This window comes from Eucalyptus grandis, chromosome 3 (assembly GCF_016545825.1).
Source record: "Eucalyptus grandis isolate ANBG69807.140 chromosome 3, ASM1654582v1, whole genome shotgun sequence".
Taxonomy (NCBI): Eukaryota; Viridiplantae; Streptophyta; class Magnoliopsida; order Myrtales; family Myrtaceae; genus Eucalyptus; species Eucalyptus grandis.
This window is the reverse complement of record NC_052614.1, coordinates 15,289,030-15,360,155: the sequence shown is the minus strand read 5'-3', so window position 1 is coordinate 15,360,155 and position 71,126 is coordinate 15,289,030. Positions and strand designations below refer to the sequence as shown.

At 40.2% G+C, this 71,126-nt stretch overlaps 5 protein-coding genes across 6 annotated transcripts; 4 read left to right on the top strand and 1 right to left on the bottom strand.

The window, feature by feature from the left end:
- The first annotated feature begins 18,099 nt into the window (after positions 1-18,099).
- Positions 18,100-19,305, top strand: LOC104430609 (hypothetical protein). Its single transcript, XM_010043361.3, has one exon. It carries the CDS (start codon positions 18,100-18,102, stop codon positions 19,303-19,305), a length of 1,206 nt encoding a protein of 401 aa, XP_010041663.2.
- Positions 19,306-22,143: 2,838 nt separating this feature from the next.
- On the top strand, positions 22,144-26,086 carry LOC104430608 (probable splicing factor, arginine/serine-rich 6). Its single transcript, XM_039308221.1, has 9 exons — positions 22,144-22,329; positions 22,583-22,681; positions 22,783-23,213; positions 23,793-23,859; positions 23,939-23,992; positions 24,233-24,301; positions 24,443-24,506; positions 24,591-24,659; positions 25,799-26,086. Exons 1-8 carry the CDS (start codon positions 22,219-22,221, stop codon positions 24,635-24,637), a joined length of 942 nt encoding a protein of 313 aa, XP_039164155.1. The 5' UTR covers positions 22,144-22,218; the 3' UTR covers positions 24,638-24,659; positions 25,799-26,086.
- A 2,149-nt stretch (positions 26,087-28,235) lies between these two features.
- Positions 28,236-35,118, top strand: LOC120292201 (ABC transporter G family member 38-like). The gene is given in 26 exon segments (XM_039310352.1): positions 28,236-28,408; positions 28,584-28,704; positions 28,814-28,902; positions 29,004-29,088; positions 29,196-29,286; positions 29,289-29,354; positions 29,439-29,515; positions 29,598-29,651; positions 29,730-29,820; positions 29,921-30,222; positions 30,554-30,835; positions 30,908-31,224; positions 31,322-31,482; positions 31,563-31,604; positions 31,607-31,665; positions 31,758-31,914; positions 31,983-32,177; positions 32,603-32,919; positions 33,007-33,297; positions 33,382-33,465; positions 33,583-33,716; positions 33,825-34,052; positions 34,136-34,307; positions 34,503-34,757; positions 34,862-34,970; positions 34,973-35,118. Coding segments are annotated over 26 exon segments (4,083 nt in total). The 5' UTR covers positions 28,236-28,250.
- A 6,253-nt stretch (positions 35,119-41,371) lies between these two features.
- Positions 41,372-45,294, bottom strand: LOC104436634 (probable inactive receptor kinase At2g26730). Its single transcript, XM_010049472.3, is given in 6 exon segments — positions 41,372-42,476; positions 43,716-44,041; positions 44,043-44,412; positions 44,415-44,548; positions 44,550-44,823; positions 44,826-45,294. Coding segments are annotated over 6 exon segments (1,977 nt in total). The 5' UTR covers positions 45,034-45,294; the 3' UTR covers positions 41,372-41,811.
- A 17,079-nt stretch (positions 45,295-62,373) lies between these two features.
- LOC104436633 (sodium/pyruvate cotransporter BASS2, chloroplastic) lies at positions 62,374-68,563 on the top strand. Of its 2 annotated transcripts, XM_010049470.3 has the most exons (13): positions 62,374-62,733; positions 62,950-63,060; positions 63,740-63,863; positions 64,026-64,067; positions 64,148-64,261; positions 64,365-64,427; positions 65,111-65,238; positions 65,884-65,965; positions 66,568-66,619; positions 66,719-66,816; positions 66,908-67,066; positions 68,072-68,161; positions 68,272-68,563. In XM_010049470.3, the coding sequence occupies exons 3-13, from the start codon at positions 63,810-63,812 to the stop codon at positions 68,347-68,349; spliced, it is 960 nt and encodes a 319-aa protein (XP_010047772.2). In that variant the 5' UTR covers positions 62,374-62,733; positions 62,950-63,060; positions 63,740-63,809; the 3' UTR covers positions 68,350-68,563. The 2 variants fall into 2 exon arrangements, with proteins under 2 accessions (XP_010047772.2, XP_039166067.1); XM_039310133.1 differs by lacking the exons at positions 62,374-62,733; positions 62,950-63,060; positions 63,740-63,863; positions 64,026-64,067 and adding exons at positions 64,805-64,890; positions 64,962-65,037 and having other exon boundaries at positions 64,193-64,261.
- Positions 68,564-71,126: the final 2,563 nt, after the last annotated feature.

Genomic DNA, 71,126 nt, shown 5'->3' with positions numbered 1-71,126 from the left:
GCCGCCGGAGCATAATCATAGCCACCATCGTCATCGTCATCGTCGTCTCCATCGCCTTCTGCCAATGCGGCCGGTGCATCGCCATCACCGTCTCCTTCGGTGAGCCTCTTAGGCCAGCGCTTGTACTCGAATTCGACAATGAATTCTTGCACCAACTCCATCGAACCGACCGGCTTCCACGCGCTAAACATCATGGCAATGGAGCAAAGATGGGAAGGTGAATAAGGGATGAGTTTTTGAGATCTTACGAGTCACCTTAGGGTTCGATACTGAGTAGTGAAGTGAGCTTGCGCGGGCGCATATATATATATATATATATAATCACATCACGTGTCGGGAGAAGCGAAGGCACAGCTGGAAGGACTCGCGTTAGCGTTTTTGGTCCTCGTGCGGGGATGTGGCGAAGTGCGAGAGGAGTGTGTGGGGCTCGTGTGACCACATGCCGAGGTGGATTCCCACGTGGCGGCCGGAAGGAGGGGCCACGTGGCACGACGTATCTTTGGGGGGGACCAATTGGCATTTGTTGTAGCGACAGGCTTTTAAAGAGACTTTCTGTGTGGCCGTGCTTGTTGATTTTGGTAATAGAAATCCACCCGTGATATTCTCCGTGGAATAGCAGCGACGTGCAAGTCCAAAAGGGTCTTGAGATGCGAAAACAATCGCCTCGGATGCGAATATCTAGCAACAAATCTTAGGTTTTTTATTTTTAATTTTTAGTCTCACTCATCTCTTTTATATATAAGTGTGTACGATGCTCACGAGGAACTTAATATTCTCGAATCCTACCCTTCAATCATTTTACCGATAGGACAGCATGCCTACTGGCGCTTCGATTTCTTAGAAATGACATAGATTAACGTAGAATGATTGATGAGACATAAAGGAAATAATTATCACTTTAAGTCTTTGAATACTTCAGACATTTGTCGCCAAAAAAACTTTATTTTCTTTTCTCCCATAGTGAATGGCATTTCCAATAGAATCGTCAATCTCTTTTTTTTTTTTTTTTTTTTGGTTGGGGGTATTGAAATTTTAGTTTGTCGAGGATTAAAAGACTATTGTTTCAAAATTTCCAAAAAAGAATAATTCTTGATTTTTATTATAAGTAAAGGGTTATATAGTTCATTAGCTCTCCACCATTTTTTTCTTAATAAGTAATGGTTATATAGTTAATTTTTAAGTTGAAGGTTTTAATTTCTTCAATCGTCCCCCTGGAGAACTGAAATTTTCCTTTTTTCTTTCCATTAATGGCCTCTCCACAAAAAATTATTCAAAAGCCATAAACATATTGTATCGCAGATAATTTACTCTTAAATTTTTCAATTTAATAAATTTAGTCATAAATTTTTGAAGATAATAAAATATTGCTGGTGTGGACATCGATCATCTTAGATGGCACAGTTGGTGTTAACTTGAATGATTTTTACAATTTAAAAAAAAAAAAAAAAATCTGATTTTATTTTTATTTTTATTTATTATTATTTTTTGTGCTTGTGGTTGGTCTTGGTCAACCATAGGCAAGGGCAACCTCGCCCTAACTAGATTTGCACGAGGGTTGGCCAACAAGTCTTGCGATGTTGTTGCCCAGGTGAGGGCAGTGCTAAGCTATGGCCAATTGTTGGCTATCATTGAGACTAGCCATAGGCGAAAGTGGCAACAGGCCACAAGCAAAAAGTAGAAAAAAATGAAAAAAAAAAAGAAACAAAAAATAATTTAGATTTTTTAAAAAAAAATTATAAAATTGTCCATATCCATGTCAACCATGCCATATACATGACTAGCCCAGCTAAATAATTATGTTAGTAATTTCTAACCAAAATTATCCAAAAAGACTACATTAGAGGATCCTTAGAAGGTTATGAGTGAATTGAACAAATCAAAAAGTTTAGGATTGAATTAATCCCATAGGTTTGAGATTTTTTGGACGTCTCTACCTATTTTTTATTGATCGAGGACAAAAAGAAACAAGGGATAAGTAATGGAATAGCATAATGGGTGGGTTTAGGGAACCGAGAATGGGCTTGGCCTATGTGGCACCAAACTTTGATGACTATTCTCCAAGCCTTTCCTCGTGCATTGTGGATTGCCAGTTAGGCCCAACACAGTCCTTCAGGCATTCAGACAATCATTTGTTTCTATCAATCTCCTTCGCAGGATGGTCAATTGGAACAAGTGGACTCAATTAATTACACTTTCCTTAAAATACTAATTATTTTAATATAAAAAAAGGCAGACCATCAAACTGTTTTGAAATTTTATAAACAAAAATCATTTGGATCTCCAAATATACATTAAATCTAGCGCCTTTCCCGAATGGAAACAGTGGAAGTTTGATTCGATTTTCTGTCATGTTGAGCCAAAGCAACATGAATATGTCCGAATGGATGAAGGGAAGGAATATGAATTTTTCTGCCACCCAGGTTGGACTCTCATAAGGAGTTCCTTCGCTATCCTCCGTTTGTAGTGGAAATGGCGAGAAGCTTTTGTCGTGGGAAAAGAATGAAAAAAAGGAAGATGAATACAAGATAAAATAGTAAGGAATTAAAAAAGAGAATTATAGGATCATTGATTGTTTAATTTAAGAAAGAAGGTGAAAAGTGGAGAGCTGAGACAAAGAGTTCATTAAATAGGACGCGTATGAAGTCACAGTAGGGATAAGTATATAGAAACGTTCGAATGGAGAATCGTCTAGACTGGATCAAATCGAACGGTTTTGGATAGTTCTATGAGGTACCAATCTAGTTTTGGCTTCCATAAAATTGAAATCGGTGATTTTCGATCATGTTTCTAGTTCCAAGATGGGAACCAGACCGGACCGATTTGTATTTATTTTTGTTATTTTTTATTTTTTAAAGAAGTAAAGTGTAAGCCTAAACCCTAATCTCTACTTCCCCTTTCTTATTCCAAATGATCAAGCGAATCTGTGTTTCTTTCATAGTGCTGCACCCATTCATCCAACTTTCTCCTTTTGTCTCTTACTTCTTTCTTTAATTTACTTTCTTTCCTTTCCTACAAAGATTCACTGCTTATGCTTCCCTTTCTTACTTGCACCTTCATTAAATATGAGTCCGTCATTTATAGAAAAGAATCCACCCAATCCTCCTCTTTTTGTCAAGTGTGTCCCTACAATCATGGTCCCCTCATCTCTAAATCTTCTTTGCAAATCTTGGATGAATGCTTGTTTTGAATTGCGATATGAATCGTCAATTAATTAATCCAAAACTTTTAGCAAAAATATGTGAATCCATAGGTTCTATTGGACCACTCAAGTATCGGATCATACCAATCCCGGGACCAGGTGGTCTAGTTGCCGACTCCAAAACTGGGAATTGGTTCTCCTAGTCCGATTCTCTATAGAGATCGGATCGGATTGGGAACCGATCACCCTTAAGCCACAAAGTGCAGAAATTATCTTCCTCATATAATTACTATCATTAAATCCCATTATATTTCTTTAGACTCATGAAATTTTATATTCTAAATAACAAAAGAGTGCTTGAGAATTTAGGCTTCAAAATTACATTGTGGTTAAAATCAATTTGACGTGCGAGAAGACTTCAAAATGATATTTCTTTTTCTATTTTGAAATTGGAAGATGTTAATTTTTTTTTTTTGTGATAAAATATTCCAAATCACTAGGATATACGTATGTCCAGCGGTCCTACACCAAAATCACAAATTAAGATATTGCAATCTTAAATCGGGTAGATCATTTTTAGGAAAAAGAATTAGTTTAAAAGCACGTTACTCTTGTCCCACCATGATGCGAGTGAATGACCAATGATGCGCTTAAGCTTGAGCCTCCTTTTCACAAATTACCCAAGATTTCTGAGACTGAGAATAGACTGAAGAATCGGACTTGTAACCTTCAATTGGAGCTACGCATGAGGGCTTAATAATATTGTCGAAACTTAGTGATAAAACAAAAGAAGCATCTCCAATATAAAAAGCAAGATCTTCTAGTTTTGATGCTATATTAAATGGCGTGTCCATTTTAACAATCAAGTGAACTGTTAGGAGAAGAAAATTTGAAACTTTGACATCCTATTTTGCATTTTAGGGTGTGCATGGCAACGTTATATTCTGAAAAACTATTTCCTTTTAGAAAGAGTTTTTATTTTTTTATTTCTACTCCGGAACAATTTCTGAGTAAAATAAAATGTTTGGTAATTATACAAAATTTATATTTAAGGAATAGAAAAAGAATAGAAATGCGTTCGGTAAATATTTATAAATTTTTGTATTGATTTGTTTTTTCTTCTTACTCACGAACCCCGATCGCCGATCGCCACCGCACAACGGCCGCACGATCGCCGCATGACGGCTACATGACTGCCGCACGATTGGCGCATGACTAGCACACGATTGCCACACGACCACCAATCGTCCTCGCCAACCGCCACCACAGATTGCTACCCACAGCCCACCGGCCGTGAGCGGGGCGGTGGCCGGTGAGCTGTGGGCGGTATCCCTGTGGCGACAGCCGACGATCGTGCGGCAATCGTGGCCGGTCGGCGGCAAACTGTGGCGGTCGTGCGCCGTGTGCGGCGGTCGTGCGACGGTCGTGCGGCGATGGTGCGGCCATCATGCGGCGGCAGGCGGCGACCGGCGGTCCATGAGTAAGAAGAAAAAACAAATCAATACAAAAATCTATAAATTTTTACCAGCGGTCGGCGGTCATGTGGCGGTAGGCGGCGGTCCTGCGACGATTGGCGACGGCAAGTTGCCGGCGGATAGTGACAGTCGTTGACCGATGGGCTATAGGCGGCAGCAACCATCGCCAGCGATTGACCACCGATGGTGGCCGCGAGCGGCAAGAGGTGGTCGATGGTTGGCAAGCAGCCGGCGGTGGCCGCAACAAGAAAGAAGAACAAAAAAAAATGTCGGTGATTTGTTTTGGGACATCACATTTTCAGTTGACCATCAAGGGATGTGCGCGTGCCCGGGATTTGGGACGTGACGCTTTGCATTAAAATGTTCATCTAAAAGTATATTTTGGCGTTTGATGTCCAAGTGGATTATTTTTTTGATGGCATTCCTCATGGAGATAGGCTAGTCATTTGGCAATGTCGAGGATAATCTTTCTCCTCACTTGCCAACAGACTTCAAACTCTTGATCATTTTGGAAGATCCACTTATCAAGAGAACCATTGCACATGTACTCATAGACTAAAAGCCTATGTGATTTATCTACACAAAATCCAAGTAATCTTACCAGATTCACATGATGGATTGTGCCTAAAGTTTTGGCCTCAACCAAGAATGACTTCTTTATTTGACCAAAACCATCAAGACGCTTGACTGCAATCCTAATGTCGTTGCATAAAGTTCCTAGAAACACCGATCCAAATCCTCCTTCCCCGAGCTTGATGTTGAAATCTCCTGTCATGGCTTTCAAGTCCTTATAAGGGAATCTAGATATCTAAAGCCTTTGTAAGTCCGAATCATCATTCTCGATAGTATTTCTTCTCTCCTTACTTGAAATATGAATCCCAAATATACTTATTAAGAACATCAAAATTGCTCCAACAGTAGTCCCTAGGATTAATACCGTTCGTCCCCTATTATTTCTTTGAAAGATTGATGATGGCATCGGTGTGTTTGAACTATGGTTGACTTTGAAAAATGCCGAGATGGAATACAGCCTATACGTGTCGTCTATGAGGGAAAATGAATATGATAATAAATAGCAGTCTCCACCGAAGAAATTGGTTCGATTACGAAATAGTGCCATTGAGCATGAGCACCCTTTCCTCATACACTCTTCCTTACAACTCTCCACAGTTGTGTTCGAGAGGTCAGCACTAATATTGTCGTCCCACAAAGTAAAGACGGTGACATTCACAATTTCTACGAAAGAGTTATTGTGTGAATCACATGAGAAAGGTAAGTTGCGATTGCAATTGTAGGATGAACACGTCTGTGCAATTTACGTTCTCTTTTGGACACCGACACTGACTGAGAAATGAGCAAATGCCATAACTACCACACGCCAATAGATAATAGCAATCATCAATTTCAAGAAGATTGTCCTCATTCTAGGGATTGGAGAACGCACCATAAATATAACGCTTTAGATGCCCATCAAAATCCAGCCAGATATACTGAGTCGATAAAGTTGGGAGAAATGAAACTCACCGAAGTTTCATTCTTGTAAGGTGCTGCAAAGTCCACTGTCGCTCTTCATTTTGCTTACATTGCTCGTTCCGTAGTAAATTTAGGGAGAAGAGACTCCCACTAGAGATGCGACAAAGCCTATGTGATCATCAATGGCGAATGTGTAGAACTACGCCATCTCATTTGGCATATATGTTGGCATGGTTAGTGTCATGCTAGGACGTAGCTCCTGTCCAAGAAGAATTCTGTTTGTACGGTGATCGAAAGACTGCCAAACGGTGGAATCATTTCTGTCGTAGCGCACGAGATTTCCAACTTCAGTTAGGTTTAAGCTTACAACCGAATTGCCGCCGGTATTTGCCAACCAAATCTTGTTTCCATTATCACCCAATAAAATTAGGTGCACATAACAACATTTCTATTCTAATGAACTATTTCTTTTCAGAAATAGTTTTATTTTATTTTATTTCTACTCCGGGAACAATTTTTGAGTAAAATAAGATGTTCGGTAATTATACAAAATTTATATTCTTGGAATAGAAAAAGAATAGAATGCATTGGCAAAAATTTATAAATTTTTGTATTGATTTATTTTTCTTCTTCTTCACGGACCGCTAGTCGCTACTCACCACTGCATGACAGCCGCATGATTGCCACACGATGGCCGCATGACCGTCGCACGATTGGCGCACGACTAGTGCACGATTACCGCACGAATGCTGACCGTTGTCGCCAATTGCCGCCGCAGATTGCCGCCCACAGCCCACCGGCTGTGAGCGGGGCATCGTCGGTGGGTGTAGGCGGTGGTCCCTGCAGTGGGGATCGGCGGCGATAGAAGGTCGTGCGGCCCGATCGTGCGACGGTGGTGCGCCGATCGTGCGACGGTGGTGCGCCGATTGTGTGACCGTTGTGTAGCGGCGGGCGGCGACCAGCAGTCCATGAGTAAGGAAAAAAAACAAATCAATACAAAAATTTATAAATTTTTACCAGCGGTCGGTGGTCATGCGGCGGCAGGCGACGATCCTACGGCGATTGGCGACGGCAGGCTACCGGTAGACAATGGTGGTCATCGGCCGGTGGGCTACGGGCGGCGACAACCGTCACTAGCGATCGGTTGCCGACAGTGGCCACGAGCGGTAGGAGGTGGTCGATGGTTGGCAAGCAGCCGGCGGTGGCCGCAACAAGGAAGAAGAACAAAAGAAAAGGTCGGTGATTTGTCTTGGGACGTCACATTTTCAGTTGACCATCGAGGGATGTGCGCATGCCTGGGATTTAAGACATGACGCTTTGCATTAAAATGTTCATCCAAAAGTATATTTTGGCGTTTGATGTCCAAGTGGATTATTTTTTTGATGGCATTCCTCATGGAGATAGGCTAGTCCTTTGGCAATGTCGAGGATAATCTTTCTCCTCACTTGCCAATAGAATTCAAACTCTTGATCATTTTGGAAGATCCACTTATCAAGAGAACCATGCACATGTACTCATAAACTAAAAGCCTATGTGATTTATCTACACAAAATCCAAGTAAAATTACCAGATTCACATGATGGATTGTGCCCAAAGTTCTGGCCTCAACTAAGAATGACTTCTTTATTTGACCAAAACCATCAAGACGCTTGACTACAATCCTAATGCTGCTGCATAAAGTTCCTAGAAACACCGAGCCAAATCCTCATTCCCCGAGCTTGATGTTGAAATCTCCTGTCACGGCCTTCAAGTCCTCATAAGGGAATCTAGATATCTGAAGTCTTTGTAAGTCCGAATCATCATCCTCGACAATATTTCTTCTCTCCTCACTTGAAATATGAATCCCAAATATACTTATTAAGAACATCGAAACTGCTCCAACAGTAGTCCTTAGGATTAACACCGTTCGTCCCCTATTCTTTCTTTGAAAGATTGATGATGGCATCGGTGTGATTGAACTATGGTTGACTTTGATAAATGTCGAGATGGAATACAGCCCGTACATGTCGTTTATGAGGGAAAATGAATATGATAATAAATAGCAGTCTCCACCGAAGAAATTGGTTCGATTACGAAATAGTGCCATTGAGCATGAGCGCCCTTTCCTCATACACTCTTCCTTGCAACTCTCCACAGTTGTGTTTGAGGGGTCAGCACTAATATTGTCGTCCCACAAAGTAAAGACGGTGACATTGGCAATTTCTACGAAAGAGTTATCGTGTGAATCACATGAGAAAAGTAAGCTGCGATTGCAACTATAGGATGAACACGTCTGTGCAATTTGCGTTCTCTTTTGGACATCGACATTGACTGGGAAATGAGCAAATTCCATAACTACCACACGCCAGTATATAATAGCAATCATCAATTTCAAGAAGATTGTCCTCATTCTAGGGATTGGAGAACGCATCATAAATATAACGCTTTAGATGCCCATCAAAATCCAGCCGTATATACTGAGTCGATAAAGTTGGGAGAAATGAAACTCACCGAAGCTTTCATTCTTGTAAGGTGCTGCAACCTGTCCACTGTCGCTCTTCATTTTGCTTACATTGCTCGTTCTGTAGTAAATTTAGGGAGAAGAGACTTCCACTAGAGATGCGACAAGGCCTATGTGATCATCAATGGCGAATGTGTAGAACTGCGCCATCTCATTTGGCAAATATGTTGGCTTGGTTAGTGTCATGCCAGGACGTAGCTCCTATCCAAGAAGAATTTTGTTTGTAGGGTGATCGAAAGGCGCCAAACGGTGGAATCATTTCGTCGTAGCGCACGAGATTTCCAACTTCAGTTAGGTTTAAGCTACAACCGAATTGCCAGCGGTATTTACAGTCCAAATCTTGTTTCCATTATCACCCAAGTAAAATTAGGGTGCGCATGACAACATTTCGATTCCGAGTAACTATTTCTTTTTAGAAAGAGTTTTTGTTTTCTATTTCTACTCGAGAACAATTTCCAAGTAAAATAAGATATTTGGTAATTATACAAAATTTATATTCTTGGAATAGAAGAAGAATAGAAATGCGTTTGGTAAAAATTTATAAATTTTTGTATTAATTTGTTTTTTCTTCTTATTCACGGACCGCCGGTCGCTACCCACCACCACATGACGGCCGCATGATTGCCGCACGATAGCCGCATGACCGTCGCACGATTAGCGCACGACGGGTGCACGATTACCGCACGAATGCTGACCGTTGTTGCCAACCGCCGCCGCAGATTGTTGCCCACCGCCCATTGGCCGTGGCGGGGGCAATGGCCGATCAGCTGTAGGCGGTGGTCCTATGGCGGCGATCGGCGGTGCTAGTCGGCGGTCATTCGGCAATCGTGCGGCGGTCGTGCGGCGGTCGTGCGCCCGATCGTGCGGTGGTCGTGCAACCGTTGTGTAGGGGCGGGCGGCAACCGGCAGTTCGTGAGTAAGAAAAAAAGAAATCAATACAAAACTTTATAAAGTTTTACCAGCGATCGGTGGTCATGCGGCGGTAGGCGACGGTCTGTGGCGATTGGCGACGGCAGCTACCACAGACAATGGTGGTCGTCAGCCGGTGGGCTACGGGCGGCGGCAACCGTCACTAGCAATTGGCTACCGACAGTGGCCGCTAGCAGTAGGAGGTGGTCGATGGTTGGCAAGCAGCCGGCGGTTGCCGCAACAAGTAAGAAGAACAAAAGAAAAGGTCGGTGATTTGTCTTGGGACATCACATTTTCAGTTGACCATTGAGGGATGTGCGTGTGCCCGGGATTTGTGACGTGACACTTTGCATTAAAATGTTCATCCAAAAGTATATTTTGGCGTTTGATGTCCAAGTGGATTATTTGTTTAATAGCATTCCTCATGGAGATAAACTAGTCCTTTGGCAATGTCGAGGATAATCTTTCTCCTCACTTGCCAACAGACTTCAAACTCTTGATCATTTTGGAAGATCCACTTATCAAGAGAACCTTTGCACATGTACTCATAGACTAAAAGCCTATGTGATTTATCTACACAAAATCCAAGTAATCTTACCAAATTGACATGATGGATTGTGCCCAAAGTTCTGGCCTCGGCCAAGAATGACTTCTTTATTTGACTAAAACCATCAAGACGCTTGACTACAATCCTAATGCTGCTACATAAAGTTCCTAGAAACACCGAGCCAAATCCTCATTCCCTGAGCTTGATGTTGAAATCTCCTGTCACGGCCTTCAAGTCCTCATAAGGGAATCTAGATATCTGAAGTCTTTGTAAGTCCGAATCATCATCCTCGACAATATTTCTTCTCTCCTCACTTGAAATATGAATCCCAAATATACTTATTAAGAACATCAAAATTGCTCCAACAGTAGTCCTTAGGATTAACACCGTTCGTCCCCTATTCTTTCTTTGAAAGATTGATGATGGCATCGGTGTGATTGAACTATGGTTGACTTTGATAAATGTCGAGATGGAATACAGCCCGTACATGTCGTTTATGAGGGAAACTGAATATGATAATAAATAGTCTCCACCGAAGAAATTGGTTCGATTACGAAATAGTGCCATTGAGCATGAGCGCCCTTTCCTCATACACTCTTCCTTGCAACTCTCCACGTTGTGTTTGAGGGGTCAGCACTAATATTGTCGTCCCACAAAGTAAAGACGGTGACATTGGCAATTTCTACGAAAGAGTTATCGTGTGAATCACATGAGAAAGGTAAGCTGCGATTGCAACCGTAGGATGAACACGTCCGTGCAATTTGCGTTCTCTTTTGGACACCGACACGACGGGAAATGAGCAAATGCCATAACTACCACACGCCAAAGATATAATAGCAATCATCAATTTCAAGAAGATTGTCCTCATTCTAGGGATTGGAGAACGCATCATAAATATAGCGCTTTAGATGCCCATCAAAATCCAGCCGTATATATGAGCCGATAAAGTTGGGAGAAATGAAACTCACCGAAGCTTTCATTATTGTAAGGTGCTGCAACGGTCCACCGTCGCTCTTCATTTTGCTTACATTGCTCGTTTTGTAGTAAATTTAGGGAGAAGAGACTCCCACTAGAGATGCGACAAAGCCTATGTGATCATCAATGGCGAATGTAGAACTCGCGCCATCTCATTTGGAAAATATGTTGGCGTGGTTAGTGTCATGCCGGGACGTAGCTCTTGTCCAAGAAGAATTATGTTTGTGGGGTGATCAAAAGACTGCCAAATGATGGCATCATTTCTGTCGTAGAGCATGAGATTTCCAACTTCAGTTAGGTTTAAGCTTACAATTGAATTGCCAGCGATATTTACTGACCAAATCTTGTTTCCATTATCACCCAGTAAAATTAGGTGCGCATGACAACATTTCGATTCCGAGTAACTATTTCTTTTTTAGAAAGAGTTTTTTGTTTTCTATTTCTACTCGAGAACAATTTCCAAGTAAAATAAGATATTTGGTAATTATACAAAATTTATATTCTTGGAATAGAAGAAGAATAGAAATGCGTTTGAGTAAAAATTTATAAATTTTTGTATTAATTTGTTTTTTCTTTTTACTCATGGACCACCGATCGTTGCCCGCCATCGCACGATGGCCTGGACGATCGCCGCATGACCGTCGAACGATCGACGCACGACCAACACACGATTGTTGCACGACCACCGATTGTCGCCGCCAACTGCTGCAGCAAGATTACCGCCCGCCGGTCCACCGGCCGTGAGGGGCGATGGCCGGTGAGTGTGGACGGCGGTCTTGGCCGGCGATCGACGCGACATTCAGCGGTTGTTCGGTGATCATGCGACAGTTGTGCGTCGATCATGCGGCGGTCGTGCAACGGTCATGTGGCGATCGTGCGTCCATCATGCGGCGGTGGGCGGCAACTAGCAGTCCGTGAGTAAGAAGAAAAAACAAATCAATACACAAATTTATAAATTTTTACCAGTGGTCGGCGATCATGTGACGACATGCAGTAGTCTTGCGGCGATTGGCAACGGCAGGCTGCCGGTGGACAGTGGCGGTTGTCGGCCGGTGGGCTACGGGCGGCGCAAGCTGCCTGCGATCGGCGCAACGGTGGTCGCGAGCGGTAGGAGGTGGCCTATGGTTGGCGGGCGGTCGGCGGTGGCTACAACAAGGAAGAAGAACAAAAGAAAATAGAAAAGAAAAGAAAACTTATTTTTAGATGTTCCCAAGAACAATCAACTACTTTTTTTTGTTTCTTATTTCTATTATAAATCTATTCCCTAGTCACTTTTCTATTCCGAGGAATAGAAAAATAAGTTAAGATTACCAAACGGATTTCTATTTTATTTTTTTTTTTTGTTATGGGAAACAAAAGAACAAAAATCATGAGAAATAGAAAAACGTTACCATGCATGCCCTTAATCATCGTGAGTGTGGGACCTTGATGCTTCTTTGATGAGTCACATACTTCACACTTTTGAAATGCTAATTCTCTAAAGAACCCTTAACTTTGAGTCCAATTTTAATTTTGCCCAAAACTTTTCTACAAAAAAAGTTCTCAAATTTTCACTTTTGTCCCTTAGGCGCTTACATGTTCATAAATTATAATTGGTTTTTTTAAGATTATCAACATTAAGGTGTAGGGTGTTGATGAAAATGCAAGTTTCGATGGACCTTCATCTGACTTTGATATTGATAATTTAGAAAAAACTGGTGGAGATTTTTGGATCGTCAGGCAGATTTGGGATCAAAATGAAAGTTGAGGAGGATTTTGTAGACATAATAAAAGTTTGAGATGGAATTAAGATTTGACCTAAAGTTGCGAGGTTTTCTTTTTAAGGGAACTAGATCAGATGATAAAAAATGTTTATTCTCACCCACCCTTTTGCCCCAACATTATCTGCATAAAGAAAATTATATCACGGGCCTTTCGAGTTCGTCCGCATCCCTTAATATCTAGCAACAAAAATTAGGTTTTTCTTTTTGTTTTTTTGTTTTGTTTTTAGTCTCACTCATCTCTTTTATTTATAAGTGTGTACGATACTCACGAGAAACTTAATATTCTCGAATCCTACCCTTCAATCATTTTACCAATAGGATCGCATGGTTACTGGCATTTCGATTTCTTAGAAATGACATAGATTAAATGTAGAATGATTGATGAGACATAAAGGAAATAATTGTCGTCTTTGAATTCTTCAAGCATTTGTTGCCAAAAAAAACTTTACTTTCTTTTCTCCCTTGGTGAATGGCATTTCCAATAGAATCGTCAATCTCCTTTTTTTGGGGGATATTGAAATTTTAGTTTGTCGACTATTAAAAGACTATTGTTTCAAAAATTTCCAAAAAAGAATAATTCTTGATTTTTTTTATTATAAGTAAAGGGTTATATAGTTCATCAGCTCTCCACTATTTTTTTCTTAATAAGTAATGGTTATATAGTTAATTTTTAAGTTGAAGGTTTTAATTTCTTCAATCCTCCCCCTTGGAGAACTGAAATTTTCCTTCTTCTTTTTTTCCTTTAATGGCCTCTCCACAGAAAATTATCCAAAAAGCCATAAACCTATTGTATTGAGATAATTTAGTCCTAAATTTTTCAATTTAATAAATTTGGTTACAAAATTTTTGAAGATAGTAAAATATTGCTGGTGTGGACATTGATCATCTTAGATGACACAGTTGGTGTTAACTTGAATGATTTTACAAATTTTTTTTTTTAAATCTGATTTTTTAATTTATTATTTATTTATTTATTCATTTATTTTTGTGCTTGTGGTTGGTCTTGGCCAACCATAGGCAAGGGCAACCCTCACCCTAACTAGATTTGCACGAGGGTTGGCCAACAAGTCTTGTGATGTTATTGCCCAGGTGAGGGCGGTGCTAAGCTATGGCCAATTGTTGGCTGTCATTGAGACTAGCCATAGGCGAAAGTGGCAACAGGCCACAAGCAAAAAGGAGAAAAAAAAAAAAAAAAATGAAAAAAGAAACAAAAAAATAATTTATAATTTAAAAAAAATTATAAAATTGTCCATATCCATGTCAACCATGCCATATACATGGCTAGCCCAGCTAAACAATTATGTTAGTAATTTCTAACAAAAATTATCCAAAAGGACTACATTAGAGAATCCTTGGAAGGTTATGAGTGAATTGAACAAATCAAAAAGTTTAGGATTGAAGTCATGGTACAATAGGTTTGAGATTTTTTGAAGTCTCTACTATTTCTTATCGATCAAGGACAAAAAGAAACAAGGGATAAGTAATGGAAAAGTAATATTGATGGGTTTAGGGAACCGAGAATGGGCTTGGCCTATGTGGCATCAAACTTTGATGACTATTCTCCAAGCCTTTCCTCGTGCATGGCGGATTGCCAGTTAGGCCCAACACAGTCCTTCAGGCATTCAGACAATCATTTGTTTCTATCAATCTCCTTCGCAGGATGGCCAATTGGAACAAGTGGACTCAATTAATTACACTTTCTAATCTCTTTTTGTTAATCACAATTATCTACAGCACATTAATATAAATTTTCCTTAAAATACTAATTATTTTAATAAAAAAAGGCAGACCATCAAACTGTTTTGAAATTTCATACAAAAAAATCATTTGGATCTCCGAATATACATTAAATCTAGCGCCTTTTCCGAATGGAAACAGTGGAAGTTTGATTCGATTTTCTGTCATGTTGAGCCAAAGCAACATGAATATGTCCGAATGGATGAAGGAAGAAAGATGAATTTTTCTGCCACCCAGGTTGGACTCTCATAAGGAGTTCCTTCGTTATCCTCTGTTTTGTAGTGGAAATGGCGAGAAGCTTTTGTCGAGGGAAAAGAACAAAAAAAGGAAGAGGAATACAAGATAAAATAGTAAGGAATTAAAAAAGAGAATCATAGTATCATTGATTGTTTAATTTAAGAAAGAAGGTGAAAAGTGGAGAGATGAGACATAAATTTTGGTGAGTTCATTAAATAGGACGTGTATGAAGTCACAGTAAGGATAAGTATATAGAAACGCTCGAATGGAGAATCGTCTAGATTGGATCACATCGAACGGTTTTGGGTAGTTCTATGGGGCACCAATCTAGTTCTAGCTTTCATAAAATTGAAATCGGTGATTTTCGATCATGTTTCTAGTTTCGAGATGGGAACCAGACCGGACCGATTTATATTTACTTTTGTTATATTTTATTTTTAAAGAAGTAAAGTGTAAGCCTAAACCCTAATCTTTACTTCCCCCTTTCTTATTCCAAATGATCAAGCGAATCTCTGTTTCTTTCATAGTGCTGCACCCATTCATCCAACTTTCTCCTTTTGTCTCTTACTTCTTTCTTTAATTTACTTTCTTTCCTTTCCTACAAAGATTCACTGATTTTGCTTCCCTTGCTTACTTGTACCTTCCTTAAATATGCAAGTCTGTCATTTATAGAAAAGGATCCACCCAATCCTCCTCTTTTTGTCAAGTGTGTCCCTACAATCACAGCCCTCATCTCTAAATCTTCTTTGCAAATCTTGGAAGAATGCCAGTTTTGAATTGTGATATGAATTGTCAATTCAATTAAACCAAAACTTTTAGCAAAGATATATGAATCCATAGGTTCTATTGGACCACTCAAGGATTGGATCAGACCGATCCCTTGCCGACTCCAAAAACTGGGAATCGGTCCTCCTAGTTCGATTCTCTATAGAGATCGGATCGGATTGGGAACTGATTACCCTTAAGCCACAAAGTATAGAAATTATCTTCCTCATATAATTACTGTCATTAAATCCCTTTATATTTCTTTAGACTCATGAAATTTTATATTCTAAATAACAAAAGAGTGCTTGAGAATTTAGGCTTTAAAATTATATTGTGGGTTAAAATCAATTTAACGTGCGAGAAGACTTCAAAATGATATTTCTTTTTTATTTTGAAATTAGAAGATGTTAGTTTTTTTTTTTTTTTTTTTTGTGATAAAATATTCCAAATCACTAGGATATACGTATGTCAAACGGTTCTACACCAAAATCACAGATTAAGATATTGCAATATTAAATCGGGTAGATCATTTTTAGTAAAAAAATTAGTTTAAGACTGTCGATTTTGTCAGCACGTCATCGCCTACTGATCAAGCATGTTACTCTTGTCCACCATGATGCGAGTGAATGACTAGTGATGCGCTTAAGCTTGAGCCTCCCTTTTCACAATTTACCCAAGATTTCTGAGACTGAGAATAGACTGAAGAATCGGACTGGTGACCTTCAATTGGAGCTACGCATGAGGGCTTAATAATATTGTCGAAACTCAGTGATAAAACTAAAGAAGCATCTCCAATATAAAAGCAAGATCTTCTAGTTCTTATGCTATATTAAATGGCGTGTCCATTTTAACAATCAAGTGAATTGTCAGGAGAAGAAATTTTGAAACTTTGACATCCTATTTTGCATCTTAATCATCGTGAGTGTGGACCTTGATGCGTCTTCGATGAGTCATACTTCACCCTTTTAAAAGGCTAATTCTCTCAAGAACCCTTAATTTTGAGTCCAATTTCAATTTTGCCCAAAACTTTTATACAAAAAATTCTCAAATTTTCACTTCAGTCCTAGAACTGCTTACATGTTCAAAAATTATCATTCGTTTTTTTTTTTTTTAAGATTATCAACATTAAGGTGTAGGGTGTTGATGAAAATGCGGGTTTCAATGGACCTTCATTTGACTTTGATATTGATAATTTAGAAAAAAAACAGTGGATAATTTAGAAAAAAACCAGTGAAAGTTGAGGAGGTTTTTGTAGACATAACAAAAGTTTGAGATAGAATTAGGATTTGACCTAAAGTTGCGAGTTTTTTTTTTTTTTTTTTTTAAGGGAACTAGGTCAGACGACAGAAATCATTCTCACCCACCCTTTTTGCCCCAACATTATCTGCATAAAGAAAATTATATCACGGGCCAGACGAGTTCGTCCGCATCCCTCCTGTGCAAAATAATTAAACCTTAAAATTGTGGCCATCAGCGTTGGGGGCTTCCGACCCATTTGACATCAGTGGATAAGACTGAGCGTGGGATTTTCATAATACGTGCTGCCCCTTCTGGATTGGCCGCGAAATATCAATACAAAAAAGTGGGATTGCGTCACCATTTTCCTCTCCACCAATCGTTCCATCTAATTTATGATTAGAATGCCCAAAAAGAAATGTGCTGTAGAGCTCGCGTGCGATGTGCTTACTGCATCATTAGGTGACACTAAATTACAGGCACCAGTGCCGATCGCACACAAAAGTTAAGATGCCATTTGGCAAGAACATAAGAATTTTCTTTCGGTAGACATTGATGATTAAAGAAGTAATCGATCGTTGTTAATGTTAGGTTTTGTTACATCGTGAGATTTTGATGTGTACCTGGGTTTTCAGTTGTACGTGTCGCTAATGTAACGATAATTATCCAAGTGTTCTTTATGCTATCTATATACATAAAAGAAATTTTTTAAAGTAAAGGAAAAGCAGTGGGGACGTTTGTATCAGCCGCCCAGCTCTTTTCATCCACGCAAGGTGAGTCTCCATGTGCGCAATGCTGCGTTGGATCATTTGTCTTGTCCCCGTGGCCACAAACTTTTATATGCTTAATTTAACCTCTTCATGTCCTTTGCTTGTGAAAGTGACCTTGCTAACCTAACGAAGATTGTGGAAGAAAAAATGCATAAATTATTTTTAAATTATGACTTAAATATGTAATGTGATATGTAAATTTTTAATTTATTCTATAGTCCTTAAACCTTAGCTCAGTGTATAATGTCGTATTTGAACTTTTAATGCATATTTGAATTAGTCTCCGAATTATATGAAAATATTCAATGTTGTTTCTAAATTTAAACTAATAGAAGAATAGCGTTGGTATTTTTCATATAGTTTAGAGACTAGTTAAATATTTACTAAAACTTTAGGGCATTTATTGAACAAATTAAAAGTTTATGGATTATGTTACACATGGGTCAAAGTTCAGAAACTAATTTTATCATCGTCCAATTAATAAAATATGTTCCCAAAATCTGGACCGACTTCCACTATATAACCATCCTTCGCGAGCTCGTGTATTGGGAACAATTTTCCCTCGCCGAATCCATGGAAGAACATCTGAGTTATAACAGCTCCAATCCATTAGGGTTTTGCCTCCTCCCATCTGAGCTCATACAAAGCATCCTCCTGAACTTAGCTTTGCCAGAGATCGTCGGTCTGAAGCTGGTGAACAAGACCCTCGCCACCGTAATCTCTGACCAGACTTTCGTCCGCGAATGCAATACGAGATCGAGCTCGGCTGCATGGCTCTTCGTCTTCAAGAAGAGGTGGTCCAAGGATGCGATGCTCATGGGCTTCACGGACCGGTCGGCGTCGAACCGCTGGTTCAAGATTTCGATCGCCAAGATCTTGGAGCCCGTGGTTCCGCCGGGTGAGGTCTTTTATTTCTTGACGGCTTCCGGGAACATTTTCTTGTTTGCCTGCAATAGAGACAAGGAAGTGATGGCGGTCGATTTGATGGCCAAGACGGTCAAGAAAGTCCCGCCAAGCCCGTTGGGTCCACGGGGCACTTCTTCCTGGAGGAGGTCCGGGATGAAGCTGGTTCCAGGCGGGCCTCCCGGGTCGGGTCGCTTCCGCTTCCTGTTCGCAGAGCTGGTGGAGGATCGGCCTACCCTGTTTGTGTACGACTCGGAGACTGACGATTGGAAGAGGATGGAAGCGGAAGAGACCGAGGGCCGGTCGCGAAGTCGCGGTGAAGGACTCGACGGACGCATCTTTCTTCATCTGGTCAATGGACCCGGGTCGAACGTGATCATATCATGTGGATCCGAAAGCCTAAGCCCTTTAGTTCTGCGGCCAGGATTCAGCGGAGGAGGCAATCAAGGGCGGGAGCCGAACGGTATACTTGGTTGGGATTACTCGGCCAATCTCATACATGTGTACGGCGATGGCCACATGATGATAGTGAAATCGAGTGATGGCGACGACGCACGTAAAAGGACGAGATTTTTGGAGAGAATTGAGATATGGGGCTCCAGCGAAGATGGTAGAAACTGGGAATTTGTATCGGAAATCCCAAGAAATTTGGTCGGACAAATTGAGAAGCCCTACGGGGTTTTGATGGGCTGTTTGGAAGAAAGAGGAGGGATCATTAGGGCATGCTTGGTGAGTAATTGTGAAGGTGCGTGGGACATGATATGGCTATCTTATGACACTGCAAGGGGTCACTGGGCTTATGTCCCAATTCCTGATTCCAAAATGACGGGCTCGAACTTGGCAGGAATTTCCTTTTCAACGGGCCTAAATCTATAAAAAATGAAATGCATAGTTGCACATCAATTTAAACACCTGTATAGTTTGAATAGTCTCGTAGCTGCACGCATTCAATTTACACAAGTCGTCAGGTTAATTGGATGCACGGAAAGATACCTATGATATGACGACTCACGTGTATTGAACTTATAAGAATCGGATGTATGAATAGAATTTTTCCGTCTTGACAACGAAAATTTATGAATGTTTTAGGCTTTTTAGTTTGTCCCTAGCACGGGGATGGTGCTCCGCATGTACATCAACCATCAGTATGATCTTCCTGTAGAACAATTCCAAGTGACATTTGTCGCCGTACCTCATTTTCCGGACACCCGATTATGATGAAAATATTGGGAGGGTGAACTACATATCAACCAGAATTAGATTTAATGTACAAATGACAACATATGAACATTAACAAGACAATTAACTTCTGAGTTTTAGGAACACATAAGATATGCGAAATAGCAGTTAATTAGGAATCTTACTAGTTAATCACACAAAAGATAAGTTGCGCGTAGCAAATCACTCATAAAAATATGGAGAAATGACATAACTGATTCTTAAATTTTGATCCAATGTACAATATAATCCTGAATTTTTAATTTATTTGATATGGTCCATAAACTTGTGATACATATTCAATGTAATCTCTAAGCTGTATGGAGATGTTCAATGTTGTTCTTTCATTAATTCATGATCAATTGCATGTATAAAACCACTCATGAAAATATGGGGAAATGACATAAGTGGTCTATTTCTTAATGGGGTTTGCAATTTTTTTCCTAAAACACTCAAATATTGGACAAAGGGATTTTGGGTGTCCAAAGCCCCTTCCCAAGACCTTTCTGAAACGCAGCCTTAGTGGATGGATCCATGGTCGATTAAGGTTTCATTGATGGGGGCAGGCGAAGGCAAAAGCTTTGGTCGAAGCCCCAGATTTTTTCGAGTCATAATTTTTGGGAAGTTAAAAGTGAAAATAAATCATGTTGATCTGATGAGTGGGACTCTCCAACATGGTGCAGATCACATGGGAGCGAAATGTAGTTATCATCGAAGAGAATCAAATGGGGTGGCAGATTGGGTTATTAAGGTTCAAAGAAGAAAGTGCTTACTGAGTAATTGGGTCCTCTGTATCTCTATCTATTCTGGGCTTTTGGATTTACTTTGTTTTGAAACTTATGAAATGTATTCACAAACTCTATCTTAATGAATGAATATGCTCGTTTGTTACCCAGGAAAAAAAAAAACCGAAATGAACTGCATTTGAAATCAGCCCGAACCAAAAATACTTTGGTCTTGAGGAATCCCAGACATAAATAATCCAAAACTTGACCAGACTTGCAACTCCAGCATTACTTGATCCGGCCCATATTCAAAATGAAGGAAAATCGAGGATGATTTTACCCAAACCCAAACAACTACCGTATCCCAAAGTTAACCCAATCTAAAATCGACTTGGCCATATAACCCAACGAAACCCTTTGTTCGGTTCGTCTTTGACATCATTTTGAGCGTCCAAGGTCTTATCTCCATGTGAGAGACGTCGCAAAATGCAATGGCTGAGTTTTTCATTTTGATTTGTATGAGCTGAAGAGGGAAATTGATTCATATCATTTCGACCGAATCAAATCGAATAATCTCCTAAATTGTAGCTCGATTCCAAAGAACCTTTTTCTTTCTAATTCAAAGAACTCACATGTCCTCTTACAATCTCTAGAATAATCTCTAGAATGACAAATCTCTCGGGCCATAATTAACTCATAATCTCACATATTTAGTATCACCAATGCATGAAATTTTAGGAATTTTAGGTCTTGTTTGTTTTACGGAATATCTGACTTCTCTAGAAAATATTTTCCAATTTTTCAGAAAACTAATTATATTTCTGTTGTTTGATTAAAACCCGAAAATGAACTAAAAATATTTGTTGCCATTCGGTAAATAAAATCTTTTCCTCCGTGCACCTCTTTCAATAATTTTTTTACCATTGTACTTTTAAAAAAAATCAAATTTTAAATTATTTTCTTTTTATATTTTCATTTTCATTTTTTTTTCTTTTTCTTCTTCATTGGTCGGCCACGTCAACGATTGACAATGGGCCATAGGTGAGCTAGAGCCTTGTCGGCTTGTGGCGAGACCAATCTCGTTCAATGCTGCGAGCTCGAGCCCCGCTAGATCCGATCAATTGGTCAAGACTCAACCTTTGTCAGAGGTCAACAAAACCTCGCCAATGTCTAGCAACCTCGGGCAAGGCTTGAGCCCGTCTAGGTGGTCGGATCCAGTGAGGCCCAAGCTCACTCGAGGCGGTTGGGCGAGCTCGGGCCTCGCTAGATCTTTTGAGCTTGGTGAGGTTTGAGCCTTGTTGGACGTTGCTAGAGCCTTACCAACGTTTGGCGACCTTTGGCGAGGCTCAAGCTTGGCCTAGGTGGTCGGATTTGGTGGGGCTGAGCTCGTCTATGGCCAAAGAACCGGCCAATGAAGAAGAAAAAAAAGAAAAAAATTGATTTTTTTAAAATAAAAATAAAAAGGATTAAGTATTTAATAAAGGAAAGTGAGGTGAAAAATGTATGGCAAATATTTTCTTTTTATTTAGAGATGGAAAACATTTTTCCCTTCATGGAAATATGTTTTTCCCAACCAATTAATTTTCCGTGAAATGGTATCGTCGGAAAATCCAAAAAATGTTTATTTGGAAGTTATTTTCCGCGTGAGACGAATGGAGGCTTATCTATTAATGATAGATATCAATTATTTTGTTCGAACCGGTTCTCGAGAGCAAGGAAAAAAAAACCGGTTCTGTTCCTAAGACCGAGCCGAAACGCTTGAGGACCGAGACGCGATTGAGAGAACTGAGACTATCTCCGGCGAGGCGACGAAGAGATAGAGAGAGAGAGAGAGAGAGGGAGGAGGATGACGATCGACGACGAGAGCTCGGTGTACGTCGGAGGCCTTCCGTACAACGTCAACGACGACTCCCTCCGCGACCTCTTCGCCATCTACGGCTCCATCGTCGCCGTCAAGGTCTGTTGTTCCCCCCTCGCTTCGCAATTAGGGTTTTCGCCTCATTTCTTGTCCATAGCTTCCTGAGTTGTCAGTAGCTCTTGCCCTGGGCTTGGCCGGCGTCGCTCGTATCTGAGCTTTTTAAGTGATGGTTGTTTGGATTGAAGTAGCAGAAGTTTGGATTGCAAGCGATCGATCCTTTTTTTTTTTTTTTTTTATCTGTGGGGGCTTTTTAGGGTTTTATGTAATGCGGTGTGCGAATTTGGTTTTGCAGATTATTAACGATCGTTCCACGAGGGGGAAATGCTACGGCTTTGTCACGTTCACGAACCCGAGGTCCGCGATCGATGCCATCAATGACATGGACGGAAGGGTATGTGGTAGAAACTCTTCCCGGAGTCGATTCAGCTGCTTTCGTTTGCTCCCTCGCTTTTTGATGGGATCTTTGACTGTGTCGCGTTTTGTGTTTTTTAGACTATCAATGGACGGGTGGTTAGAGTTAATGGGGTGAAGACTAGAGGAGGTAGATGGGGCTTCGGCCGTGAGGGCTTGCCACGGAGCAATGAGCGGGGCATGGATCGAGAACGAGGTAGACATAGGGAGAGGGACTATGATCACGATAGGGACAGGCATTTGGACCGGTATAGTGACAGGTCTAGAGAGCGAGGTCGGTCTCGAGACCATGACCTAGACAGGGAGAGAGAGTATGAGCATGCTCATGGTCATGATTATGAAAGGGATCATCTCGTGGATAGAGATGAGGACGCTGGCAGGGATGTGGTTGACGATGAGCAAGAGCACAGCAGGGAGCACGTAAGGATTCATGACATGGACACAGATGGCGATATGCCGATTGACAGAAGGGACCTTAATGATGCAAATCAGTTTTCAAGGAAGCGGAGAGGGTAAAGAAACTCTATGTCAAGTTCAAGCTTAGTTTTACTTTTGCATTGTTCGCTTTCTAATTTTTCATATAAGTTAAACAGATTTTGGGAAAAGGGCAAAGCAAATCAGGCAGTAACACAGTTATGGAATTGGGACATTATGGAAAATCTCTCCCCAAGAATGGAAGCCATTGTCTTTTTAATCTAGAGGATATTGTTTCACAATTTTTATGTAATTTTCCTCTAAGGGGACAGATCTTTCATTTTAGTTGCTGCATGCTAGGGTGGCCACCCTCCAGTGTCTGTCAAACTTCTGTCCTATAAAATCACAGTTCTTTACAAAGTAAAGAGTTATTCAATTTGTATGATGTGTTCATGGATTTGGTTAGTTGTTGGGTGAAAGATCCTTCAATCTGCTTTGGTTGTTGAGTTATTAATTTGAATCATACAAGCCCAGTTAACTGTCTTGCCATGTTTTGTTGTTCTGAACAGAGGATGTCTGCTGTGTGTAAACAATTTGGGTGCAAGTAGTAGCTTAAGGTTAATCCTGACTGAGTTGAACTATCTTCATGCTTCTTCTATGTCCTTCTGTGGTTGCAGTTCCAGTCCTAACAGCCTTCATAGTAGGGAACTTTCATCAGATTTGCTTTATGATAGTTATGATCAGGTATGTAAGCTTTGGAGTCTCAAATTTCATTTTTAAGCTTCTGTGCTGAAGGATTAAGAACCATCTTTCCATTTGACAGACTAAAGAGCAACTGGAGATTTCAATTCAGAAGCATGAAGAACTGAAAGATGAGGTTGTATTCCACTACATGATTTAATCTCTTGCTTGAAAGAAAAGAATGTTCCTTAGTTCTGTAGAGATCTGTTAGCTCCTAAAAGAATGTACATGGGCAAGGAGAAAAATTAATAAGGAGTAATTGGACCTAGATTGTCTCGTTTCAATTTAAACAGCTGAACCAGGAAAAGCTGCCTCAAAACCTGGTCTTGGCAAATTCTTCTTAATCCTGTTCTTATCTGAAGTTGCTTGTGGGCAGATCTCTCATATGGAAGAGACGTTGGATGAAAAGCAACAATTTATCTTAGAACTGCAGAAGAAATCTAAGGTAACTTTTAGGTGTCCCAACACAATGGAATGCTGAATTGAGGATGTTGCTTTTTTTCACTCCTTTAAGTTCTTTCCGGTTATGTCGGTTGTGGCTTACCCAGCTTGCAATATAATTAGTTGGATTTGATGTTGACTGCAGAAATTAGAGGATTCTTTGACCTCTGCAAAAACTAACTTCTCGACGCAAGATGCAGTTGACCAAGGTATTTTGGCCAATATTCTGTTGGTTTTTTAATTTTCAGCTACTGCTTAAGAAAATGCCTGAATCGGGGAATATTTTTTTGTAGCTTCACAAATGCTATCTTCAAATCAGAGACTACAGCAGCAAACTTAAAAGCTGTGAACAGGAACTGCAGGTTAGCTTTTTCTTTCTTTGTTATGTTGGTGATGCAGAGTTGGAGGGAGTTCTTTCTCCTGCATACTACGGTTGTTCTTTTGTAAGTTTCAAGCAATGATAAAGTAGGAAGGGATTGCTACCAACTCCATTTTCCTTCCACATTTACGAGGAAATTTCTTTGATTTAGTTCCTAAGGCTCCTTTTTATTTCTAGCATGTGGAGAGGATGGTAAACCCAATGGTGAAAATTGGTGAACTCCTTTTTGTATTTTTTTTTATTTAGTTAAATTTATTGTAGTACATCTACATTTTTTTGTTTTGAAACTCGAAGCTTCTTGAATTTTGTAAAAGGATGTAGCATTGGATAAAGAGTACAGTCACTGCTGTCGATCACTTTTCTAAATTGCATTTATCTTGATTGAAACTGTTTTACTTTTGCTGGCTATTGTTTTGTTAGATCAAAGAAGTCATCATGTATTCAGTATATTTAAAAAGAGTGCATATAGTGGCGTGAAAAGTACCTTTTTGGGCGTATATTTAATTCTGTATTTCTGTTTTAGCCCACATTCAATACATCATATTAGCAAGGTAAATATTTTTTTTTTTATAAATATTGTGTACTGCAGTATTGAAAGCTATTTAAATACCAAAGAAATTTGTTCTCTGAGTTTAATGGCCGAGTGGATTTTAATTGGACTTTCAAGTTACTTGTTCTGATTTGGTTTAGTCAAGGCTGCATTTGGACCTGAGTTTTCCCTGTTAGCTTTGGTTTTCAGTTTTCTGCGATTTATTGCCCATTCCATTTTTGAGAAAACTTTGGTGCTCTGAAGACTGGGGGGCTGGGCATGCCTCACTTTTTTCTTAGCTGCGTGGTTGCATTTATACCTTTCCTTGAGTTACAAGTGGTTGCTAAATGAGACTCCATAGAGAGAACTTTTAGCATGCGAATGTATGCTTTTCTTGAGTTCGTTTAAGGTACCCTTCAGATATTGATTTCATGGAATGTTGTCTTTGTTGAGACTGAATTGCTTTTCTGGATTTGGGAAATCAGGTTAATTCACAAACTTTTTAGAACTCTAGAATCTTCTGCAAGAGACGGAACAAGAAAAGATGAGTGGATGAGTAGTGTTGTAAATGAATATTCTTTTTCCCTTTGCAGTCCCTTGTTGATTCGGCATTGGCAGAAAGTGACTTCGGCAACGATACTAGCTTAAGGCGTGGAGTACTGGTTAATGGCAATGCGTGACACGTCACTGAACTGTCGAATCGAGAAGCATGGTGGATTATTGGATTAGTGTGGAGTTTTGTTTTCGGGTATGGATGTAAATCTGCATAGAGATGCTGAATTTATGGGGATTTAGATATTTGATGTATGATGGTGGATGTTAGAATCTCGTCCCATGTCAACTGCCAGATGAGTTCTTGGTTTACCTTTGTTCTGGTTGTAGGGAATGACAGCTTATGGAAAGAAAAAACATTACTTCAGGCTTCAGGGAGCAGAGAGTACCTTTGCAGATTAATAATGGAGCATTATGCTTTGTAAATGAATGGTATCGACCCAATACATTTGATGGGGCCATGGTACTAGCATTCTGAAATTACCTTTTCCTCGGGGCCTATCCTCAATTTTTCTGTTCTTGTTCTTTGGAATAGAAAAAGAACGGAAATCCATTTGATAACATTAGTTAATTTTTATACTCTCCAGAATAGATAAGTAGTTAGGGAATGGGTTTCGAATATAAATAGAAAAGTTGAAAAATTTATTTCTTTGCTATAGGGAACAATTTCTAAATTAGGTCATTTTCATTTTCATTTGTTTTTCCTTTTCTTCTTTCTCCTCCTCTTCTTGGGGAAGCCTTGCCATGACTTGGCAAGGTCAAGCCTTGCCTAGCCCAAATCTAACGAAGTTGGCCGGGCGAGGCCCAACCTCCCTAGATTTGTACAAAGCTACCTCACTTAGCCACCAATGAGGCTTGACCTTGTTTAGCCACCGCAAGGTCAACTTTGCTTTGCCATGGTGAGGGTGGCCTTGCCCAGCCATGGCGAGGCTCACCCAAGGTTGCCAACCATCGTGGAGGCCGACCACCGATCGACTAGAGGAAGAAGAAGATGGGAGGAAAAAAAAAAAGAAAAAAAAAAAGAAAATTTGAGAAAATTATTAACAAAATATATAAAAAAAAATTACGTCATAAAAAAATTAAGTTGTACCAAGCAGCTGTTAATTTTTTATCTCGAAAATTGAAATTTTGTATGGTTACTAAATGCATTTGAATGCTCAAAAATCCGTCTAGGAAATAGAAATGAAAAAACTATTCATGAACAAAAATTATTCCCGATAGCAGAAATGATACCAAATGCATCCTTAGTATAAAAGATTTAATTCTTAAGTTTATGAATTTTGCGATGCCACGGTCATTAGCATAATGACTGATAAAATAACTTATCCCCTAAAGTACTAGGCGTCACTATGACCTTTCTTGCTTCTGAATATGGTGACGAGTATGTACTTCTCCCTATTACTGGTACCACTGTGGAACCTTGCCTGGTATTTTGTACAACCGTCTATTCTAGTTCATAATTATTAATCTAAGGCGGTCCTTGTTTTCACGGCTTAAAATGGGGAAAATTTTCCTGTTTTACTCTGTTAAGCACAAGAAGAAATGCATGCGGTGCATCCAAGCTATGCGCATAGGTTGTTTTCGCGAATCACGATCAGCCAAATAAGAGATTCATGAGGAAAGGATGATGTAAAATTGCGGCAACTGCTAATACTCCACTCATTTCAGGTTTCTAGACTCTCCAAATTTTGACTTAAATGATGCAATTTTAGATGGACTTGGTCTTCACAGAGCAACAAATCAACGAGGCTCCTACAATTCAATGACATGCAACGAAATGAACCAACTAAATAGATTTCTTGACATACAATGACATGCAACGAAATGAACCAACTAAATGGATTTCTTGACATACGTGACTGCCTTCCCTGTTGGTACCCCAAATCCAATCTTTACCACGAGGCTTGGAAAAGTTCAGGTGTTCCCGAGTCAGTTTACAGCTAACTTCAATTGCCAGCAGATCTCAGTGATTGGAATGGCTATTGACTGAAAGGTAAACCTGACTCACATTGGAAATTGGCGTTTAGTTACATTGAACTTGAAGCCCGACCAGATTATACTAATCCTCAGAGCCACAGATAAAGCAGTGAAGAGCACCAAAATTGGTAAACTTCCACTTAAGGAAGGTGCTTCCAAAATATAGACATTTTCAATTTCCAAGATTACAATTTTTAATGAAGTCATTCAATGCCAAATCTCACAGGGTATTTAAGGTGTTCATATATTCCTCGTTCCTATTAAGAAACATAATCTGATGATACCGTCTCTTGCTATCTTGGGACGTCAGAAACTAATATAAATGGAAGACAATAAGCATATGATTTGGGGAGTTCTACATTCCTGAATCTGTGGATTGCGAGGCAGACGATGGAGCTAGGGCCCATTAGGACTTATTCAAATGCACATAGCATTCACAGTGGCAGTAGGAATCGAGAAGATGATGAAGAAGCTCTCAAATGGGCTGCTCTTGAGCGTCTGCCAACATACCAGAGAATGCAGAAAGCAGTTCTGCATGGAGTTACAGGAGATCTTAAAGAAACAGACCTCAAGAAACTCGGGTTTGAGGAGAGGCAAGGTTTACTGGATATGTTTCTGAAGAGTGGTGATACCAACGAAGAATTTCTGCAGAAGCTCAAGAACAGGATAGACAGGTTAGGTGTACTAGTATTAGACGAATGAGATGATGCTAATCATGCCTTTATCAAGATGATTCTTTTTGCGAGAAGTTTATATAGATGATATTGCAAGTCGAAAAAATCATATGCAAATTCCCGCCTTATCTGTATTTCAAGTATATACGTTTTATTTATATTTTTTGAAGAACAGGGTTTGTCTCAAATTACCTACAATTGAGGTTCGATTCCAGAATCTCAATGTTGAGGCAGAAGCTTATGTGGGTGATAGAGCTTTACCGACAGTATTCAATTCCTTTGTCAACTGGCTAGAGGTACTCCTTTAGAACTGGAACGAAAATTCAATTATGAGTTTTTTTCTCTTGTTCTTTTGGTGTTGTCATTCTTGAGGCTTTCATAGTGATTGTCTGTTCTGTCGTAAAGGATGTAGGAAATTATCTTCATCTCCTTCCAAGTCATAAGAGAAGGTTTTCTGTTCTTCGTAACGTCAGTGGTATTTTAGGACCTGGAAGGTACCTTATTTTGATTAATCATTTAGCCAACTTTCTTCACTTTTGTTAATCCTGTCGGGTCCATAAATATTAAGATTGCACACTTCTTAAATTGTTTGCAGAATGACCTTGCTGCTGGGACCACCTGGCTCAGGCAAAACCACCTTACTCAAAGCTTTGATGGGAAAGCTAGATCCGGAACTGAACGTACGACAACCTTCTTCCAGAATTTTTCTTCCAGAACATTTAGTTCCTATGGCATTTGGTATTTGCGTCAGTCTTCAATCATCTCATATTTTCCTTGTCAATTATAGTTTTCAGGAGAAGTTACATACAACGGGCACAAAATGCACGAGTTCGTGCCAGAAAGGACAGCTGCTTACATTAGCCAGTACGACATCCACATTCCCAGATGACTGTTAGAGAAACATTGGCCTTCTCTGCAAAATGTCAAGGAGTTGGTTCTAGCTACGGTAAGTTAAAATTTGCAAATAATAGAGCTGTTAGACATGCAGAATTGGCATCTTCATGACTTCTACCAAATCCACAACCTGCAGATATGCTTACAGAACTTCTAAGAAGGGAGAAGTTATTGAAAATTAAGCCAGATCCTTATATCGATGCTCTGATGAAGGTAGATATATCTTACTTGACTTGGAGACATTATCCTTCTGTTTTTCCTTATATTCTCATGATGAGAATGTATTGTTGCACAGGCATCAGTTTTGAAGGAACACAAGGAAGATACGGTTACTGATTATGTTCTTAGGGTAAGATAAACCTTTTGTAGAGCTATTTAGATCTTAGATTTCACACATTGCACTGATCCAAGCACTGTTTTCTCCCAGATTTTAGGACTTGAAGTTTGTGCTGATACTATGGTAGGAGATGCAATGATAAGGGGCATTTCTGGAGGACAAAAGAAACGTGTTACTACTGGTAAAGAACCGCATGGATGTAATTCTCTTATAAGATGGCTAAGTTTGGTGCGCTTTGGTTACCTATTTACACTTCTTCTTTTCTGATTTAATTGGTTCAGGGGAAATGCTGGTTGGTCCTGTGAATGTGCTTTTCATGGACAATATATCAACTGGTCTCGACAGTTCGACCACCTTTCAGATAGTAAATTCTATCAGGCAATCCATTAACATATTTAGCAAGACTGCTCTCATCTCCCTTCTCCAGCCACCTCCAGAAACTTATGAGCTCTTTGATGACGTTTTACTCCTTGCGGAAGGACAAATTGTGTACCATGGCCCACGTGAATGCATTCTCGAATTTTTTGAATCTATGGGCTTCAAATGTCCTGACAGGAAAGGCGTTGCTGACTATCTACAGGAAGTACGTGTGATTTAATGACATAAGTTTCATTTATGTGGTATTGCTAGCTTAGTTCCTTTATTATTTTGGAAGGCAATTGTTTGGCAAACTTTTCCATTTGTCAGCCACTCACTTCATTTTTGAAAACATTTCTAGGAGGAATAGTAAAATTTCTGAGCTAACATGAATTCCACGGTGGAGCATTGGGTATTCTATTATCCAAGCAATACATGAGTTTAAGTTGCATGATCTGCTTTCTGTCGGCTCTCTAGTATTCTTCTCCAAGTGACGAACTGCCCCTGGACAAGCAAATTATGCCTGCCTAACTTTTGCTTCAACTGTGATTAAAAAGGTGACTTCAAGAAAGGATCAGAGGCAGTACTGGGTCAAAGAAGAATCGCTTTATCGTTATATTCCAGTTGCTGAGTTTGTTGAGGCCTTCAAGTCATTTCATGTGGGAAGAGCTAATGAAGAGGAGCTGAGGATCCCATTTGATAGGTCAAAGAATCATGCTGCAGCTTTGACGAAATCTAAGTATGGTGCTAGCAAGAGGGAACTATTGAAAGCCTGCCTGTCGAGGGAAGCAACTCTAATGAAGAGGGATGCCAAATTACACATATTAAAGATAGTTCAAGTAAGTGAAGTTTATTTTTATAGGCTTTTTATGAACTCCAAAATTTTTGACCTCATCTAATTGGCATGTCAGCTTTGGATCTGTTCAATCATTCTGGCAATGGTATTTGGACAAGCTAGAAAGCAGCATCATTCAGTGGAAGATGGAGCGGTGCAGCTTGGTGCACTCTATTTCTTGATCCACTTGCTATTATTCGCTGGATTTTTCGAGCTTCCAAACACGATTGATAAGCTTCCTGTGTTCTACAAGCAAAGGGATCTCCATTTTTATCCTTCATGGGCATTCTCATTGCCGTCATCCATCCTCTGTTTGCCTTTATCCTTCATAGAAGTCGCTCTTGTGGTTTGCACAACTTATTTTGTAATAGGTTTTGATCGTAGTGTCACAAGGCGAGTTTCATCACCCAATTTGTGCAAAACATTTCTCATTCATGTAATCTCTAGTATTGGTGGATTGCTTCCATTGACTTGTTGATTTATTGTTCAGGTTGCTAAAGCAATACTTGGCACTTGTGTTAAGTGGACAAATGTCATACACACTTTTTCGATGCACAGCCACGCTGAGCCGGGACCATATCATTGCAAACACTGCTGGAAGCTTCGTAATAATTTGGGTTCTAACATTTGGTGGGTTTGTCTTATCAAAAGGTATGGCCTTTATCATTAAAAGATAGAGAGTACTGGTTTTATTTGCCTCAGAAGTCCTATGACCCTGGTCTTCCTTTCAGCAAGAATGAAGAAGTGGCTGATATGGGGCTTCTGGACATCTCCCTAATGTACACGCAAGCCGCCATCTCAGTAAATGAATTTCTTGGTGAATCTTGGAGTCATGTACGCCATCAATTGTTGTTATTGTAATAATATGCTGTTTCTCCTGTAAATTTTTGTGGAAAGTGTATAATTGATCTATGAAATCCATATAGGTCCTCGAAGGAACACAAGAGACTCTGGGAATAGCTCTATTGAGATTACGAGGCTTGTTCACGGATCCAAGTTGGTATTGGATCAGCCTTGGTGCATCGATTGGCTTCATCGTTCTGTTAAATGTTGTCAGCACTCTCGCACTTTCTTATCTCAATCGTAAGCTAAAATCATTAGGAGCTGAGCTGCTGATTTCATCGAGGGTTCCCACAATTGATAATTCTAAGCACACTGAACTTTTGCTGCAGAGTATGGGAAATCACAAACCATTTTTATGACAGAAGAAGTCTTGAACGAAAAACACAAGACTAGAGAAGATGGAGGAGGCAGAAAAAGAACGTTTCTCCCGTTTACTCCGTTGTCCATGACCTTTGAGAATGTCACATATTCTGTTGATATGCCAGAGGTACTCATGCTTTTGTGTTAAAAAGTCCCACCCAAAAGCTTAAACTAATAGGTGGAGGGAGACCACATGAATATGAAGAGTATTTAGGACTCATTGTGAATCAATGTGGGATGATATTTCAACACTTCCTCTCACGTGCAAGTGGAATTACGAGCTGCATGTGGAATTTTGACTATGCAGATTCATATGGAATTTTTTTTACCACGCACCTTCACGTAAGGGATAGCTGGCTCTGATGCCATGTTAGAAAGTCCAACTCAAAAGCTTAAGTTAATAGGTGGAGGGAGATCACATAAATATAAAGAGCATTTAGGACCCATTGTCGATCGATGAGGGATGATATTTCAACATTTTGTTTGGGACTCAGTGACTTGTGGACAAGACTTGTTGGTCACAAATTCAATGGTTATCCATAAAATTTGAACTTGCAGGGATTCCAAGATTCTCAGCAGAATCGGTTAATGCTTCTGAATGGAGTTAGTGGAGCTTTCAGACCAGGAGTTCTGACGGCACTCATGGGAGTTAGTGGTGCTGGAAAGACTACATTACTCGATGTATTGGCTGGAAGGAAGACCGGTGGATACATAGAAGGAAACATCACCATATCGGGTCACCAAAAGGAGCAGGAAACTTTCGCTCGGATCTCCGGGTACTGCGAACAGGAAGACATACATTCTCCTTTTGTTACTGTGTACGAGTCCCTTCTCTATTCAGCATGGCTCCGATTGCCTCAAGAGACTGACTCAAAGACACGAGAGGTGCATTTAATTCTGCGTGTTTAGCTGCATAATCTCATGAGCTTTTGGTTGATGGTAATAACTGCTGTATATGTGTGAACAATGCAGCTTTTCATAGAGGAGGTGATGGACTTAATTGAGCTGATGCCTCTAAGAAATGCTCTCGTCGGAGTTTCGAATCTTAATGGACTTTCGGTGGAGCAACGGAAAAGGTTAACCATTGCGGTTGAGCTTGTTGCCAACCCATCGATAATTTTCATGGATGAGCCAACTTCAGGCCTTGATGCCCGAGCAGCTGCCATTGTGATGAGAACCATAAGAAGCACCGTTGATACAGGAAGGACAGTAGTGTGCACAATTCATCAACCAAGTCTTGACATATTTGAATCCTTTGATGAGGTAACATCAGCGACACTAGACATGCTTTCTTTAAGTACATCTTTCGGCAAGGAACATAACTTTGGCTTTTTGAACTAACCGCAGTTGATCCTATTGACCCGGGGTGGAAGAGAAATATACACAGGTCCTTTGGGACCGCAATGTCGTACACTGATAACCTATTTCGAGGTGGACATTTGCATTAAATAAATCCTGATCCACTTATATATGCAGTTAATATCATTTTTATATACCTCATAATCACATTGGCCGACTCATTTTTGTCCAAATTGGTGGTTTTTGAAGAGCATACCTGGAGTTGTAAGAATAGGAGACGATACTAATCCTGCAAACTGGGTGATGGAAGTCACTGCAAGGGCACAAGAAGAGATCTTGGGTGTAAGTTTTGCAGATGAGTACAAGAGATCAGAACTTTATAGGTATCAATAAAAAATAAAAATAAAAATCTTCTCTTATTTCTTTATAAGGAGAGGAACAGTGGACAGGATTTTCATTAAAATATCTCACGTCAAGGACTTATGGTGCAGGAGAAATGAAGCTTTAATTGGGGAATTGAGTGTGCCTTCTCTCTATTCACATCCCCTTAGTTTTCCCTCAAAGTACTCACAATCCTTCCTATGTCAGTTCAAAGCTTGCTTATGGAAACAGCACAAATCCTACTGGCGGAATGTGCCGTATACAGCAGCACGGTTTTTTTTCACCGTGTCAGCGGCCTTGGTATTTGGCTTTCTATTCTGGGATTTCGGATCCAAAAGGTATGATACATAAAAAGAAACCCAAGTCATCTCTCATCATGTTATTGTTTATTGAGCAATCATGAATGAGATTCATCACGCAGGAGCTCAAAAGAGGATATATTTAACGGAGTGGGAGCTATGTTCTCTACACTCATGTTTGTAGGAACACAAAGTGTTTCTCTGGCGCGTCCAGTAATAGTGACTGAAAGACTTGTGTACTATCGAGAGCATGCGGCTGGAATGTACTCTTCTTTTCCTTATGCGATGGCACAGGTGATTAAGTATGTTTATTGATTCATAGAAATCAACATAGTAGGAGACTAAGTCATAGAGCTGAGTGGCTTCAATTCATAACATACGTATGATGTTATGAGCCACTTAAGGACAGCAGAATGAGCTTTAGGCATGAGTACTCTGAATCTGATCCTTACTTTACAGTGTTCGCGAATGATCCTTACTGATTTTCAGGTTGCAATTGAGATTCCATATACAATAGTTCAGGCTGTTATTTATGGGACCATAATATTCGCGATGATGGGATATGAATGGACAGCTACGAGGTTCTTTTTAAACCTGTTCTTCTCGTTCATCTCCATCTTGTACTTTGTGTACTTTGGGATGATGATCATAGCAGTTAGTCCTAACCAAGTGATCGCCGCGGTATCCTCTGGCATGCTCTACTCAGTATGGACTCTCTTCTCAGGCATGGTGATTCCCAGGACGGTAAAGTTTTGCCTATTCGCCTTCGCACCCTGCTTTGTAGATTTGATTTTGACGAGGATCACACTGGTTAATTCTACCTTAATGGTCTTTTCTTCCTGTTGCAGAGAATTTCTGTGTGGTTGAGGTGGTATGCATGGATATGCCCGGTCTCTTGGAGTATGTACGGCATGGTCACTGCACAATATGGTGATATGCATAACAAGTTTGACTCGGGGAGACGGTTGCGGAGTATCTTAGGGATTATTTCGGCTTCAGATACGACTTCTTGTGGGTGGTATCAGTCGTATTGATTGGATTTGTACTGCTCTTTCTTAGTGTATATGTCTATGCTATGAAGGCTTTGAACTTTCAGAAGAGATAGGCAAAGTCGAAAAGTCTAATTATGTTCTGAAAGCACATTTGGAATAAATTTTGTTCCCGACATTTGCTTTGTGTTATCCATCCGGTCGTCATGCTAATTTAATGAACTTTGTGTTGACCGGCTTGTGGATCTATGCGTTTGCTTGATTTCTTGAGCACATATCAGTAGGAAACTGCCGGCACTGATTTTGTTCCAATTTCTGACTACTCTTCAGACAACATTTTTATGACAAGCACAACATGAACTAGTTTTCCTCAAAGATGACCATATAAAGATTCAGCAACGCAACGTGACCGACCGATCCACTCCAGTGACGGTCGCAAAGCAAACTTGATGCGTTTATTGCCTTATACGCGAGGGAGGGGGAGCAAGAATGAGAATCGATCCGCTCCATTGACAGTCGCAAAGCAAACTTAATGCGCTGATTGCCTTGCTACGCGAAGGTGGGAGAGCAAGAACGAGAATTCATCTTAAGGCTTTCGGCACCCGCTGCACACCGATCTCTACTTACCCAATTAGTGCAGACATGAATAGTCTGCGTATCTAGTTCTAATGCGTCTTCGCTTAGTTTAGTAGAGAAAATTCACCGTCCCTGCACGATTGTAGTCTATTTAGGAAGGGGTTTTCCATGACCTCTCGAGGGACGTCGGTGGCACGTTGGCTACTCGCCATTTACTCGTTAGTAGCTGAGGCAACGTTAGGGTTTTTGAAGGCATTTCCAGATGAAGTTGAGCGAGGGCAAAAGAGGGCAAAGGTTGAAGAAAAAAAATCTATTTACGTTACGAAAATATAGCATTCAAAAATATCTCTAAATTTGCCTTGGACTAAACACTTTTAGAGAGCTTTAGAGATGCAATTGCATCTTTCCAAAGCAACTCTAAAATGTGATGAATTGCATTTACCAAATGGGTTTTGGGGCCCAAAGGGCTTGGGAAACGCATACTTAGGGAGCTAAACTTTATGTGCGAACCACAATTAGTAGGTGAACTGTAAAATAGAAATAACAAAACTCATACTCATCGTGAGAAAGTACAATCTATTTGAAACGGTAAAATTATTAGGTGAATGTCTTGCACCAGTGGACGAGCACTCGGTGGAAATATATAATAAGAGAGGAGATAAATAGGGGTCCGGAAAAATTGAAAATCAACAACTCATACCTTGATGCCATATGAAACTTTGTAAGACCGTTGTCAATTGTTTTAAAATTTTAGGTATGTTTATTTCAGTGAAAACTTTATGACATAGGAAAGTACTTTCCAAAAAATCATTTTTTAGAAAATGTATAGTTTTCTTTTATTTTGTGATATGTGTTCAAAAACGCTTTCTAGTATTTGAATCTCATTTGGAAAGTGATTTCAATCTCATACTTTTATTTCATGGCATAGAAAAAATCAAAATTTTAATTTTTTTTCTTTTTTCCTTCCCCGTTGCTAGTTACCCGGCCTCGGCAATAGCCAGATTACCAATCATAACATGGATCGGTGAGCTTGAGTCTCACCAAATGTTGACGAGGCCTTGGCTTCGCTTGTGGCTGGTTTATTATGGCTAGCAATTGGTTGAAGAAGAAGAAGAAGAAGAAGAAGGAAAACGAAAAGAAAAGAAAAAGTAAAAAATATTAAAGTATTCAAGATAAGTACTTTTGGAGTAACATTAGTATAGACACGCGACATGTGATATATGGCACGACACATCATTTATAAAAAAAAAAAAATTGAAGAATTTATTAAATATATATTTTTATTATAATACATTATAATAATAATAATAATAATAATAATAATAATAATAATAATAATAATAATAATAATAATAAGAGTATATAATTAATTTATATTAAAAACATTACTCTAACATTTGTTACTATCATTCATTGTTTTAATTTGATAGAGATTAAACGAGAACTTCAAAAATTGCAAGAGACGTGGGATTAAATCTAGTTTTCCATATATAAAACTTCAACAACATATTCGAGTGCTTCAAGCCATAAAATGCAATACCCAAAAAAAAAAAAAAAAAAAACCACAAATTTCCAACTTGTGAGATAATAAAAGGTGTCAATTCGTGGTGGGGTCATTTTCTTTTCAGCTTTCTGTCTTTCTTCTTTCTTTTTTTGTTTGTCGTAAATTTCCCATTGCCATCCAACTTATTGAAGAATCCTCCTCATATCAAGAAAAACTTTGGGGACTAATCATAAAATTTTTCCTCAGCTCCCATTGGACAATGATGCCAATCAGTTTATATGATGGGACATAGATTCAGTGGTGTGTTCATGTGGGAGTGGGGCCATTGAATTGATCAATGGGAGAAAGCATCATGGATCGGGCAGAAAAGGGAAAATGATGTGTTGTGTGGATTATGGTTTACGCTTATGTCTCATTTGTTTATAAGGACATCGCCCCATCTAATATTCCCACCAAACTTGAACTTAAGCACGTAGGTTTTACGTGTAAAAGGGCATCTTTTGCCCCCATCGCATAGTCCCACCTAAAAGTGGTGATTAAAACCAAATATGGTCTACTCCATGTCGTGGCCCGCCATTTATATCATAATGGAATCAATTGGTTAATAATTTCGGGGAATAGAGCATACATCGTCGATGGGTAGGATGTATTATTCAAATGGAAGCATCCGTCTTTGATTGAGAATTATAATCAATCCAATCTCTCGAATCGACGATGCATGAGATCGCTTGTACAAAGTTTCATTTTCACTTAAGGTGTATGCTATACTTATTTGTAGTTTTGAATAGTGAAAAGTAGTCTGAAAAGTAGATTGGTAGTAGATTGGTCAATCATCTTTCTTTCTTTTCTTTTAAGATTAATATCATTAAAAATCACAATTGGTATATCCTTGACATATTTACCTAGCTTTTTTTTTTCTCACAAAAATTTCCAAACCAATATCTCCGACCCATCTATCATTCCTTAACATTGTGTCCAATCCCCTATTAAAATGCCGACGTATCAATACATAAGGACTTTCCATGTCAGATCTCTTTCATATTTATCTACCGCATGTATTAATATAAGGGCATTTCAACTGGATGTCGGGGGAATAGAGCATACATCGTCGATGGGTAGGATGTATTATTCAAATGGAAGCATCCGTCTTTGATTGAGAATTATAATCAATCCAATTTCTCGAATAGACGATGCATGAGATCGCTCGTGCAAAGTTTCCTTTTCACTGAAGGTGTATGCTATACTTATTTGTAGTTTTGAATAGTGAAAAGTAGTCTGAAAAGTAGATTAGTAGTAGATTGGTCAATCATCTTTCTTTCTTTTCTTTTAAGATTAATACCATTAAAAATCACAATTGGTATATCCTTGACATATTTACCTAGCTTTTTTTTTTCTCACAAAAATTTCCAAACCAATATCTCCGACCCAAATCTATCATTCCTTAACATTATGTCCAATCCTCCGTTAAAATGCTGACGTATCAATACATAAGGGCTTTTCATGTCATATATGTTTCATATTTATCTGCCGCATGTATTAATATAAGGGCATTTCAACTGGATGTCGAAAGGAATGCTAGATCAAGATTAGTAATTCCAATGGGGGACATGATTTACTTCAAGTGAAAGTCGCCCCAATACATCAATTGTTCCCTTCAAATTCAAAAGGGGGTAATTCCCATGAAGCAAATGCATTCTACAAAGGAGGAAGAGAAAGCTTAAGCATGAAGAAGAAGCAAAAAACGAAAGCGTGGCGCTTTGGCTACAAGGAGATGCTTTCGGTGCGCCAAACTCAATGCTTTTTCTTTCGGGAGCGTGACTTTCCCAAAGAAGCACGTCCCCCAATGAGATCCCCCCCCAGCCTAAAAGCTTGACCGGCTCTCTTCTGTCCATTTCTCAAGAAGTTTGATTCTCTGCTAAGCTAAGCTTTTTACCAATCGAAAGTGAAAAAGTAAAACATAAACACCAGATAAAACAAGAGATAATCGACGTACGTAGTAGAGTCAAAAGTCGTTCCCCATTTCATAAGGCGATGAAAAAGGGGGACCCGATGCCCGGACAGGGTGTTCCCCATATCTCTCTCTCTCTCTCCCATCTCTCCCAAAAAAATATTTTTGAGAAAAAACCTAAATTAGACCTATTATGACACTTGGACTCCAATTTTCTTTTTTATGTCATCAAAAATTCTAAATTTATACTTATATAACATATTTATTCTCCGTTAAGATTCTGTCAATAAACACCGTTAAAATTTGCTTACATCATGACATCCACATGGCTTAAGTTAAATAAAAAAAAAGAAGTTGGTTTGGCTAAAAAAATCATATGAAGAGTACATGTGTCATATAGTTATAAATTTTGATTTTTTATGTCAAAATAAAAAGTTTACGATAAATGTGTCAAAATAGGCATACTTTAAGGTTTTTGTTATACGTGTCACATACTTTGGGGTTTTGTCAAAATGAACATATTTTGGGGTTTTTGTCAAAATGGACATACATTTGGGATTATATATATATAAAGGTTTGGGATTCCATCAATGAACACCGTTAAAAATTTGCCTAGATCATGGTGTTCACATGGCTTAAGTTAAATAAAAATGAAGTTGTTTTGGCTAAAAAAGCCATGTGAAGGGTAAATGAATCATATAGATATAAATTTAAAGTTTTTGTGTTGAAAAAAAAATCCAGAGTAAACGTGTCAAAATAGGCATATTTTGGGATTTTCATGTCACAAAAAAGAAGAAGGACAAATGTGTCATAATAGGCATGATTTGGGATTTTTAGTAGATTTTTTCTATTGTTTTTTCACCCCCTTTTTTTTTTTTTTCTATTTAAGTCCCTATATTCTTATATTATCTCATCATTTTCACGAGTTTTCTAATCAAACCCATTCGACATTTTATACTAAATTCAACTAACATGACCACCAAGGTATAATGCTGATAAAATATTTGGATATGCCCGTGAGCATGTATGGTTGGATCAGAGGATGATGTGGATAAAATTTAGTCAATGTATATCCCGATATGGACATTCGAATATGAAAATTTTTATCCACGTCACCTCACAACATCTCCGACGGCCATGTAAATTGGGATTCGAGTGGATTTGGGGTCAAAGGGACTTGATCAAAAAAATTGCGCGATAAAAAGATCTCATTTAGACAAATTAAAACAGTAAATGAATTCGCCTAGAAAGTGTAAAAATTATCTATGTAGCACAGACACCCTCCAAAAGCCGCCGTGTTGTGGCCCGACATTTCGACACGTGTTTGACACACTCCGACATGTCCCGACACGCAGTCAACGAGTGTCGAAAAATCCGACACGTGGTCAACTCTTTCCGACACGCTCCGACATGCGAGTCTAGAATTCCGACACGTGATTCCGACACGCACGGGGTCAATTTTAAAAATTTCTAATACTTGGGGGATCAAAATATAAATATACACAAAAGAAGTAATAAAAGAAGTAATAAAATTGTTATAAATATACACGCAAGGGTCAATATTTTTTTTTAGTTTTTTTTTTAGAATTGTTTTATTTTTTTTTAAAGTCTTTTATTATGAAAGAAGTAATAAAAAATGCTATATATGATAAATAAATAAATTTAAAAATATCATTTAAGCATTTTTCTTTAAACAATATTTTTTTCCTCTAAGTTTTGTGTATTATTGTAACAAATTAAAATAATGAATGATATTATTTAATATTTTTCGTGTAAATTAATTCTAGGCTATTTTAAATATATTTAATATATAACGTGTCAGAACGTGTCGAAATTCTCTATTTTTAAGAAATGACGTGTCGACGTATAGTGTTGCGTGTCTATGTCAGTACTATATAGAAAATTATACATGGACAAAAAGAAGTCTAATTATTTAAAAAAAAAATTTATTTAGTGTCGTACGGCTAATTGGCCTGCCTTGTTCTCTTCTCCCATTTTTTGCCAATAAACAAAATGGCCTGGCCAGCTTTGAACCATTCCTTTTATTTTATAGCATTAACAAAGTTGCCCAGTTGAGTTGTCAACACCAATCAAGTGAGCGCAATAACGTCCAAATCTGATACGCTTCCAATACATTAAATTATCCTTAATCAAAAAAGCATTTGCAAATTGGCCGACCTAATACGCAGGTCCAGCGGGGAAAATCAGATAAATCCAAAATTTTGGCATTTTTAGGTGAGTACAAAACACAAGATTGGCAATATTAGGTGAAATTATTTCAACAACCCAGTTGGTCAAAATGCCCCAAATTAAATTAAAAATAAGGAGAAAAATAAACACATGAAGAGAAGAAAATCCCTGAGGTTAGAGAAGAGAGATAGTACTACATTGATATATGAGGTGACGATGATAAAGAAAAGAATTTAAATAAAACCAACTACAAACGCATCAAAGTGTTCACTGGTCGATTCCAATTAAGGTCATGGAACTTCCCTTCCCAGTGAACTTCCCAACTTGCCCTCCCCTCCCTTCTAAGAATCAATTCACAATTCCCACCAGGCAAAAAGGAAAAAAGTTGAAAAACCCCCTTGCAGATTTCAAGAACAGAGAAGAAATTTGGACCCAAAAAAAATTAAATTGACCCTTCTATCAGATTGAAATGGAAATGGAAATGGAAATGGATGGACACTTGAGAATCTGTTATTTACTCACCCTGTGCACGTTTCTGAGGAAAAGACCCAACTCAATAAATCGCAAGAATGTGTTTTAAAGCTTTGAGCTTTAAGGCGTGACGCCAATGGGCGGCGTCCTCGACTCCGTGGGCGGGGTCTGGCCGTCCGATCCTTTCGACGGGTCATCCGAGGACTGCCTTAGCCCGTCGTCCGTCTCGCCCCGGTTCATCTCCTCCATCATCCGGACCACCTCCACCATGGGCGGTCTCTGGTCGGGCGCAACCGCAACACAGGACATGGCAATCTGCAGCAGCTGCACCATCTCCTCCTCAATGTTCTGGTACCTCATGAGCTCCACATCGAAGACCTCGGCCGTCCACTCCTCGCGCACGACCGACTGGACCCACCTGGGCAGGTCGATGCCCTCTTCCCCAAGGGAGGCCTGATTGGGTGCTTTGCCCGTCAACAGCTCCAGCAACAAGACCCCGAAGCTGTACACATCGGATTGGAACGTGACCCTCCGGGTCTCCACAACCTCAGGGGCCCGGTAACCAGCAACCCGATTGGGCGGGGCCGCGGTGCCAAACAAAGGGTTCAGTCCAAAATCTGAGACGCAGGCATTGTGGTCGGGCCGGAGCAAGACATTGGAGGACTTGATGTTGCCATGGACCACCTTGCCAGCCGCGTGAAGGTGTGCTAGGCCTCTTCCCGTGGCAATTGCAATCTTAAGCCGGTTCTCCCAGTCCAGTGGTGTACGCCCTGATCCTCTACTGCCTGCAATGCAATGTCATGCGATGCAAACGCAAGAAGATTATTAGTAGGAGTTTCCTGATTTCACCATGCTTAGCAATTTTCTTGGCCCCAGTAAACATTCCAATCAAGCTTCACAATATAAGGATCTTTTCAATGTGTTTAGCATCACATTTCTGATAGAACGGAGAATAATTCCAAGAATTACAACCAAATTGGACTCAGAAAATTTACTTTCATTTCAATTCAAACACTTCTTAGCATATCTGCTGTAAACTTTAACCGATGCAACAAGAACATTCTCTGGCAAATACCATTTTTGTACAATGCCAAGCTCAAAGTCAGTTTTCCCCAAGACCACCTCCTCTGTTTTTGGCAGTTCAAAGAAAATAATTGAGGCAGGGACAAATGGGTAAAAAAATGAGGCCTTTGCGAGGTGGGATTTGAGGGGGAGGGAGAAAGGGTAAAGGAGACGCCACTTCTCTATCAAGGCCCCCAAAAGAGAAAGGAGGATAGGAGAGCATGTGGCCTTTCATCATCTAAGGCGCACAGAAAAAGTTAGCCAAAGAAAAAAGGAGGGTGTCGGTGACACCTCACAGCATCATGAGAGCTCATGTTGCTGTGTCAGTGGCACCTCAGTAATTTCCCAGCAGGACACCAACCCCACGCTCTAACGTGCGCCGGGGCGCGTAGTTTTCACTCAAAGAATGTTTGCCCAGCAAAAGAAAGGATTTTTTTTGGGTTTTAGCAGAGCATCTGTTCTTCTTGCCAATGCAGATCGTCCATGGCTACTTCTACGGTGCAGATTCGCCCCCTAACGCTAGCTTAATTACGGTAATGCCCTCCGAGGCATTAAACGACCCGACATCCACAGCGACTACGGTTATGTTAAGCTTAAAGAGAAAAACGATTTTCAGACAATGAATGCTGAAGAACTACTCCGTGATGGTCCCCGAATAAAACAGCTCAGGCCATCGGCAGGGTCAAATCACGACGCTAGATACCAAACCGGTCGCTGTCCAGGAAAATGATGCGGAATTTTCACAGCCAAAAAGAAAAAGAAACGGCCCCTAAAGACAATTACTAACTGCCCGGAAGAGAAAGATGATCTCGAATTCCCCGCATTTCCATGACCAATTCTCATGCCGGATCGAATTCGGGATCGAAATTCAGAGTTCCAGTTGCAAGAAAGGTTGAAACTCTAATTGAGAACAAGAATGCACAAGAACAAGAACAAGAACAAGAACAAGAAAGAGGATTTACCGTGGAGCAGAGCAGACAAGCTACCGGCGGCCATGTAGTCATAGACCAGCAGCTTCTCGTCCTTGGAGTAGTAGAAGGCTCTGAGGGGGACCACATTCTCGTGCTTCACCTTCCCCAGCACCTCCATCGTCCCCTCGAACTCCTTCTTGCTCGCCGCCACGTCCTTCAGCCTCTTCACCACCACCGTCGTGCCTTCCTCCAGCACCGCCTTGTACGACGTCCCCACGCTGCCCTTCCCCAGCACCTCCGCCGACGCCCGCAGCAGGTCCTCCAGGTCGAAGCTGTAGACCCCGCCTTCCAAGAACACCAGCTTGTTCCTCTCCGCCTCCACCGAGCCCCCGTGATGTCGTCCTTGGACGACGACGTCCCGGCCTCCGCGGCCGCCGCCCTCGGCGGCCCGGCCGCCCCCACGTTCTTCGGGGCTTCGGCGACCGCGGGCGCCCGCGCCGGCGGATGCACAGCACCAGGAGGAACAGAATCAAGAATGCGGCTAGGGCGCTGCCGACTGCAATCGCGACGATTGCGCCGGTGGAGAGCCCTTCTTCTTGGACTTCTTGGGAGGGGGTTCGGCGAAGGCGGGTTCGGCGGCGGAGCAGGAGGGGGAAGAAGGAGGGGCTGCAGGCCTGGAGGGGACCGCCGCAGAGGGCGAGGTTGCCGGCGAAGGCGGACGCGTCGAACTTCGTGAGGGAGGGCGGATCGAGCCGTTGAGGCGGTTGTTGGAGACGTTGAAGTCGGTGAGGCCACCGGCGCTGATGCTGGGGAGACTGCCGGAGAATTGGTTGTTCTGGAGGAAGAGGCGCGTCAGGCGGGTCAAATTGTTGACCCCGAAGGGATTTGCCCGAGAAGTTGTTGGAGGAGAGGTCGAGCCGGATTAGCCGAGTCAGCTGAGTCAGGCCCGGCGGGAAACCGCCGGCGAAGCTATTGCCCTGGAGGTAGAGGCTGCGCAGGAGGGTCAGGTTCGAGAAGTCCGAGGGGACCGAGCCGGAGAGCCGGTTGGACCGGAGGCTGAGGACCTGGAGCTGGGACAGCCCGCCGATGGTGCCCTCCGGGACGGGCCCGACGAGGCCGACGGCGGGGAGGCGGAGCTCGACGACGGACGAGTTGGTCCGTCGCACGTGACCCCGACCCAGCCGCAGGTGGAGGCGTTGGCGGAGGTGTTCCACCGGAGGCGGTTGGCGTGCGGGACCTTCTGGATGAAGCCGAGGAGCGCCTGCCTCTCCTGGGCGGGCGGCTCCGACCCGACCCAGGAGCTCAGCGCCGCCGCGACCGCCAGGAAGAAGACGAAGAGGGTCGACCCGGACGTCAGCGACCCCGCCATTGCAGCCACAGAGAGAGAGAGAGACAGAGACAGAGACAGAGAGAGTGGAAAAATAAGGGAGGGTTTCAGTGCGTTTCGAGCCTGCGGATGCGGTCGAGAAGCAGAGGAGGCACTCCGAGGTCGGAAGCCATGGAGGACGGGGCAGAGAGGGAGAAAATGTAGAGAGAGAAAACAGGGGCTAAGAAGTGAGAAGGGGGAGGGGGAGGAGAAATGTAGAGAGAGAAAACAGGGGTTGGGAAGTGAGAGGAGGGAGTGTGCAACTTTTGAAAGGAGAGAGAGAGAGAGAGAATCACGAGGACAAAAGTGAAGTAAAGAAGGATGGAAAAACGAAGCTGAGAGAAAAACAGCGAGGAGGAGCTGCAGCAGGGAGCAGGTCCTTAGCTGGCAATTGCGCAACTTTTCCTTCCTTCCCTTTGACCTTTTTCCCCCCTTCCCTAATTTACCCAAAAACTCAGACCAAAAAAAAATTTGCCAGAAAAAAAAAACAAAAAAGAAGCAGCAAGGCAGCGTATGTCGCGCGGATTATGGGGATTCGTACGTTGGTGCCATCCCCTCCACTCGCGCATGTCGTGGCCGAAAAACAATTTCTTCTTGGGGTAGATTGGCCACCTTTATTTATTATTTTTTTGGGTAATAAATAACCCAGGGAAACCAAAAAGTACCCGCCACGTCGTTCGAGAAAATAACATATTTTTTTTTACGTAGATAAGAAATAATGTGCCGTGAGAGTTTAACCCGAAAAGAAGGGAAATTTAAATGAGTTAACATGGGCCAACGAGATAATGACCGTGGCCCAAGGGTGAAACGTCATTGGGATACTCTCGTGCATGACTGGGTTGAGACACGAATTATGAGCTTTTTTTTTATAAGATTGGACGGCTAAAAGCGTGTTCCAATTGACTATTTATAACTTGGAAAGAAATCGACGAAAATCCTGAACATGCTGACTGTAGTATATTTGCCTTAAGGGAAGGATTTGCTTCCCTTTCTCAAATGCAATGTTATTCATATGTGACAATCTGCATGATCTTTCATCTCTTCCTTCGTCATCACGACTCCAATCCGTATATGGTTGGGTAATTATAATCATGAACTAAACTTCTTTACTTTGGTTTTTATCAATGGTCACCACCTTGGCAAACAAATCAACGAATTCTGAGGTGGCTTGTGGTCAAGAGCAAAAGCCCTCTTCAACCTTATTCAATTGTTTAAGGTGAGTGGGCGTCCTTTTTCAGGTTTTGAGTTTGTTTGTCTATCTTTCCCTAATTTTTTTTTTTTTTTACTATGAATTATAAATTCATAATCAAGTAACACATATATCCTCAGTTAGGATTCTATTAAAATTGGTTAAAAAAATATGATGTGAATCTGACATGACATTAGTAATGTTTATCAAAGATAAGTGACGTTGATATGGTGCCACATGAGCACCAAATCAGAAAAAGATAAAGAAAAACTAAAAAGGAAAATTAGAGGTTGCAATTCACCACCTCCAAACACTCAAAAGACTCTCAACTCTCAAGCCTCCTCCCATGTTGCATACTCTCAGGCCAAGATTTGAGCTCTAGCGACAATGGTGGCTGCGAGCTTTAAAGCTAGATCTGACCTTGAATCTCGGGACTGCCATGGCCAGATCTAGCTTTGAAGCTCACCATACAAAGATCATCATCTTCAAGAGACTCACCCCTTCTCTTTGTCTCACTCCTCCCGATACACTTGTACAAATTTAAAAGCAAACGAAGATCACCTAGCAAGTGGTCAAGCAAGGGTCGATGAACGCCCCGGAGGTTCTATAGTTATAGGCACCAACAAACAAGTGTCACGGGTCAATAGTTTTCTTAGCCGCTGATTAACCCGTGCGGTGTCTGGCAAATGGAATTCATCAGGCTAGCCTTTCTTCTATAATTGTTCCAATGAACAATACGGTAAACATCTCTTTTTATACGAGATCGTATCATACCTAGCTTGGTTTGGACGTCTAGTTCATTGAGTGAGACAGCAACCCTCTTTAGGCTCAACAACTGGTTTCGCCCTATCATGGCCTCATCAGGAGAGTGTCATCAACTCCTGACTAGTTTGTGCACAAGAGGCCAATCCTCCCTTTAGAGCTTCTAAGTAATATTATTCTTCTATCTTAGAACTTCTAGCACCAACTGTCCTGACGCCACTCTCATGGACCAGTTGTATTCATCGTCTATGCGCCCTCACTCTTCACTCGATAACCTTAAGCTTCACTTCCAATGGTTCACGGGTATGAGAGAATCACAGACCATATCAAACTCCCTCACCCAATTTCGCAACGCCCTCGTTGCGGGCTGTTCTGTCGCTTCCCTACGTTTCCCTAACCATCAGTGCCACTTCCTGGGACTTACATAGATAGCAGCGCTGCCCAACAGAACAAGTCACATCATTCCATTGCTTGCTTTCCCCGATCAAAGTTGTTCGCGAATCTCCAATCATTTGTACTCCCTGATAAGTGTAGCACCCTTAGCCAACTACACCCTTATGGCAACACCTTCTTTCACCTACTAAGCTCCTCCTGATCTCCGCAAGCCAACAGAGGGTCCCCTTTGGTGGAAACATGATTGCAGACCTCTTCTTAAGATTCGTCTATTGATTTAGGAATGTTATCCCCATTCAGCGAGCAATTCGGTTCCTTCTTATGCCCCCATTGCCATTTTAGAAGCTAGATGAGAGCCGCACATTGTCCAAGCCCCTTTGGCCCCGGCGATCACTCTCCGCCTCATAGGAATGGGAAGACCACAGGCGGGTTAATAGTTTCCCCGATCAAAGTTGTTCGCGAATCTCCAATTACTTGTACTCCCTGATAAGTGTAGCACCCCTAGCCAACTACACCTTTATGGCAGCACCTTCTTTCACCTACTAAGCTCCTCCTGATCTCTGCAAGCCAACAGAGGGTCCCCCTTGGTGGAAACGTGATTGCATACCTCTTCTTAAGATTCGTCTATTGATCCAGGAATGTTATCCCCATTCAACGAGCAATTCGGTTCCTTCTTATGCCCCCGTTGCAATCCCAAAAGCTAGACGAGAGCCGCACATTGTCCAAGCCCCTTTGGCCTCGCCGATCACTCTCCGCCTCATAGGAACGGGAAGACCACAGGCGGGTTAATAGTTTCCTTAGCTGCGGATTAACCTATGCAACGCCTAGCAAATGGAATTCACTAGACCAGCCTTTCTTCTATAGTTGTTCCAATGAACAATACAGCGAATACAAGATCGTACTACGCCTAGCTTGGTTCGGACGTCTAGTTCATCGAGAGAGATAACAACCCTCTTTAGGCTCAATAACTGGTTTCGACTTGCCATGACTTTATTAGGAGAGCAGCATCAGCTCCGGGTTAGTTTGTGTATGGGAGGCCAACCCCACCTTTAAAGCTCTTAAGTAATATTATTCTTCTATCCTAAAGAACTCCTAACACTAACTTTCATGACGCCACTCTTATGGACCAGTTATGTTTATCCTCTCTACGCCCTCACTTTTCACTTGATAACCCCAAGCTTCACTCCCAAAGGTTCATGAGTACAAGAGAATCACGGATTGTGTCACAAATATTGAAGAAGTTTTGGCCAACAATTGCGAGCTTAAAGACCATGAATAGTAACTTTGAATTTTCTTTTATAATTTTTTTAGTTTTTCTTCTTCTTTTTAATCTTTCTCTGGTATTGCATTACACAAGCACTGCGTCAATGCCGCTTGTCCTTAAAAAATATTAATAATGTCACATTAGGTTTTTAATAGGATTTGAAAAAAATATAATGGAAGATAAATGTATCATTTGAATAAAAATTTAGACTTTTCAAATCACAAAAAAAAAAAAAAAAAATTGAGGTAAATCAATTTTGAATTTTTTTGTAATTTTTTTCCCTTGTGACTTTCTCGTAAATCTTCACATGCTTGTCCGCTATCTTGCCCATGTAGAAGGGTTCGTACATTTGTTTGGTGATTTACCATTGCAATAGAAATCAAGGAAGTGACCTAGACGGATACCGCGAGTAAATTTAGCTGCTTATTTTATCTTTCACTATTTATGATTATATTCACATTTAATATCATTAAGGTATTGAGTTAGACGGCAGGAGGGAATTGGATTTTTTTTTTTTTTTTAATTCTTGAGTTCTAGTCTCGTTACAAGCACTTTATGAATGAAATCTTGAATACATTAGGCCTATGCTAGGGAGTGCGCCTTTACAGTTGGCCGGGAAGGTAGAATTGTTGAGATACGCAAATCTAGCCAATGGACCATCTCACCACTAATAAAACAAATGTACATTTATCATAACTTAACATTAAATTGATTCTAAGCAATTCTTTCCAGCTGCAAGATCGGCTTTGAGAATTTGAATGACCTTTTTATTTAGCTTGCCCTTTAATTAGTCTCACTTTGATGTAAAAAATAATTTTTACAATTGTCGTTGGATAATTTAAAATATGAAAAATTTAGTTACAAAATTAATTTCAAACATATGTGTCACCTGATTAAAGGTGAATGTGCGAAAAGACTTCTCCTCTATTGCTTGATTTTTCTTGCAATTTTATCGCCAAACAGCTTATATATTTGATGCAAGAGCACGACGACAAATTTATAAAAGCACATTTTTTGTGTTTCCCAAATGAAATATACTCGTCCCAACTATTTCAAGGAACCTCACCCGCTCGAGGTAGGATTCTTGTTCCACATCGAGGTTCTCTCTCCCTAATATCAAGGACCCAATCAAGGTGAGACGATATTTTTGACTTTAGCACTTCAAGGGGAAAAGTGCCCAAAAAGTCCTAAACCTTTTTGCCTTTGTGCCAATTTAGTCATAAACTTTTTTTTTGTGCCGATTCAGTCCTAAACCTTTTTTAAGTTGTGCCAATTTAGTCATTTCCGGCCAATTTTAGCTGGATTTTACTAACTGGACGCCGGTCGGCTGACGTGGCATGATCGGCGCGCGTGGACAATTTTAATAATATATTTTTTATTTTTTTATTTTTTTATTTTTCCTCCATTAGGTCACCGAGAGGCGATCGCCGGCAAGGGCGAGCCTCGCCCATGGCCGCCCGCCGGATCCGGCCATGGGCGATGGGCAAGGCTCGCCTCGCCGGATCCGGCGCGAGGTCGAGCCTCGCCGGCCCTCGCCCAACCTCGCCGGATCGGGACATGGGCGAGGCTCGCCTCGCCAACCTCGCCATGGGCGGGCAAGGGCCGGCGAGGCTCGACCTCGCCGGCCTCGCCCATGGCCGCCTCGCGGATCAACCGGCGAGGCTCGGCCTCGCTAGATTTGGCGAGGTCGGCCTCGCCCTCGCGGTCGCCAAACCTCGGCGGCCGGGCCGGAGGAAAAATAAAAAATAAAAATATTAAAAGTATTAAAAATAAAAAAATAAAAAAATATTATTAAAAGTTGTCCACGTCACCGATCATGCCACATTAGTCGCCCGGCGTCCAGTAGAAAAATCCGGTTAAAATTGACCGGAAATGCCCGAATTGACACAACTTAAAAATGTTTAGGGCTGAATCAAGACCAAAAAGGTTTAGGACTAAATTGGCACAAAGGCAAAAGGCTTTAGGACTTTTGGCACTTTTCCCGCACTTCAAGATAATGTAGGTTTCATTTTCAATTTCACATCTGCTATTTAGGGCATGGTATGTAGACACCGACTGATTCATCCTAAATTTCGATTTCTTCTTGTTCTTCTACTTGTCTTTAACGTCGCTCCAAGATAATTTGTACCATAAGAAATTAGCAAAGAAGCTCTTCCATTTGTCTCTAGGGGATGACAGCATAGGAATACTTCCGAGGTCGTTGGGACGTTATTTTGGTCCAACTGTCCACCACCACATTGCCAACTTGGTCAAGGTGGATAATATCTTTTTATCATTATATTCGCCCTAGGTCAATAAGCTCCAATTGAGCAAGAATCCCTGGCGAAAAGGAGCAAGGACCGATTCTAGGGTTTTGAAAAAATTTCTCAGCATTTTCTTGGCATGTCTCGAGGGTTTTTCCGAATGGTGTCTTTTCATGCTCTCGTCTCGTTGCCCGGTCGTATACGAACGAACGACAGCATCTCCAAGTGCATAGGCTGCGTCTCTTTACCGTGTGGGGCATGCGATGACGCACCCGGTCTAACACATTCTTAATCGTGCCGACCATTCCCACGAACGATTCTTAAGAACAAGGCTAGAAACTCAGTATGCAAATGTCACACATGAATATAGAGAGAGAAATATATTGCATTTGCACTAGAGCTATTACTTAGGCCGTTCGTTTCGTGAAAAATAATTTTCGGAAAAACGTTTTTCGGATTTTTGGCATTCGTTTCACGGAAAGTGAATTCTCTAGGGAAAATGTTTTCCATGAAAGGAAAAAAGTCTTCTAAATTAAGAGAGAATGTTCTCAACTTTTGAAAAGTGGAAAATATTTTCTTCACTTGATCTCTCTTATCTCACACCACTACAAAGTCTCATTTCCTCCTCCCCTTTCTTCTTCTTCTTTTTCTTTTTTTATTCGAATTATTTTTTATTTTTATTTTTCTTTTGTAATTCAAATTATTTTTAATTTCCTTTTACTTTTCTATTTCTTTTATTATTTTATTATTTTTTCTTTTTCTTTTCTTTGTTTCCCATCTTCTTATTTCTTGGCTAGTCATCGGCCGTTACTAGGTGAACCTTGAGCTCGTCGATCTCAAGCTCGCGCTCTACACTCTTGATTATCATTTTCTTTATTTACTCTACCATGTAGCTCAAGCAAAGGGCTCTATATACTTTGCTTCTTTTTTTCTTTTGTTTATTAGAACACAAAAGAGAATAGGCTACTCAATTGAAAGATTCTCATTAGGGCTATACATGATTTGCTTCTTTTTAAAATCCATACAAACATTTTTTTAGAGTAGATGAACATTTGACGACAATGAGGGAATAAATATATGAAGCAAGTTTGTCTGGATTTAAAGGTAAGTTCATATTTGATGGATTTATAGGTTAGTAAGTGATGCATGTCTAAGTGATGAAATCTTAGAAAATATTTTCCTTACTGAACATCGGAAAAAAATTTCTAAAACATTTTCAGGTTTTAGCTGAATACCAGAAAATATTGTCATTTTCCTGGAAAATGACTTCTGGGAAAATATTTTCCACAAATGAACTATTTTCCGTGAAATGAATGGACCCCTAATATTGATAGAAAAATTGAAACAAGTCATTTCGACCGTACTATTGTGTTATGTTTCCTTTAATAAAAATATAATTCGCTTGATCTATTTGACTTGAAAATATGTCAAGCTTGAAAACATAGGGAGCCATGAGGATCCTAATTCATGAAAACCGAATTTTAATTTTAGATATTTTGTATTGTTCCAAATTTGACTTAACTCAACTCACCTAATCTAACCACTTATACTCGTATCCCATTGTTCTCATCTGCTGAAAATCTTCTTACCCATGTGGTAGGAGATCCTTTGTTCTTATATTAAATGAAAGCATCCTTGACAATCCTAAGAAAAAATAGAAAATCCATCCGAAAGCACTAGCCTACTAATTTCTATTCAAGCCACCCAAAATTTATTGCTGAAGGAACCTCTTCCTACCTAAGCGGCCCCAACCGTATGATGAGGCAAAGGAAATCGAATCCAAGTTGGGTACAGGGTTAGTTGACAAATGTTTGTCTTGTGATATGATTATTGACGAAAAGAAGAAACTTAAAATAATGAAAGACGGAAAAATAAATAATTTTCGTTAGAACCAAAAAAAAAAAAAAAAATTGCAGCAATCGCTGACGAGCAGTCCAACAACAAAGGGTTTATAAATTAAGGTAAAGTAATTTGGGTGTCATATATATTAATGTAGCTATCTTCAAACAGCTCCTTGCAGGTGTAAAGTTTTCTGGATTATTCACGTTATTCCGTACGATCTTGCGCATTTTTCTCTTAGATCGAGCTCAAAGGACGAGTAAAGACGATACGATCTTTTCCTCGCGGCCTTACCTCGTTCATTAGGTTCATTAAGGTACTCTATAAACCCAAAAATAAAGTAGTCAAGGTGACAAGAAATAATATAAAAATTCCTCGTGTCAATTCAATGTTAAATCTTTTTAATTATATTGATATGGTTATAAATTTTTCATATTTTTCTAATTAAATTCATTTAGCTAATTTTATTTAGAAATCATTAACATGGACGTCGACTGTCTTAAGTGATGCGGCCAGCGCTGGCATGGATATTTTTTATAAAAATATTTGATTTCTATTTCCTTCTCTTGTGTTTACTATTCTTTAGGCGTTTAGGGTCAACAAGGATCACCAGCCATAGGCGAAGGCTGACGACCCTTGTTAGCACTGGGTGATGACCTCAAGGCCCTCATTGGCTCTGAACGAGGGCTATGACGAGGGCTATGATGACCGCACCTGATCTAGGTGTTATAGCTTTGCCTAGGGCCGATAAGGGTTGCAACATCTTCAGCTCATCTAGATCTAGTGAGGGCATCAGCGAGGGGCCATGCACCCTTGCTTTGCTCACCTTAGGCTCATACCGACCACAACAAGGGTGTTATGGCCCTTTTTGTGGCCGACAAGGGCATTGGCTTGTTGTGGCCGACAAGGGCATCGGGCAAGACATGCCTTCGCTAGCCCTAGTGAGGGCCCATGATTCCTCACCCAGTGGCCAATGAGAGTCGGCTCGTGACCCTTGTTGGCCCTTAGCCCTGAAAGAAAAAAAAAATAGACAAAAGAAAAAGAAAGGTGATTTAAAAAAAAAAAAGATACATATATTCACGTCAACATCAGTTATACCATATAGGACAACCGGAGTCCACATCAGTGATTTGCGAACAAAATTGGTAAGATGGACCTAATTAACAAGACGTGAAAACATTTAGGACTAAATTAACACAATTAAAAAGTTTAGTACTAAATTGACATAAATGCAATTGAATTATGACTTTTTTGATAATTGATCCACAAAGACCTTGGATATTTCTCTCATCTTATATTTGACTTTCATCTCTCATATATTGTCTCCAATAGTTAGATTGACTATGTCGAAATGTTATTGTACATCAATCCTTTTTAAGTTCCATGTGTATTTAATCCAGAAAATCAGTAGAAGGATATCAGAAGTGACAAAAGTTATGTACTACTTTAGTACTAAAAGTCTTCGCCAGAACACCTCTGTGTTAAATTGGAGTAAATATGATTACTTAAATGCCTCTAGCAAAAAATTTCGCCAAAATAACTAAATAAGTACATTGCATTTATAATTAAAAATTTAATATGATGTGGCATTTAAAAAAAAAAAAAAATTAATCCACACGGACTGATAAAACGATGTCGCACAATCCTACGTGATTTGGTGAATTAAAATGACCTCGTTCACTCTGATTCTTCCTCTCTCTACTGATTGCATCGTATTCTTCTCCTCCTTCACCATCCTTTCTACCGCCGCACATGGAGTCATCACCCATGAAACCCTAGAATGGACATCAGAACTACTAAAGAATCGCGAAACCCTTGTTGAAGAAACTAGCGGCCAGCACATCTTCAAGCCCTCTGAGATCGAGCAATAATAAATCTAGAAACTTTGCGAGCAAGAGAAGCGCGAGCTCAAGGCCAAATTCCATCGCCAATCCTCCACCTCTGATGCTGCCTCCAACCTTAATCCTTCCTCCTCCATCTGCATTGGGGGCAAATTGAATAGGCTTTCAATGTAGGGTTGTTGGTCGATTTAGGGTTTTCAATTTGGGAAATTCCTTGTATGTTGCAATTTAGGGTTTTTAATTTTGGGAAATCTTCTATACAAGCTACCCCGACAAACCACGTCAGATTGAGAAATTAATAAAAATGGTCATGTCGAATTTTTGGTGACTCTAATTCGAACTTGACACTTGAGTGACCGTTTTTTTTTTTTTCACAAAATTAGCATTTGAGTGATTTAAAAAAAATTTCGTACTAAAGTGAGCATCGTGCATGACTTTTGACACTTATAGTGTCCTTTTACCCTAGGAAATCATATGAACAAAGGCTTCTATATAAAATTTGCAACTATTTCACTGGAATTGCTCTTGTGACGAAATATCTTTCATAAAAAGTCGTTTTCGGCTTTTAATTAAAGAAAACCTGGGTTTTGCTTCAACTCTAAATGTGGAATATTATAGGTGATTTGGAATCAACAACCTTATACATGAGAAGATTGGACAAAGACAAACATTATCGGAATTTAATCAACAACACTGCTTGGAAACTATAGACGAGAGAAAGCAATCAGATGTAAACAAATTATGCTGGAATTTAATCGATGACACAATACCTGGGATATAGATAAACTGACAATGCAAATCTGAAAGATACCACTAAGGAAAATAAAATACAGTGTAGGAAAGATGAAAGATAGTAAATTTGTTTGATTTGTGCAAGGGGCGTTCCTAGTAAACAACTAGTGGTATGTATAATGGTTGCGTGGTAACTACTTCCTAACGGTTGTGTTTTTCTTGAACGGTTTTCAACAGTTGCCTCCACGCTTCGCCACTTTTGAAAGTCTGGTGTCCGTATTTCTTGATCTTCTTCCCAAACGGTTGCTCCTTTGAAAATTTATGCCGATTGTCCTGAGTTGTCTCACAATCTTGCTCCCAAAAAATAACCTGTCTCATGATCTTGTTCCAAGTGGTAACTAATAACTGCTCCCAAACAAGAATATGCATGCACTATTTGAGGACGCACGAAGTCTGGTCTCTATTCTATAGCTACATTGTACATTGAATAAGGAAACAAGACTTGCGTCGGTTTGGCAAAATAATAAGTTACAATCTATAAAATGCTAACATGAATCTGGTATAAGCACCTTTAACGCATTCAGGTCATGGGATACGTTAAGATATAAGAGATTCCATGTGGAATTCACTTGATCCAATCGTCCCATCGTGTCGGGAGCAAATGTATTTGAATATGTGTAATAATGTCTCTTCAAGATGTCCATCCAAGTGAAGAGAGAATGATACATCCTTGCCTCAGTCGTCCTATCATTCCTCTTCCCCTTGAAGCTCCTTCTCTACTCATTCCTCCCCAAATGCGCTCTGTCATGCAACACACAAAAGCAATTCATGTTTCTCTATCAGAGAAAAAGAAAGGAGGAACGCTTTTAGAGCACTCAAAAAGAAAGAAAAAAGAGAGAGAGGAGGACTTGCTTTATTATTTTCTTAACGAAAAAGAGGAGAGGCAGCTTTTCTTTAAGAGTTGGAACAGTGCACGCTTTGGTAAGGGACCGGTCCCTCCCTCCTTCACTCAGTCACTCACTCATCATCATCGTCAAGAGACAAGTTTTTAACAATCGAAAGCAATTAGTGTCGCCCCGGGACAGGATTGATGGCGACTGTCTGTTACCAACCACATGGCGACGAAACGTACGTGACCATCCACCCCACGCTTCTCCCGGACGAGTGGGGCCGAGTCAAGGGAGCTGCTCGTTCTCTTCACGGCTATGATACTCATCATGCACTTAACTAACCTCGATTAGGTTACGCTAGTATATTTGTCGGAGCATGGTCGCGCGTAGCCCTTCAATATGACGTCGAGAAATGCGTCGGCGTGCTGACTCAAGCACGGGATTCCGGCCGTCGTGTGAGTTCGGCGATCAACATAGCCTAGCACAAGCTCTTCAAGTGACTACTTGTATATCCATTTATCATTGGGATCGACAATTCATATTGGCGCATCGTAATCGTGTATCATATGGTGTCAAATGTATGGTGTCGTGTCTTGTTCCGGATTTTCTATTTTGTGGTTTTGTTTTATTCCCCGGGTCGTGCTCGTGCCATGCAAACGGATCGTGCCCGATGTTGCCGTGGGTGCGAAGTTTGTGGAGCTGACTTCTCAGCGGCGGACTTTTAACGCCTCATTGACTTTTGTAGTTTTCCTACCAAACCCCAACTAATTTCCCCCCTCAGTTTCGTGTTTTACTAGGATGTCTAGAGGCGCTTGTCATAATTGTAAAATGATGCACAACGGTTCTCTTGCTTTTTCAAAACAAGAAGTTGGGCAATTCATAAGATCGACTGAAAACGTAGGTGGCACTTAGGTTGGCCCTTTTGCCTCTAGCTGAAGAAGAGGCCAACGACTATCACAGAGTACTACACCATGCCCTACTCGGGTAGGCTGTAGGATGTAGTTAATGTATCAGTTATTCATGTGGTCGTTGGGTTCTGCCGCAACCCCATGGAAATGTTTTGGTCCAGACACAAGACGAGCATTCGCAATACCGATTGGACGAATCCACGGACGGGCCGGTGGCTCCGTAGCTGTCGGTAGAAGCTAGCTTTGTCTAGTGCAGTGACCCGTGGCTTTGCCGGCGATGACCGAGCCAACATCTCTTGGCTCCATTGCCGTCAACAGAGTCAATCGAGATCGAGATCAAGAAAGAGAGATGGGGTTGTTATGGCTCTAGTCTAGAAGCGGCGTTGAAAGCTCCTCCAGTGACGACAATTCAGGAGGCAATGGTAGAAGATGTGGCCGTGACGACTATGCTCAAGGACTTTTCTTGTTAGTTGAAATATATGACCAAGGGGTTCCTCAATTTTCCGCCTTCGTACCATGTTTGAATAAACTCCAGTTGAAAGACATCCTTCATGTAAGAATTTCCTTGTGTATATATCTTTCTCGACATGTTGCAATTGAATGATATTTTGGATTATAACTTGCGCAAATCAAAACAAGCCGACCTCTCAGGCCCAATCGTAGAAAGGCCATCTATGCCGGGAGAAATTGTATTTTCAATCTCTGACCTTAACATGAATGAATTGAAAACGAGATCTTATGTTAATTGTGATATTAATTTTGTACTTATCTCTAAATGTTGTATATCTCGTCATCTATCGACACGCCCTCGAGACCCCTCCTTCCTATCATCCAAATTTCTCCTAAACTCACTGTTTTATATTCGCTATACATCATTACTTAGGTTATTGCCAGAGAGGATTTGAAACGACCTTTCTTTTTATGCATAGCTTGGAACGGTGATTGACGGAAAAAGGGGACGAATTATTAGTCAAATCTTGGTCAACCAAATGATGACGTAAACAATGCTTTGACCATTTGTCTAATCAACTCGATTCTTCAAAGAGAGAGCAACCGTTAACCTAAATAATCCTCCAAGAAAGAGCTAATTCATATTAAATTAGCATCATCCAACATATTAACTATGGAAAAATTATCCAAAAAGTTATGAGTTTTATCGTACGGTAGTGGCCACTTCAGCCTTCAACTCTTTGCTTTTTAGTCATAAACCTTCTGATGATTTACTAATATAATCTTTATGACCAATTTTGGTTGGAAATCATCGACGTGCCAGCGTACAATTAGTTTATGATTTTTTGGACAATTATCTCAATCAACTACAATCACGGACCATATCATAGTTTTCTCGTTATGTTGGATAATACCCGATAAACTCCAGAAATTGATAATAATTGGAATTATAGTGGAGGGTGAAAGTTTGGCTGTCAATTTAAGGAAGGGGGAGAGGGGTAGGAAAGAAAGAAGGAAATCGAATAGAATGATCATTGACCATGGCAGGATAACTTTTGTCCCTAGGATGGTTACCAGAGTCGTTTCTTGCAAGGAAAGAAAATATCAAATGAGTGAATAATTTAATATGTGTGGATATTGTGGAGGAAAGAAAATGAAAACCTGGTGGAGTAACGAAGTGTCACCGGTCTGAAATTAGTCAATCGAGTTGGTCTATGGACAGAACCACCCGAATTGTAATGAACATCGTACAAAGAAATCCCACCATTTGACTTAGGGTTTTTCCTCTTCATCTTTCGCAAGGAATCTCAATGAAAATTGCTTACCAAAACCAGCGGAATCTCAATGAATATTTCTTACCAAAAACCACAGGCTGGTCGGTTGTAGTTGAGATTGCATGGTGCGAGACATACGTAAGTCCGATGATGTGGACGGTTGATTTTGTTTAAGGTGTCGTCATACTTTCATTTGATGCATCGGATGAGTAAATACTGTTGCCACTCGTTTTTTTATTTTCTGTTTTGAGACCCGAGCATCCGTGATCGAAACTATGAGCGATCTTTTCACTTTCAATGTTGTTTGCACCTGTATCGGTTGAGGCAAGGATTGTACATTTTGTACAACCCCCCAAGATCCATTTCCCAGCACATTACATTGTCTTGCCAGACACATCCCTAGAATCCAAAAAGCTGAGGTCCCTCCAATCATCACAAACCAAAAGGATAATAAGCCAAGATGCCTAAACATGCATAATTGGCGGTTCCTTGCATACTTCCAATCACCTTGGTTCATGATTGGGCATCGGTAGGACATGGATCGAAGGTTTCACTTAGAGAATTCACCTCTTTTGGGCATGTGATTATTGGAATGCAAACTATAAAGCTCAACACGTCAATTTCAAAAGCTTAGATACCTTAGGAATGGCTAAACGATGATTATAAATATGACATAGATCTCATGTGCATTCTCAATTTGAGAGTTGGAGCTCAAAGCTCCCACATAGAGATGTCAGAAGTCAAGCTTGCTCTTTCAGTATCATATTCTAAAATTGATAAGTCACGCATTCGCGTTAAGGAGAAATAACTCTTACGATAGTTAGACAAAACAACAACAAAAGCTTTTCCTGTAGTTTTTCTTGATTATTATGGTCGCTTGTCAAAACATAATTTCCAATGTAACTAGGAAAATGGTACTCCAAGCTGAACATGGACATTTTATCCCACACAACACTCCTACAGGTGTTTCAACATACCTCAATCATTGATGTTTTATCTCATTTACACGCATCAACAAGCCCATCAATAATGGAAAAGGGATTGAAACACCGACGGAAGAATTGCGCGACATGAATGTTCTTCATAAGTGAAATTGTTACGGCTCCAATCGCAGTTTGTTTTTCCTTCTGTTGAGCAATTTGAATACTTTATAGCTTCCATCCTTCTTAACTTCCTTATTTAATTAATGAATTGCTCTTACATAGGGGAAGGAGTGCGAGACAAATATTTCTCAAACATAAACAGCAAATCCGACGTGGTGTGAAGCGCAGCATTGTCTTCAATTTTTGCTTTATGGGCCCGAATTTGTTTTCGGTCGATTTTTAATGGGCCTGAATTGATAAGCCAGAAAGTTGCATGAGAAGAGAGTCGTGCAAAAGTTTTACATACGAGGCCCGAGGTACGACACAAGTTGTCAATATTTCGATGCATGTGCGCTCTATCAAAGCCCGTTGGCTGATTTTTTGAGTCACAGAATGAGCCCGTAGATTATTATCGTATGGCCTTTCCGTCCCGCTTAGATGTCTGATCATATCTTGGACCTAGTCATTTTATGTGTTGTAAGTAAACCCGTTAAACGATTGGATCCGGTCGAGTTTGAAAATGGTCCAATCCAAATTAATCCGATTTTTTTGCCTATTTTCATGTAATACAAATTTAGTGATTTATACTTGATATGCTCCATATCTAATCGTATTTAACCAAATTTAGGAAAATTCACATCTAAATTGAGGTGCAAGCATGGAGTGAGCAAGAGAAAGAGTGAAATCGAGTGAGGACAAGAGAGAATTATAGAGATATATTAATTATAAATAAGTTGTGAATCCATTTAACATCCATAATATCGGTAAAGCCCAAATATTATTCGGTGCCACGCATGTCAAAAATTGCACTACTAACCATGGAAATTTTGAATTCAAATTAGATCGTGTTGTGGAGTTATATGCAAATTCCTTCCAGCATTTCTTCCACGAGTCTAAAAAACCTTTTCACAAGTCTCCATCGTAACTAAGAATTTTGACTTTGATTTTGATGTTGCATAATAGATATTGCTCTTGTATTGAATTGAAGTGGAGGAGTGTTGTTTCACGAAAGATCGACCATTTGAAAAAGATTTCCAACTGTTGATCCTTTATATTGTAGGCATTGTAGAAAAGTGGGTTAATAAAACGATGTTTTTATCGATATTAATATCCTATACCTAAATATTTAATAATTTTTATTAGCTCGTTTTTCTCAAGTGAGGCAAACAATCCAAGTTAGAAAAATCCATTTCCAAACTGCTGATTTTTCATGACGCAAACAAACCTTAAAAATATAAACTTCCTACTTATGGTAACCTCGCATCGTAATCCTCTTAAAATATGTAAAAATGCATAGTCCAATTAAATAAATATTGAATAAAAGCAAAACTCTTCTTAGATTACATCATAAATGATCTCGACATTGAATTGATTGAAATCACAAATGATGATCAGATTAGGGAGGAATTGAAAGGATTCTTTCTTGAGTCATTAAACCTGATATAGATATAAAAATAAACCATGATTGAGATCATGATCTCGTGAATAAGGGCGAGCCAAATTCGAAGTTCGCAAGCTTAAAACTTTTTATTTTCAAGATATTCAGTGGAGTCGTTAATGTCAATCACCTCTTTCCATGATTTATTATTATAGCTATTGTTTTTGATAGACTTTGTCGTCGGAAATAATTTCTACTAACGTCAGACAGGAAAGACTGATTCATTCATATTCATAAGGGTTAATACCCTGAAAAACCCCAAACTGGTACACTTGTGACAAATTTACCCTAAACTATTTTTTTTGACCACCAAAAACTCCAAAATGGTATACTTTTGACAAATTTACCTCAAACTAGTACATTTGTGACAAATTTACCCTTTGTTAGTTTTTATTAAATTTTATTATCAAATTATTAAGTTAAATGACACGTGACAATTGACTAGTATATCAATTTGAGATTTTACAATCTATTTGTCAAAGTTTATAATTTTTATGATTTTTTGTGGTATTAATTCAATTTAGCGAAGAGTATATTTGTCACAAATTTATCAGTTTGAGATTTTTTGCGATCGAATAAATTAGTTTAGACCACCCGCGGTGGTGGCGTAGGTGGTTGAGCAAGGGACCTCCCACGAAAGGGCCCGAGTTCGATCCACGGCGTTGTCGAGCTTTAAGTGCAAGCCGTGTCTTACCCGGGGCACGTGGGTGGTGGGTCCTCACGTGCCTCCCCAGGCTTTATTCCAGTCGCGAAGCGGCATACGGGGGTTCTCTGGGTCATCAAAAAAAAAAAAAAAATTAGTTTAGGGTAAATTTGTCATAAATGTATCAATTTAGGATTTTTTATGGTCGGGTAAATTTGTCACAGGTGTACCAGTTTGAGATTTTTCATGATCAAAAAAATAATTTAAGATAAATTTGTACAAGTGTAAAGAGTTCGGAGTTTTTCAGAATATTAACCCTATTCATAAACACCGGAGACCGTCTGCTCATAAATGTTAATACCGGCAAGCCATCCCCAAAAAAGACAAAGTGGCGTAGAAAACGAGGACGTCCAGCATCTGGATGGGACCATCTCTTGGGTTCGTGAGTGGCTCATCGGCTTCCACGGCTGCAATGGTTAACATCGGATAAGGCTGGCCATGTCGCCTTCTGGGTTTTGGGAGCGAAAACCCTCTTCCCTCCTTGCTTCCTGGACGCACTGGAGGTCCATTCTCGCTTTGAACTCGACGCTCCTCGCCGGTCTGTGATACCCTTCTTTATCTTGATTCAGTCTCGGGGATCATTGCAATGGCGTCCATGTCTGGATTTGTCCTCAAAGGTTGCAAATTTCAGACACGCGGCTCTCGCTGCGGATCAAGCTCTTGTTATCCTGCCCGGAGTGTCGTGTCCCGTCTTGGTACGTCTGAACTCTTTGATGCTGCTCTTTGTGGGTCTTGACTGGAGTTTTACTTTCTGGGTACTTTTCGACTTTGCATCTTTCCTGGCTAGTTGGGTGGTGCATGTACTTTGATGGGCGTACTTTTTGAGTGTTTTCCCCAAGTCTTTTCATGGTGGGTCTACTCAAGATCATTCATTTTGCCAATTTTCTTCGTTTTTTTCTGTTTGTTGATAGATCTCAGTAGGGACAATTGTGAAAATGGAAGGAGTCTGGCTGTCAAGAACCGGTTGCAGAGTTCGACGGTTGCTGTTGCCACAACCCTTTTCCTGTTAATCCATCTTCAAGGTATCTTTTTTTGGCTTAGCGGTGCTGATTCTTCTGGTGGTCTGCTCTGGATTGAACCTGGGTTGAGCTTTGCAAATCGGAAGATTGAACCTGGATTAAGATTTTGAGAATTGACTAGTTTGATCTGACCAACCAGCATTGACTGTTAACTAGTCAAAATACATGGGGTGATTGTATCCCCTTTCTGTTGGTGGGATTGTTGTGCACCAAGAAATCTATTTAATCTCGAGGAGAACGCCTTGCATAGAGATCATTGGTTCTCTAATGCTCCACGGATGATATAATCTAATAATAATAGTACTATAAGTATATCCTTTATACTACTTGCAAATGCCAATGGGTTCACTACTAGTTCTTTTGTTTCACTTCATAAGTGAATGGTCTCTCTCTTGAAGTTTCAATCTCTTATCACGGCAAATTCCCCTGCTAGGAGGTTTGCTCTTTGGCCAGCTGACTACTAGTCTTGAATTTTACATTTAAACAGTTTAAAGTTGTTGGCTGGGCACCGAGATTGATTTATCATTCGCAGTTTTTGTTACAAAATAGCAGTGAAATTTATCATATATTTGGGAGGTTTGATCAGTAGCTCTCTCTCTCTCTCTCTCTCTCACTCCCCTGCTAGCATGACCTTTTACATCTACAATGTCTCTAATATCACTTTCTGGAATTTCATATCTAGAAAATTGACAACTTTGTGCAAGGCTGCAACAAATGCACCTGGAGAAATTCCTGCCAGCACTCCTGTCGGGATGAGCCAGTATGAGAGAATTATTGAAACTCTGACCACCCTTTTTCCTGTTTGGGTACGTACCTATTTTGAAGCGTTCTGATGTGCTGTTATTTTATTTGCATCTCTTACACCTTCAAGTTGCATTGTGCTTGTGCATGAGGCTCCCCAAATGTGTGTTTTTCACGATTTTTATTTTCTGGAATATTTAGTGTCTTAAAATCATTTACTCCACCAGGTTATTTTGGGAACTATCATTGGAATTTACAAACCAGCTGCGGTAACTACAAGTCCTTCATGCTGCCTTCACTGTTGATAATGTCTCTTCCGTCGATATTTTATTGTTGGGATGTCATCCAGGTTACTTGGCTTGAAACCGATCTTTTCACTGTTGGATTGGGTTTCCTTATGCTTTCTATGGGGTTGACATTGACATTTGAAGATTTCCGGCGATGTTTGCGGAATCCTTGGACTGTAAGCGGCATCTTTATCCCTATAAGTTGGGAGGAGAATTGTCAAACCTACTAGGTCATCTTTTTCATTTCACTTTTTTGAACTTAAAACTTTATTGTTGCAGGTAGGTGTAGGATTTTTGGCCCAGTACCTCATCAAACCAATGTTGGGCTTTGTCATTGCAATGGTACTTCTTTCACCATCCCTTTTAGAAGTTCCTACTTTGGCCTATTTTGATCTCTGACAATAAAATATTGGTGATAGAGTGTACTTTCTTTTGCCTCGTTAGGTTCATGTGGTGGATTTGATAAGGATGCAAACCTGAGGACTCCAAAATTACCTTACACTGTAGATGCTTTAGGAATCTTAATCAAATCCCAGTAACTTTTATAGATTATTCTTCTTTAAACATCCAAACCTGTACCTTAGCCTCCTCACCCTTTGGAAGGCCTGACTCCAAGTGATGCCCAATTCTTTTATTTTAAATAGTGCATGGATATGGATATGATGAGTAACTGTTGCCTTTAATAATACTTCTGAATTGGGATCTTCAAACTGAATTAGGTTTGGCAAAGAAACTCATGGAATGCTGGAAAATTATATTTAAAATCTTAGTGGATGCTGCAATGGCAAAACTCTCCTGAGAACAGGTGCTGCAGATATCTTTGAATTTGCTGTCTTCAGCAATTTAAAATTGATTTTTCTTTTATTGTGCTGGCAGCTCTATTTGTCAAAATGCTTGTGTATCCCATTGTGAAATTCGTCACCCACCAAGTTTCCATGATCTTCCAGCTTGGGTGTGTATCTAGAGTTCTAAATTGTGTATCTGTCTCTGAAATTTGTCATTAACCAAGTTTCCATGTTTTCCAGACTTTAAAGTTGTCTGCACCACTTGCAACTGGTCTTATATTGGTGTCCTGCTGCCCTGGAGGTCAAGCGTCCAATGTTGCTACTTATATCTCTAAGGGGAATGTAGCACTCTCCGTCCTCATGACAACGTAAGTTATGACGTATGTGTAAACTTTTGCTCTTTTTTCCAGCATAAGGAGGCAGCCTCTTTCCAAAGCTTGATTGCATATTTTGTTTATGTTAGCACTTGCCATTGATCGGTTCTTTTCATGTTCCTATTGCGATATATGTAAATTTCTTGAACATTTTACCTCATGTGGGATTTTTGTAATTCTTTTTCTCCTTTCCAAGCTGTAATGTTCTGTCTTTTCACTTTAAAGTTCCTTAATGCACCAGTTATTTAATGAAGGTGTGGGAACAGTTATGGTGTGAGATATCAATTTCTTTGACATGATTATGTTGTTTTCATAAGCATGTGGTGTTTCTTATGCCTATCTGCAGATTTGCAGTCATCATGTGCTGAGTATTGTTATTGTGCAATTTAGGGATCTTAAGAGCATACTACTGTAGCTCATCTTTTCGCTTTGTGTACCAAATTATGGACATGAGTGGATAACATGATGGAAATACCTCTTAAGATGTTTTGGCTGATCATTGTGGACCATATGAAAATGAAAAGGATACTAACTTTGAACATGTTCCGCGTGATAGTTTTTGAAGCATTTGTCCTGATTTTTTTGCTCAAAAGGTTGTCAATATATATATATATATAAATATATATTTTAAATTTGCAGGTGTTCGACTATTGGTGCCATTGTGATGACGCCTCTCCTCACTAAGCTTCTTGCTGGCCAGCTTGTTCCTGTTGATGCTGCGGTGAGTACAGCATAAGTATCCTCGCCTCTTCAGATGCTAAAGTATGAGAATAAGATTGCGTTTGAATGGTAGACCAATTGTATGATTTTCAAATTAAGTAGATGCTTAAGATTGTTCACTGAAGCACTGATGTGGAAGGCAGTATTGAAGTGCTTAGCTTCTGAGTTAATCTTTTTGAACCACAGACATCTTCAGTGGGTGGCAATTCAGAGGGTTTGGCTGAAAATTCTAGATGTGAGCACTTGGAATTTTTTTGTTACGCAAGAGTCTGAAAGGTCTAGATGTGAAAAGGTTTTGCCTTTTGGAGTGCTTCATCTTTCCTGTGATGATGAGTTGTAATTACAATAGCATGGAAGAAAACTAGTGAGAAATGCATAGTCTATCTAATCTATCTCTAGTGGATGAGATTTGTCGAAAAACTCTTTTTTTGTACATAACTCATTTCTTCGTTGCTGTACTAGTCTGCATGCAGATATATGTGGTTATTTACTATACATAGTTCAATGTGTTTGCATTGTAGTGCATACCCACTATATCCAGCTATGTATGATTGTGACATACCGAGGGATTTTGGAATCACTTTTGTCAACAAATACTTGCAGGGCCTGGCTATCAGTACTTTTCAGGTCGTTTTGGTGCCAACAATAGTAGGAGGTAAGCAGAAGGTTGTTAAAATTCAAACTAAAGTCGCTTGGAAGGAAGAGCGAGAAAATAGTTAATAAATGAGATAACCTTTTCTGTTTTCTATGACAGTGTTGGCCAATGAATTTTTTCCTAAGTTTACTTCAAAAATAGTCACTGTGACCCCATTGATTGGAGTTATTCTGACCACCTTACTTTGTGCAAGCCCTGTAAGTGAATCAAATTAAGGTCTTTCACTGCTTGTTCCTTTCTTTCATTGCCAAACTCTGGTAAGATCTGATTCTGATGTACTTCCACTAGATTGGGCAAGTTGCAGATGTCTTAAAAACTCAAGGAGCGCAACTTCTGTTACCAGTAGCGCTCCTGCATGCCGTTGCCTTTGCTATTGGATATTGGATATCAAGATTCTCATTTGGTGAATCTACTTCCCGCACCATTTCTATTGAATGTGGGATGCAGGTAAGCATCTTCCATGTCTTCCATTAGTTTTTCCTGTTCTGTTCTTCTCTTGCTGCCCTTTGACTACCTATTTTTATTGCTGGAATTAAAGAGCACAACTAACCATTGTTCCTTTTCAACTTTAATTTAAGGACCCTACATTTTCATTTTTTTAGTATCAGTGGAGTCTGTTGTCTCTTGTCATTGCTGACATGGTCATTGTGAATTGTATGATTACTAATATAAATGTGCAAACATCGTAAATTTTACAAAGTTCAGCAGAATCAGTGTTTCTAAGGTACCATATTTCATTGCAATTAAGCAATTGGACTGAAGAGGAGCATGATGCCCTTGTTAGAACTGTTACTGAAACATTTATTTGTTGTTAAAATGAACAGTTATAAATCTTTTATCGCAGTGGTCTCCGGATAGTCTTTGTACACCATATTTACTATAAGCAATAAATTCTTGTTTGTCACAATTCTTTTGAGATCATTCTCATGTTATTTTCATTTGATTAGCATTCTTGTGTTTAAGGAGACATAGGTAGCATTCTCTGTTAATTATATGGTCACTTTGAAGTTTTGAACTGTCAAATTGAGAGATTTCTCTTGGCTGTCTATTCTGAATTACTCTTAAATCATATTAGTCCGCACATATCCTGCTTAAAATTTGATGAAAGTAAGGTGCATGGACATGTATCAGTATATGGCCCAAAAAGGTTCATGTACACATCTTTGTATGTGAGGTATGCTATCGGTTGCTACTAGTATTGCTTCAAAAATTTGTGGACTTATATCGGAAAGAATGGTATAGTTCTTCTTTTGAGTGAACTTTTCATTGGCAGGAAAGCCTAGTCAAACAAAGTCTTCATTGCCTTTGGATTTGATGCTCTCTCTCTGGGCCATGCATGTTTCTCTATTGCCTTTTCTTTTAGCTGAAATTGGGCGAAACCTCCATCTGTTCTGCTAGTTCCTTTGATTGAATTGAATATCTTACAGATTTAAATCTGTTCAACATTTCCAGAGTTCTGCCCTTGGATTTCTTCTCGCCCAGAAACATTTCACCAATCCTCTGGTAGCTGTTCCTTCTGCAGTCAGCGTAGTTTGCATGGCGGTAAATTCTGACGCTCAAAACATGTGTTTCAACTCCATTCCTGGAGTATGATTTTTTTTTGGAGTAATTCTTCTCTGGCGTTCTCACTTGCTGATAATCACTCCTCACAGCTCGGCGGGAGTGCACTAGCTGTTTTCTGGAGAAACAAACCGATCCCGATCGATGACAAAGACGACTTTGAAGAATGAGACGTCCTTAAGACATCCTGTCTCCATATTTTCTCTAGGTTTATTGATTTCGGGTGTAATTTTTGTTCTCATTTGGTGGTTTCTCATGCAGTATGGTTGTTTCGGCTTTAAGTTCTAGCTAGAAGGAAGTGAATTCTGATGTATATCATTTTGGATACTAAGCTGGAGAGGAGACGTTTTAGCCTTAATAAAAGCAAAGGCAATTCTTCATCTAGTTCCAATGCCATCAGTATCCATCCTTTCCACGGATATGTCAAAAAGTACTTCCTCAGCGCCGGTACACAAGTACATGTCCAACTGCAATGTCGTCAACGATATCAATAAGCTTACTTGTACCTTTCCGTTTCTGTATCTTCAGTTTAAAGACATTCCTAAGATCTTATGCTTTATGAGTGGGCGATTGAACAAGTGTACTGAGGCCCTGATCATAGGCGGGCTGGCCTGCTGTGCCCGCCTGTTAAAGGTGCGGGAGCTTGCTGAAATCTGCTCTCAATCTAATTGCTCTCTTTCGGCTGGGTACGTCGCCCACCATGCCCCTCTCCCAGGCTCTCATGCTCAGCTTAGGAATTCCTTTTCATCCTTTCCGACTGATTTATTGAGTTTGGCTTTTCTATTCGTTTACAGATTCATCGAAACAAACCAGTTTCTTTAGTGGATTATTTTCCTTCAAACCATCTGGGAAGTTCGGCGTCTAATCAATGGCATGTGGATTTAATTAGAATGACAAGCCCTCCGTGCTGGACAAAATTCACTCGCAATTGCAAACAACAAAGCATAATATAGCTAAACATGTCTAGGTAGTACTTCGAATGGCGAAGAGAAGCGGCTCGGCAGGTAAGGAATGGGAAATCATCAAGGCTTGGCAAAACGAAGGTCGTCACAGGAGGCCTTAAGAGTCAACTTGGTCTCGTGGCCTTGCTCCGTCAGGCTGAACCGGAGCAGACCGACTTCATTGAAGGGCTTGTAGAGCAAGGGGTGCTGCTCGTCCACCAGCTCGCGTGCGGCTGTTGCTCCTTCCCTAGCCAGTAACTCGTTTCAATTTCACAAGTTTCTCGTTCTCCAAAGTCATGTGCATTGGAATTACATGCCATGGCATGAGAGAAGGGAAAGAACACTCACCAGGAATGACTCTCCAACCATGACTACGAAGGTGGAAGCTGAAGGCGCAACTGGAGACCACTTTCCGTCCTTCGTCTGCACCTACAATCGGTTCACATTATTTTGGTGGGTTTGTTCAAGAAGTTCTTGTCGCAGTGAGAGCTCGCCCCGTTCTGCGGCTCCTGAGTCATGGCGCTTTGTACCTCGTGGCTCGGATCGAGTGGTTCAAGGATTCGGCATGCGAGTCCAGATACTTCTCCACGCCTAAGCTTAGAAAAACCATTATGGTGATCAATGATTCCAACTCGGAGAGCCTTAGCGTTTCACTGCATTTATATTTAGGTATGTTCATGAAAACTTACGGTTGTTGTCTCTAAAAGATAAAGGTTATAAGATAATTTCATGCTTTTAGCTAATACAGAAATTGTCCACACCAACACCAAAAGAAGAACCATAAATTGAAAATTATTATTCCACAAGTTGAGCAACACAAAAATTTGCATTTTAAGTAGTTATGTAATGGGACAATGTTACAAATGGTCCATATATTTTTACTCAATGTGCAATTTCTTCCCTAAACTTTTAATTTGCTCAATTTGGTCCATGAACTATTGATAAATATCCGATCTAGTCCCTGAACTTTCGATCGGCTCAATTTGGTCCCTGAACTATTGATAAAATGTCCGATCTAGTCCCTGAAATTTTGATCGGCTCAATTTGGTCCCTCAACTATTGATAAAATGTCCGATCTAGTCCTTCGTTATTGTTTTTCCTTTTTCCTTTTTTTTGCTTCTCCTCTCTTCCCTCCGCCGGCACGAAGGACTAGATCGGACATTTTATCAATAGTTCATGGACCAAATTGAGCCGATCGAAAGTCGTGGGACTAAATCAAACATTTTATCAATAGTTCATGGATCAAATTGAGCCGATCGAAAGTTCGTGGACTAGATCGGACATTTTATCGTAGTTCGGTGGACCAAATTGAGCCGATCGAAAGTTCGGGGACTAGATCGGACATTTTATCAATAGTTTATGGACCAAATTGAGCCGATCGAAATTTCAGGGACTAGATTGGACATTTTATCAATAGTTCGGGACCAAATTGAGCCGATTGAAAGTTCAGGGACTAGATCGGACATTGAGTAAAAATATAGGGACCATTTGTGACATTTTCCCTTATGTAATTTCAAGACACGTGTGTCATGATCATGAGGTCACTTGCGAACTACTGGTCTCAAACAAAATAATCGTACAAAAATTTTGAATTTCCCTTAGGCCACATGAGATTGGCTAACTTTTGAATGCCACCAGAGTCGAGCACGCCAGTGATACCCATCGCCTTGTAGGGAGGCAAATGAGGTCTTCTTGGGATATAACCGTTGTGTGGTTTTCGGAGGTCGACGAAACTATGCTTCGTCTCGGCCGGAAGATTGAACAAATCTTCCAATTGTTTGAAGACATCGGTATAAAGCTCAACACTGATCTTGTCGTATGGAGTCTCAAAACAACCGTACTCTTCAAGAGCTTTGACAACCTCTTTTTGCATTATTTCATGAAAAACGTAATGTTTTGAAAAATATTTTCGAAACCATTTTAGGAAAACGGTTAGTTTTCCTTTATTTGGTGATATGTGACTGAAAATATCTTCTGGTGTTTGGATTGAATTTGAAAAATGATTG

What these genes read in the sequence shown, in the direction of transcription:
- LOC104436633 (XM_010049470.3), top strand. Translation starts at nt 63,810, where the DNA reads ATGAGCCAGTATGAGAGAATTATTGAAACTCTGACCACCCTTTTTCCT. An exon ending in CCACCCTTTTTCCTGTTTGG is followed by an intron (nt 63,864 to 64,025) that starts GTACGTACCTAT and finishes TTACTCCACCAG; the next exon opens with GTTATTTTGGGAACTATCAT. An exon ending in CTCTCCGTCCTCATGACAAC is followed by an intron (nt 65,239 to 65,883) that starts GTAAGTTATGAC and finishes TTAAATTTGCAG; the next exon opens with GTGTTCGACTATTGGTGCCA.
- LOC104430608 (XM_039308221.1), top strand. Translation starts at nt 22,219, where the DNA reads ATGACGATCGACGACGAGAGCTCGGTGTACGTCGGAGGCCTTCCGTAC. An exon ending in TCAATGACATGGACGGAAGG is followed by an intron (nt 22,682 to 22,782) that starts GTATGTGGTAGA and finishes TGTGTTTTTTAG; the next exon opens with ACTATCAATGGACGGGTGGT. An exon ending in AACTGCAGAAGAAATCTAAG is followed by an intron (nt 24,302 to 24,442) that starts GTAACTTTTAGG and finishes TGTTGACTGCAG; the next exon opens with AAATTAGAGGATTCTTTGAC.
- LOC104430609 (XM_010043361.3), top strand. Translation starts at nt 18,100, where the DNA reads ATGGAAGAACATCTGAGTTATAACAGCTCCAATCCATTAGGGTTTTGC.